Genomic DNA, 71,252 nt, shown 5'->3' on the forward strand with positions numbered 1-71,252 from the left:
TCTTATATGTTGATTGATGAGTGCAGCTTCCCTTAAGCAAGAACATTTAACATGTTTAAGCCTACAGGGTTAGAGGTAGACTTAGTCATACTTGGAATTGGTCATGAGTCCTTTAAGGCCATTGATTTCAGTTGATCTATTCTGACTCACTCTACATCCAGCCCATTGATTTTTAATAGCTTAGATCCTTCTTTGAATTTCAACCCGAGTGGTTTGGGAGGTAGTGTGCAGAGCTGCAAATGTAGGGGGAGGTTGATAGAAATTGCTTCCTCCTTAGGAAGAGCAAGTTAGGGTCCAGGCCAAGAGGTTCAAAAGCACTTAACTCTGTGCTTAATTCCCTCCCAAATATTTAATGGAAAACCTAAATGTGACATGCTCCGTCCAACTCTGTCACATTTACAGAGCTACATGTGAATAGTTGCTGCAGGTTGCAGATATATATTTGGATGGTGAGCTGAACATAATGCAGTATGGGGAGCTGCAGGGTGCAAGATGCATATCAGCAAGTGCAAATCAGCACTTTTTGTTCATCCGCAATTAATTACTTTCCAGTGGGCTACTTGTGGTGACCTCCCCAGGCACAGGGGTTGGAAAAGAAATTGGGGAGGCTTATTTTTTCTTATTGTGGAACAAATGCTTGGAAGGGGCTGACCCTGCCATGGGTATCGTGGCTTCAGCCTGAGAGGATGTTGCTTTGGCATTCCAAGTTCAGCTCTTCAGGTTGCTGCCTTTGCAAACAAAAGGCCTTCCAGCTTCCTTGCTGAAACAGACACAGGACCCAGATTCAGTTTATAGTGAAAACACTGGACACAGTCACACGGCCTCAGGCTGGGATGGGAGCCCAGGCGTTTGCAGAGACAGGTTGAAAACTTCCCTGTTCCACCAAGAGGGACACTCCTTTTGTTCCCTGGAACTAACAATGAGAGGCTTTGACCCCCCAGGGGAGTGGGGTGGGAGTTGGCAGTCTGAGTGGTGTTTGGGCTTAAGGTTGCTTGCTGGCACAGGATGGCAGAGGAAAAGATTAACACTTTTGGCTCTTGGTAAAAGGTCAGCTCCACTGGGAGGAAAGCTTGGATGGAAAACAGTTCTGTAAGGGGATTTCTGCCAGCAAGGAGCCTTGAAAAGTTCTTTGGTGAGTGCGCATTCAAGAGCCTTTCATTTTTATCACAGAAAAGTTACTCTGTAAAGGCTGAAAGAGACAGTTTTATGTATTGGGTTAGAGCCAATTTAGTCATATTAATGTACCCTTTCAGCTTGTTGGAATTCTCACCTCAATGATGCTGCTGCTGAGGTTGCATTAAAGTAATCTGTCTGTGTCCAAATAAATTCATTACATGCATGAAGGTGTTTTTTTTTTAAATATTAGGGAACTTTTTTTAAAAAGTCACATGAAAGGAAGCAAGGACTCAGTTCTGAGTTAGGCAGGTGCTTGAGGAAACTGATGCTGGCAGGGTAGGTTGCTGGAAGGCCAAGAGGTGGATCTGCTGCACACTGCCTACAGGTGCAGTGGAGTCTGCTGTTGTGTTGTTAGTGCTGGCATAAGATTCAGCCACAGGTCCAGTCACCTCTTGTGTGTGAAAAGAGAAAAGCAACCTGTCGCCCTTTGCTTTGGACAGCAAAATGTTTTGGGTCAGCTATGAAGTCCACATGCTTGCAGCCTGCCATCGTGCTGGCCAACAGGCCTACCTGCTTGAGAAAGTGAGCCATGAGCCTCAGGGAGCAATCCTGCACAAGGATGGCTGAGAAATGCTGGCAATGGTAGGACATTTCTGCCTAAGGTGCATAGGATTGCACCCTTTATCGTTTGCTCATGACTTGCCCCACAGGACTGATGAGAAAATCAGGAAGCTGGTTTGCTGGCAGAGTTTACTTTTAAAACCTATTTCCCCCAACTTAAATCCTCCTTTCACCTGAAGCAGTTTTTATGCTTCCTGTGCAGGGGGAAAAGACAGGCTGATCCCATCCCTTTCCCACCCCATTGCTAATAGCAGCTTCATGGTTAGTGAGTGGCATGGGAAGAAAAGGTTAAGCGCCATCCCTCAGAATATCAGATACGGATATTCAAAGCAAAATAAATGAGCAAAACAGCACAGATGATCATAGGTCTATAGCCTCCCATGCGTCATACCTTTATTTGGGTCATCCGTCTGTGTAGCATTTATCTTCTCAGAGCTGCTAAAAAGTGGCAAATGAACGATTTTTCTCTGCATCCTTTCAAGGCACTTTATTGGCAGTGTAGAAAATGTATTCCCAATTAATCAGTGCATGGTATTATTAATTTTAGATTATTTGTTGCATAACCAAACAATGTGTTTTCTCAACTTACTGGTCAGGAACCACATTTAAGCTGGAGCAATGATGTTTTCTCAACTTACTGGTTAGAAACCACATTTAAGCTGGAACAACGATGCCATGAAAAGTGAGTTTCAAGATGCAACTGAACAGCCATCTGAGAAGGATGATGTAACTTGGTATTCTGTACTAGCAGGAGGTTGGATTCAGTGGCCTTCTTGCCCCCTTCCATGATTCCCTGTCCTTTCTTCCCAAAAATGGACATTCCACCTTCTTGAATATGTTGCACAGAGTCAGAAGATCCTTCTGAGTGGGGTGAGCTGTGGTGTGTTGTGGGGTGGGGTAGTCCCAAAAACCAATGAAAAGTCCTTTGATGAACAAAGCTCTTCTCACAATAGGAAGAGTCTGGATCCAACCCAGTCTGAGCCAAGAAGGCTGGAGCAGAACTGAGTTCTCAGGAGAGAAAAATAGCTGGAGATGAATGAGTGTATCTCTGATAAAGCATGTAAGATGTGGGCAAGAAACTTTCATCCTAGATCTTGCTTCCCAGATGAGGCTTTTACTGCACCACTGTTCCCTAACATTATGTTTGGTCCAGACAAATTCCATTTTTTCCAGCTGCTGCTTCTTTCTTACTGTGGAAAAACCATTAAGGAGAACAAAACTCAGACACTGCCCTCTGCCTTCAGGTATGTGACTCTCTGGGCTTCCCTATAAGAAACTTTAACCCTAACCCATTGCTTCAGAGGTTTCTGCTTCCAGATTAAGATCAGCCCCTTTGCGAATCTGCCTTTCCTGTTTTGTGTATGCTCCATGATACAATTCCATGCCTGTATAGGGGAATTGTGAAAATATAGCAACTTCTTATCCCACCATTTCCAGATAATACGGCATTTTCCTCACTCTAGAAAAAGCCATGAAAATGCTTGTCAAGAGCAGAAGAGATTCCAATGATGCTGAGAGAATTATAATGCAGAATCCATTTGATGGCCAAAGATTACTGGACTAATGTTTTTGAACATTCAGTATGTACTAAGTGCAAGTGTGCCTTGCAATGAAATAGCATATCCTTACCTTCCAGTTGTCCTGCTCAGCCTTTTTCCACCCCACCCCATCTCACTCTCTTTCGGTTTTTTCTCCTCAGCCAAGAACACTGAGGATGCTCATTAGCTAAGCAGTCGTAATGGGCTGTGCTTTTTGAGTGTGTGTGTGGTTTGTAAAGGCCATCTTAACTTTTTACAAATATATATTTTTGTACTTTGGTGATAAGAACCCCATCTTGCTTCCCAGTGGCCCCATTTTGCTATGAGCTTGTTGGTTCTCAGCATCTGAGTTGGCACAGGAGTAACCTGCCTGACTTCTAAATTTTCCTGGGGCACCCAGTTTGCCAGTGGGAGGAGATGGGAATCTTTTATCTGGCCCACTGAGCCTGACAACTCCTATGTTTTATTTTTATCACAGTCCTCTGTGTACTTCCCAGTCCATTGGGAACTGCCCCTTGGCCTGTGGAACTGCACGCATGGGCTACCTCCACCATAAGAAAAGAAGCACAAACTCATTCCTCTCTAGAGACTTTATTGTTAAGAGTTGGGATTCACCATCAACTGCTCTGGGGAAAATAAGACAGAGCCCACACATTCTCAAAACAACAGGATCCCATTACATGCGGGAGTTAAAATTCCAGCTGGAACCCATTTCAAACAATGCCCCTTTATACAGGCAGCTGGGTTATTAACTCCCAGCGCCTCTTTAGATTTAAGGAATAAGTAAGGTGACTTTCTAGCTGGACCATCTTTTAGGTTCCACAGAATTCTTTACAGCGCAACAAAGCAATAACGTGTCACTCACATACTAAATACCCTCACCGACAGCTGGTCCAAAGAAAATATTTTACTTTATTTATTTTGGATTCCTTATTCTGTGAGATCAACGTGGCAAACACTACCTAAACATGTATTTTTAATACAGCCAGTCACATTCAGAGAACTGATACAGTTGGAATCCCGTTACAGAAGAAGCCGACACAAAGTTCACCCTCTGCAGCGCTACAAGAGCCTTGCTCAAAGCCAGCAGGCCGAGCCCACCAGAGTCAGCGCTTTTCGCAAAATATCTGCAGCTGGTGACTCCTGGAGTCTCCTCCATTCCTCTCTTTTCATGAAGCCAGCATAATCCTGGCCTGTTGTCACCTGTGCCTGGCACAGCTGCAACAGTGCAATCCGGCTCAAGCTCCCAGCCATCCCCCACCCACAGCATTCCCCCGAAAATTCCCAAGAGGAACAATCCCACCCACCCCTAACATCCCCCACCCCCGATTCAGCCTTTCCAGCCTCCCCAATGCCCCTGGTTGCCAACATAGCTTGCTGTTGTAGCAGGAACTGTTGCATGCACACCACAAACCAGCTACAAAGGGTTAGTTTTTTAAGGAAGGGGAGGAAAAAGAATGACTAAGCGATGCAGACTTGGGCTGAGGAGGAAGATAAGTACAGGCACAGGAGGACACAAAATCAAAGCAGAGAGAGAGAAGTGGAAAGAAACGGAAGACTCTGTGTCTTTTCGAGTAAGTGCCAAGAACAGGATTTGTCTGAGAGGCAACTAGAACCTCTCAGGACAGTCAAGTGGATGGGAATCTTGGGAGACGAGATCCAAGTGGACGAAATGGTGAGAGGACATGAGGATGGGGTGGGGTGGGAAAAGCAACTCTTGTTTCAGGAGCACTGTCTCAGCATGGCAGTAGCAATCCAAGCCCTTACAGGGACGTGCATCTCTCTTGTGAGGTTCTGCTTTTGCTTATGTACACTCCAGAGGGGACCAAGAGAGCTAGCAAGGCAAATCCAATGCCCATCCAGGCTACTCCAAGAATGTATCACTCAGAAATAAGGGGAAGGGACAATGGTTAGTTATGAGTTAGGCAAAAAAGAAACCCCAACGATACTCCAGACCTCCCTTGTTAAGGAAAACTCAGTGTGCAAAGGGATGGGGGCAAAAGAGAAAATTAAAAAAAGGTAGAGAGGACCTAGCAGATTAGAAAATCCATATTATTCTATCCATACCTCTCTAGGGGCTGAGGGTCAGTAAAGAAAGTGGGGAGCTGATACTAGTTTTAGGTTACTTGGGAGAAAAGGGCAGGGTGGGTGAGGGAGGCGTGTATGTGTTGGGTGAAAAGGATGGATTGGGGAAGTTAATGTTTGTTTTAAGAAGAGTAAAACTGCATCCCTCTGGGCCTCCCTGGACGTTTAGTACCATTAGGGGAGATCGTCATGTGGCCCAGCGGCCGGAGTGCATTGTGGGATTGCAGAAGTCCTGTTCAGAGGTGGGAGGCGGTCTCATCCCCTGGCCCGGCGCTCAGCAGGACACCTCCATGGTGGGGGCAGGCGGCTGGGGTGCCCCTGCCTCGCTGCTCTGGGACAGGGTGCGTGAGCGGGAGCGGTTCCCGTCCCCTGAGGCGGCACTGGACAGAGAGGCGGTGCGTGAGCGGGACAGGCGTGTCATGCAGGATGAGGCCACTGTGGGGAGAAGGGGGGGAAGAGAGAGAGAAAGAGAGAGGCAGAGTCAGAGAAGGCCCTTGCACATGGGAGCCCTGTTCCACCCTTGCAAAAGCTGGTGCTAAGGTTGGCCAATTATGGAGCAAGGAGCATCGTGAAAGGCGAGCCATGTCGCATGTGCCCCACAGCAATGCCTAAGAGGGAACAAGCCCGTCCGGGCACAAAATAAGGGTACCAAGCCATTGGGGCATTGTCTAAGATGGCCAGTTTTATTTAGGTTCAGATCTGGGGCTCAGTTTCCTTCACACCCTGGCCATCCTTGCTATCTACAGAGCTAAGGTGAAGGCAAATGCTCTCTCAGTGGCAACCTGTGAGGATCTTCTTTCCTTATAGGGTGTAGACCAGGAAAGCCTATAAAACAAGTTTCTAGTCCCCATGATTTAGACAGCAAATGGAGATGTGTGCAGAACTTGCATAGTTATGCTATGATCAGGCCTGCAGTTGTGCTTTCTTCCCCAACTTGCAAGCCGCACCAAAAACAACAAAGATGCACACCACAACTGCCCCAGCCCTCTGATATTCTGCCAAGCCACATCTCCCAGATTCAAGATGAGATGGATCATTCATACACGAAGGGATCATTCAAAGGAAATGTTAATAATCTGTGCAGTCTTGGAATACGTGCAGGACTGAGAGCTGTGGCATCTCCTGTATGCTATCATACAAAGGAATGACACCAGCATTTCTCACTTGGGGACATGACAACGGAAATCCAAATAAAGCAACTTCTGCTTCCTCATCATCACAGCAAACAACTCAAGTGTCTCCTAGTGTGCACACAGGAGTGAGTGAGCCGCAGGAGGGGTGAGAAGACACCTTGGGGAGCGTGTCAAAGGATTATGGGTGGTGGGGGAGAAATACCACAGAAGGTACCTGACCCCTGACTCAGTTTCTTGTCCAGTATGTGAGGGACTGAGGAGAAATAGGAAAATATGCTCAGTCTACAGGGTGGCTGGGAAGGGGGGAGGGGAGAGGGAATCATCTTGGAATGTGATTTCATTACTGACTGCTGTTCCAAGATCAGGCCAGAATGGCTCCCACCTTTGTGGGTCACTCATACAGCATGACCCAAAAGAGCCTTTTAAAACTTGTGGGCAGGAGATGGAAGCCCAGCTGAGAAAGGATAGACGAGATTCAGCACATGGGCAGGGCCCTTCCTCTGTCATTGCTAGGGACTCGGAGGTGAACACTAACAGAAGTGCAGCACTTAGCTGTCAGACCCCCCACCCCACCCCATCCCATTTAAAAGCAAGAACCAAGATGGCACTGCAGATAAAATGGCCCATGAATCTCTGCTGCTCCCCCCAGGGGGAAGTCCCGAAACTCCCTCAGCCTCTGGTGCTAGCCATAGATGGGAATGGTAGTCATCATAAGCCACGCATGTGGGTACAGAGAGATGAGTATTCAGCACAACCTCTGTTCTGGGCTGCATGGAAGTATGGGGCCCAACATGCCCTTGGAAGCCAGTACAGGGGGCCATGAAGTCTTGGATCAGATACTCACTGTATCCCATGCCTTGAACGAAGTATTTGAAAGCCTCAGTCAGTTTACCAGGCTGAAGGATGGGGGCAGGGGAGAGGGACAGAAAGAACAGAGGGAAACATTACATGTGTGCAAATCTAGTGGGACACACGCACGCACAGAAATTTGTTCCATGATTTTTTTCAATTATGCTATTAATCATGCTTTCTTTCCCCAGCAAAATAAGTGCTTTTAATAAGCTATTTTAAGGGGTAGAACATCTATCATTTATAAAAGTAACTGGCATAAAAGCCTCTCCAAAGTACTCCATTAAAAAGCAACAATTTAATCTAATTTAGGGTGCCATCCTTTGTCTGTTCATACAGAAGCAGGTCCTATAACTTCGAGCATTCCCCAGTGAGGCACAGTGGCTGAAGAATGCTGGATGCTGTAGGATTTTTTTGCACCCTTGTTCACATTTTGGGATGCGGACTCTTCTCCGTTCTAACCCTGTCCCACTGCTCCCCTTTTATTTTGCATAATGAACAAACCCAGCATGTCAGTCCTAAAACATCAAATTGCTGCTACTTTAAAATCACATCTGGAGTGCACATCAGTCCCCAGTCACAAAGATTGTCTCCTGAAGATTTCTAAGCTGGGGTTTGGCATACTTGGAACAGTTCAGTAAAGGAACAGCTTCAAGGAGCCCACGTTCAGTTTTATGGCAACAGAAAATCTTAGTCGAACTGCATACTTTGTTTTATTTTATCCTTGATCACACGAGGAGCCTGTGCATACATAGCAAGGACCCCTCTTTAGACCTTCCATGCCAATCTGTGGGTGGTGGTGGGGGGGCATATTGATGGAGGAAGGCACAAAGGTTGGGCCAGTGCATCCCATGTATGCGAATCACATGACAGGCGGCCACACATGAATAGGACTGAAGAAATGGCTTGATGCAGTTAAGTATCCATAGCCATGTCACTTAGAAAAGAAAATTATTCTGGTTCTTAATGGTGGCTTGCCTTCCATAATATATGCTATTTGTAGCTGTGCCTTCAAATGCAAAAGAGGATTTTCAATAGAGTCGGTGCGCTTTTTGAAATCATTAGTATTATTTTGCAGTAGATTAAATTGTGGGTCTAACCATGCACCACAATTCCTCGCTGCAGAGAAAATGAAAGAAATGAAGAGGTGCTTAGCTCTTTCCCTGCCTACAGCAATCCAAAGCATACCAGCCACTGTTTTCTCTGTAGTAGTTCCAGATACATTTCTGCAAGGCTAAATCACGTATTCAGAATCCCGAAGGCTTGTAGGGAGACATTTGAAGCAGGGAACCATCACGGAGGGATAGGCTGAGCACTTGTTCCTACATTATTGCCTCCCATTATTGCCTTATACTGTTCAACAATATTAAAAATGTTGAGTTTTTGTGCAATTACTTTATACTCCCTTCAGTACCTAAAGCGCACACACACCTTACACTGACAAAAACCTTTGAAACATGCCCTAGTAGGAGAAGAAGTAATGATACACTAGCAGTACAATCTTGTACATCTTTACCCAAAAGTAAGTTTCTCTGAATTCAGTGGGGCTTATATATATGGATATATGATAATGACATTGATTGTAGCCTAAGAAACAAAACTTTAGGGCTTTTGTTTAAAACAGACTATAGCATAATATATATGACCTAATCCCTCCACAGCCTTCTTCCGAACTCCGAGTCGTGCCAATCTATCTTACCTGAGTCAGCTGTGGTTGTCCTCCGGAATCTGCCATCTGAAAGAGGGAACCACAACCATAAATGGGGAGCAACTTTCTACAGAGCGGAAGAAGTTATCAGGCTGAGGAAGGGGAAGGGCTCTAGGTTTAGTTCTGGTGGCTGCCAAGGATAACTCTTCAAAAGAGGGCAGACTTTTTTAGGCAAATATTCTTGGAAAGTATGGAATGAAAGGAAAACAAAGGATGAAGAGAACATGAGAGAGAGAGAGAGAGAGAGAGAGAGAGAGAGAGAGAGAGAGAGAGAACAAGCCTAAGCTAAAATTCAGAGGAAAAAACTGCCTCTACCTTTCCCTGCAAATAGAAAATCTATGGCCACAAGAATCTATCCAAATTTTATGCTATATAAACCAAGAGCTGATGGGTGATGGGAACAAATAATAGGATTTAGGCACTCTTAGGAATTGCAACAACTCTGTGAGTTTACAGGGATGACAGGACAGGGAGGAACGGAGAAATGAGAGCAAAGTGATGGCCTTGCCTAGAGAAACATGAAGCAACCAGTGTCGTGGACATAGGTAGAGCTGAAAGCTGCTGATGCACCCTATGCACTGCATGGAAGGTGGTCTTAAAAGGCATTGCTTACCTTAAGGAAAGAAGTCTGGGTGGGGTCTAGTTTGGAATTACACTCCACCTGGCAAGAGAAAGAAAAGGATGGATAGTGTTTGGATCAAGAGCAAACTCAAGCTGAGGCATAATGTACCTTAGTTTCCACTGTACATTCAGCACAGAAAAAGGATGGATTAACGGAACAGAAAGCCCAACAGAACTTTTACAAAAGGATATGGGCATGTCACTCACCACTGCATCTTCGTGAGGAGCCTGGTCTCCTACCACCAGCATCACAGGACACCTGACAGATGGGGAAAAAAGTGTGTCAAAGGCCAAAACTGTACTAAAATTACAAACCTACTTACCTGAGATTTGTTTTTAGGTAAATAGCTTAAGAATTGGGATATCAGAACATGATGTTATATAAAACACATAGTCAGTCCACAGAAAATTTACAGCAAGATAATGCATTTTACCTTGCTGTAAACCAACCAAGCTGTAAAAGAAAAGTGGGCAAGCTTCTGAGTTCCTAAGAATTCTTCGCCATGCCAGATGCTATGCAAAATGGTTGTGTGGAAGGAGTGAGGAAAGGCTGGATTGATGGTAAGGCCACAACTACACACTGGAACAGTTTTAAATTGGTTTCCAGTACTTATTGTGTACTGTGCACATGAGAGCACCAGCACCATGGGAGAATTCTGGCGACTCTTTCTCCCAAGCAGAGAAAGCCAACAGGGAGAGAAATCCCACACTCCATGAAGGAATAGCCACTTTCCAGTCACCTCTGCCATTTGCCTCTTCGTGTCTCCCTCTTTTAGTGAGGAATTTTCTCTGGGAAGGTAAGGAGCTGAGAACATTAGTCATTGCTATAAGGCAGGACTGGGTAGCTTGTGGCCCTGTAGAAGTGTTAGCCCATTACTCTCCATAAGTCCTCACCATCATGTATGGGGCCGTAGGAAGCAACAGAACACATGCTTTGCACATGGAAGGTCTCAGTTTCAATCTCTGGCATCTCCAGGTAGGGTTGGGAAAGAATCCTACTTGAGAGTTGCTGCCAGTCAATGCCAACAATGCTGGGCTAGATGGGCCCATGGCCCGTTTCCACATAAGGCAAATGGACCACCCCCATAGAAGAGGAGACAAGAGGGAGAAGAACAGAGGGATCAAGGGATGGGTGGAGCCGTGAGTGATTTCTATCTCCCCCCTGCAGACTGCCTCTACCTGTTGTTCACTGAGCTATGTAACATGTAGCTACACTCAGACTCTGGACATCTTTTTGCTCCCATCACGTCCACCTAGAATTCCTGGGGATGAAGCATCCCCAGGATCAGCCAGGCCTGGCTAGGACAGGGGGGCAGCAGGGCAGTTTCCCAGAATCCTCCCTTCACAGGGAGGGCTTGCCAAAGCCACAGCCAGTCTCTGCTGGATGCTTGACTGGAGAAGGCACCTGGCAGCCCCCTTGCCCTTCCTGTGGCTGCATCCACGGAGGCACTGCCAGATCCCGGAACGCAGCCGTATTTCCTGAGCTTGCTTGGCAACTCCAGCCTGCTGTCAACACCCTCCACTCCCAGGGTCTGCTGAACCTAGTTAACAGGCATCTATTTACCTAGGATGTCAGATGTTTATGGGGAACACACGTCCCCTCCTGTCCCTGAGAAACAAATCTCAGGGAGCCTGGGATGGGGCAGAGCCCTAGCCAAGATGTCCGCAGCAACACCCTGTTTTCCTCACTCCGCCAACTTATGTCCTAACACAGGGAGCTGCAAGTGAGAAGGAATTCCTGGAGGAATGACCACAGTCCCTAACATCCAAGATGCCAAAGGTGGGGCCAGAACATTAATTTTTGCCCAGGGTAACAATAGAACAGGCGCTGGCCCAGTTCCCTCCTGAACTTGGCAGAAAAACTAGGCTTACGGCCAAGTCCAACAGAGATGAAAGCCCCATCCCTGTTTCTTCACATTCCAGCAGAGTTGCTGGTGTGAACATGTAAAAGGGCGTGCAGCTGAATCTGTGTACATTCAGGTCTCTGGGAAAACATTCCTCAGCCCAAAGAATAGCTCAGGGTTTCTGAAACAAGGGAATGCACATAGCTGGGGAACTCGTGAGAACTAGGAGATTGAAATCAAGGATATAATGAAGCAGAGTTAATTTCTGGAGGTTTTGGATGTGCATGGGAAGTCCTCAGAGATTTTCTCTAGGTCCTCTTGTTGCCCAAAGAGGAGGGTTCACCTTTCTATTGGAGCCTTCTTGTTCACGCAGGTAACTGGGGTGGGGGTGGGGGAAAACCGGGAGCATAGAATAAATGAATTTTGTGTGTGTGTGTGTGTGTGTGTGTGTGTGTGAGAGAGAGAGAGAGAGAGAGAGAGAGAGAGAGAGATGGGATAGTGGTAGGTACTGGGGCCTTGGGAGTTGACCAGGATACTGGGCCTGTAACAGGGATCCCTCCCCCACCCCAAAAAAACAAACAAACCCATAATAGCACAAACAGTGCACCACTAGCTTTTCTATACTCACATATCTTATGAAAAGTCTATTTTTAGTCTTAGTCTCTCTCTGAGGCAGGGAGTGTGACTTTTAACTCCCTCTTTCCACATCTAGAAGTTATTCACAAGGTCACACCTTTTATTTTGGAGTAATTAATCATGTAAGCGTGTCCCTGAGTTTCAGGGTAAAAAAGTTAGAAAAATGGAGCAGGCTCATAACTAATTAACCCAGAATAAGATAAATTAGGATAAACTGGAATAAATTGGTGAACAAGCAGAAAGAAGAGGAGACTTAAAAAATAATTTTCAGTCCTTTTTCTTAGAGATTCTGATTTCCTGACATATTTTAAAAATGTGGAAAAACTAGAAATGTATGTAAAATGATGCAAACTCACTTTTCAACAACTCTTTCAGTGTTCTCCTATGAATATCTATTGAGTAGTAAGTCCCATAAAGATGAGTGGGACTTACTCCTAGGTCTGTATACAAATGCAGATTTAATCTGCAGGTTCTAGTAAGTGATAATTTTCAACTGCACCTGTGAGAAGCTGCATGCATAGTGCACTAAGCTAGCACAGGAGAAGGACAGCCTTTTTCCTGGTCACCTGGCAACCCATTTCAGGTACATCTTTCTTAGCTCTGGGCTAGGAGATGGTGCAAGTGGAAATAATTTTTACTTCCTGTCTAGTCACTAATACATATTAAAAGTATCTCCACTTGGAAGGCCAAAATAAATTCCTTTGCTGCTTTCCAACAATCCCTTTTGGATGCAACCGTTCAGCCTGAGATGGACACTTGAAAAGTCACCCATTGTGTGGTGCAATCTATGTATGTGTTGGAGAAAGCACCCCTGCTTCACATGCAAGGCACTTACTTGAAGGTAATGTCTCCACCACGTTCCAAGCTCAGGTCTCTGCGACTGTAAGGGGGGAGAAAAAGAGACAATTCTAAGCATCCTTCTTTCAAACTCCTAAGTTCACCTCTCCTTGAATTCCCTTTTTATCGTCCCCCACACCAGTCCCATAATTAATTGTGATGTGAGCCGCCCCGAGGCTTCAGCGAATGGGGCGGCATAAAAATGTTTAAATAAATAAATAAATAGATAGATAGATAGATAGATAGATAGATAGGCTCCCTATATGTTTGTCCCTCTTATTAGCTAAGCTGGATTTTAGAGCTGCTAACAGCCAAGTTTAAAAGGTGTTCTTGTACCTGGAACAGGTAGGTGGGAAGAAAGCATTTGGGAGTTATCCACTTAGCAAGCATCTCCACTCTGCAAACCTATTATGTTAGCACCCTTCAAAGTCTGGCCTTGGCAAACTTACCTATTTCCAGGTCTAGGTATACTTGGCACTTAAAAACAAAAATCAGTTCTCCTGCTGAATCACATGTTGAGCTTAATTCTCTATCATGGTAAAAATTAGGACAATCTTCATATTTCACCAAATTGATTGGCATTTTGTTTACAATTTTGTATGTTAAGCTATGTTTACTAGCTGTAGGAAGGTGTAAAGGGATATGGAAGCCATAAAGTTCTTACAGCCAAGTATATGTTTCACTAAAACAAAAGTACAACCTTATTAGAACGGAAATTCTCCAAACTGTGTGCTGTGAGAAAACTGCAGGTAGAATGAATAAATTCAGGCTTCTGAACACCCAAAGCAACCCATACAGACTAAGCTTCTACCAGTGGCAACCTTGGGGTACCAGGACCCTCTACAAATGCAAAAATAAAACACCTTTACTGGTTCTATGCTTTTTCATAGAACTCCCTAGAAGTTAGCTTTTGAGGCGCTGTATTACTTTTTTGGGCTGCTGCCCCTTTTCCTCTTGGGCAACAACCCTAGTGCTTTTCTTTGTATTAAGTCTATTCCTTTACTGCTAATTTAAACATCCAATGGTACTATTCACTTTGGGAATTACTGATTTAGAGATTTCCATTAACTCTGCAGCAGGGGGACCTCACTGGATGGTACTTTGTCAAATACCCATCCCTCCAAAGCAGGAGACTGACTGCTGGAGCTCTGAATGATTTACCACTTTGACCTTTCCCCCCCTTGCAATCTACTTCAACCGGAGAAAAGTAATTGTGATGTTTTTTCTGCATTGGGCCTGACTGGGCAGGCAGCCTTTCCTGATGCTGCAGAACCACCTGCCCTGGAAGGAGGCTGCCCACTGCATCCCTGCATGAGCCACAGTGTTGTAGGCTTGTTCTCCAACCAGAGGACATACTCAGAATGGTGAGCAGTGCAAAAACACTGTGAGTGTGTTCCTCTAAGGGCAGGAAGTGCTCCCTCTGTCTCAGCTATCAAAGGTTTGGAAAAGGCCTGTGTTAGAGGGAAAGAGCATTCCAGTTATTTATATATCCTTAATATTTGCCCCTCCTATCAGTCATCTGATGCTGCTAAGGCCTAGACCACCAATGTGGCAGGCGCTCCAGCAACTGGGAACCTGCCACTCAGTTTAATGTGGTAACCTAGAGGAGTGGAATTTGCAGCATCATACTGGATAGCAAAAGATTTTCTGGCTCTGGGCTAGCCACCCATCCGGACTGGCCACTGGCAACTTTTAGACAAGCAGAGCTAGAAAAAGCTCCCGGTTTGGGCTGAGTCTTTTGCTGTTTCCATCGTGCTTCCTGGCTCCATTCTGACATGTTCCTGTTTGTTTCCTGGCTCCACCCTGTTTGTTTCAACACACCCCTCGACTCTGGTCTTCAGCTGATGCTGTATTCCCACCCACATCCTGCCCACGCTCACCTGTTGTAGCTGCTCCAGTAGAGCTGAATATTGGGCAAATTGGTTGCATGGCTGAGGATATCCCGCTGCTGTTGCACCAGCTCTGTGTTCTTAGACAGTTCCTCCTGTAGAAGAGCAGGAAAGCGACATTACTGTGGTACCCTGACCCCATTGTGGCCCCACGATCCTGACTTAAACTCCAATATTGCCAATTTTTCTTCTGGACTGTGTTGTTGTGCCTTATACCAGCCTGATCTGCAGACATTAGCAGGGGATTAGCTGATTTCCTCTGATCAAGCTGATATTAAAGGCACAAGAATGAGTCCACAGTGTTTCCTTCTGCTACTTGCTTTATTGTTTATTGTTTTATTGGTTATTGTTATTGGTCATATTGTGTTTCTTTTCCTCCTGTTTCCTATTTATATGATCGTATTTATAATGTATTTTAATTTTTCTATGTTTTATGGTTTGTTTCTTATTGCTATTTATTTTTATCTGTATTTTAAACATATTTATATTGCACTGTGAGTTGCCCAGAATGTCTTTGGCTATGGGAGGGCTTACAAATGCAACAAATAAATACATAATCTGGCAACAATATAAACAACAAACAAAAACCATGCAAAGCAAGCCAAACACTGCTGCCCTGCCCTGCCCTGCCCTGCGCCCTCACCAGCACCATCACTGGCCTGTTGAAACAGATTTTTTTCAGATGCATAATTGAACACCAAATCTAGCAACTCCTTGTTTAGAGAATGGAAAACCATCTTTGTTTTCATCAAATTTGCAAAACAGGCAGTGTGAAATAGGCAGTACAACCAATCAACATGAATAGAAATTAAAGAACATAAAACTGTAAAGTGAGTGGTAGAAACCTAAGTTGGTCCCAATTTCATGGAATCCATGTGAGCTGATAAAGAAGAAAGTGGATTCCATTGTGTGCTGCATTCATTTTTCTCTTGTTTTTTAATACTGTACTATAAAGAGTTATACATGTTGATGATACAGGATCATTGCTTTTATTATTCACCTAAATATAACAAGTCCACTTTTACGGCTACCACTGCATATTTCCAGAGAGTTCCTTCTGTAAGAGCGCTTCCATCTCATTCCACCCTGTCCCCACATCTCTTACCACCTGCTTCACATGCCAAATAGCATCCCTCATTCCTCTCCACTTGCAAACACTTACCTGGCTGAAGAGGTGAGACAGAATCATCTCTGAAATGGAGGATGTGAGGCCAGTCAGCTGAAAAGATAAGCAGGATGAGGTGAGATGGGAGAGAGAGATGGATCCTGCTCTCAGTGAGCCAGATGAGTGTCTGTTTTGGATCAGCGCAGATCCAAAACAGACAGGACTTTAAAAGTATGTTTAGCAGCTATGGCTCCCACCCTCATCACTTTTATTCTAGAGTAATGGCAGAGGGCCTAATCCAGATCTTTAAAGCCTCCCTCCCTTTCACACTAGGGGCCTGTTTCAGATCTGGGCTCTGTGCCCACTCTAGAGTAAAAACAATACAAAGAAAAAGATGCAGCTGCTAAATGCATATTTAAAACCACATCCGTTTCCATCCCTGGTGGAAAGAGAAAGCTCCTTGAGAATGCAATCCTCAACTCCCCATTTGGAACTAAGACCCTCAAGCCCAGGACATTCAATATTAGGACTAGGCTCTGGATTATGCAAATCGTTACAAAGAAAGTGATTTTGAGCATGTGTAGAGTGCCTTTTCTTGGACTACTGAATTACTGGAACTTACTTTGCAAGTACTTGAATTGTTCTTCCATGGCATAGGAATTCACTTTTAGGCAAGCTTTGCCTCCTGCACTGATCTTTTTCAAATTAATATTTGCCCTTCCTCTCAAATTCTCAGTCAAACAATGGGGTCCCAAAACGACCTACTCAAATTCTAAGCAATTTGGTTTTTGGATGGGAAAGAGAGACAGACTTCTTAGTCATTTAAAAGCTTGAGCTTGGTTGGAATTCATGTAAACAAATGCACCAAACTATTAGTATATACTTAAATCTGGAGTGTTAAACTATTTTCAACCCAGCAGCTAAATTCCATTGTGGAAAAATTCTGGCTGGGTCACACGCCAGTGGTAGGTGCTGTCAAAGGCAAAAGGGACAAGGCCAAAATACTAATATAGCTTAAAAATCTTACTGCCTTAGGAGAGATATTTCAACCTTTTACAACAAGAAACAAAAAGGCACAAAAGCTGGAAATCTACCAAATGATTGATGCTCAGGAGAAAAGGGTCAGACTTGGGAGTGGGTTTGGCTGTCAAGGGCAGGGCAACTTGAGGTATCATCCCAAAGGCTGCAATGAGGTTTCAGGAAGGCTGCATTTGCCTCCTGGGTCTGCGGTTCTGCACCCTTAATTTAAATGAAAAGATAATGGTTGGAGTCGATGGGTAAATCTGAGGATCGAAGGGAAGGCTAGCAGTTGGATAGCTCAAGCTGTGGAAAGAAATAGAGAGAGATCTCCTATTGACAGAGATCCCCCATTTGACAGAATGCACACTGTTTTCTCTGCCCTTGTGTTTATATCTAAATGAAAAGCAAAGAACTATCTTTAATTGTATGGAGCAATGACTGGTTTCTCTCTCTGAGCAATATGGCAAAATTGTCACGCTAACGGTCATGGAAGGTATGGGTATGACAGACAGACAGATGCCTCACAGCCTGGTGGACAAGATTACTATAGCCTTTAGAAAAAGAGTGAGAAACAATAAGATCATGCAGCTAACTGCATCAGAGGAACTGGTGTGGCATTTCCAGCAGTGGGTGATGGACATGTATTTGGGAACAGAGGGGCTTTGTCAGCAGTAGGCGCCAACAGCTGATGGGGCAGGAGGCCACAGGGATGCAGCTGGAGGTGCTATACAGTGAACTGCAGAGGAGTGAGAAGGCTGCTGAGTCTGAGGCAGGTGCTTGAAAAAGCAAAATAGGATTGTAAGCCACAACAGAAGGAAAAGGAACGGGAAGGAATGTTCCCTCAGCCCTGTTGGAAGACCAGCTCCATTGGGCTCCTCCTCTCCCTGCCCTCTTTTAAGCTGATCATGACAAGAAATGCTGGAATTTGGATTCATCTGGAATTGCTCCAACTCAGGAATGTGCAGAAAGACACACCAGAAGAGAGCATATAGGATATTATTAAGAGAGAAGGAAATGTGCCATGCCCACTCCTATAAGGTTACAAAATGTGTAGCAAGAATAGAATATTGGGAAAAGGCCAAGGGAAGCAAAGTCACTTGTAGGCTAATAGAAATAGTAAAGCTGAAGACAGATCAGAAGTGGGGAGACAGAGAAGGAAAGAAAAAAGCAGACAGGCAGAGCGTCAGAAAGAGGCACAACAAATATGGAGCAGAGTCTGCTACCCAGTTAGCAATGGATGGTTAGTATTGCTCTCAAATAACCAAGAGTGGTTTGGATGGGTCTGGGGGCTTAAGTATCAATGTGATTGGAAATCAGTTGGTTTTATTACCAGTTTAAATCCACAGTGGTAAGACCTGGTGTGTTCCAGATGTTTGGACTACAACTCCCATAATTTCTGACCATTCATGGTATGAGTATTGTAGTCCAAAGCATTTGGTAGGTTGCCTTCCCCTGTAGAAATATATATTATAGAATCAGGCTAAATATGAGTTGGCAGCCTACCTGTCCCCATCTGTAACTGATTCCCATGTGCATCGCACAGACATGCAACCAGGAGTCTCGCCCACCTCCCAGCCTCACCTTGTGAGCAGCCCAATCCATCCAGCCCTTGGCATTGGGGTCAATGTTGATGAGAACCAAACCCTCCACAGTGTCTGCATGGGAAAGCTGTAGACAAAAATAGAAATGATGCACTTAGTATCATCCTTAGGTTTAACTCCGCAGTTGGCAATTCTTTTATACTGCACCTGGCAATTCCACATGGATGGGTAAGCTTTTCACTTCTCCAAAACTCTCCATCAGGCTAAGTGTTTTGTGCTTTAACCTGATAAAGAGTTCTACAGAACTTGCAAGAACGCACATTTTTATTGAGTGTTGGTTAATCCTGATTGCCTCATTGGATTTTTTTCCTCTCATGGATCAGTATGGTTAGCTTTTTCAAAATGGTATTTTATTGTTGTTTTTATAGTAACAAATAATGTACTTACATCCCATATGTCACTTCATAAAGCAATATTTTAAAGGTTGAGACCAGCCTTGGGGGATATAGATTGTTGTAGTCCATCACTTGTGCAAGGCATGAGGCCAGAGAACACTAGTTTAGGGAAATGTATGGAGGAAGAGAAACCTTTCCAGGCCTACAAGAGCACCAAGGGACTCTTGATGTCCAGAGGTATATGTACCATCCAAATATCAGGTGGTACATGTAACTGAGAATGGTTGCCTTCAGAACCAGCTCGTTTGGCTTTTCGAGGGCAACTGACTTGCTAGTTATGGAAACAGGATGCAGCCTTCAGTGTACTTTTGGTTTGATCCAACAGTGCTTCCCCTAGGCTAATTTTCTTTTCTTTTTTGGCTGAGACCCAATTTGAAGCAGAGAACTGCTTCGTCTTATTGCCATGAAGCCATACTAGGTGTCCTACAGTGCTTTCTTCAAATGCTCAAAGTGTTTCTCGCACATTACTGCACTGGTCCTTACCTCAAATGGACAGGCAGTGTCTATGGAGTGGTTGGAAGGTCAGATAAGACTGAGTTCAAATTGTTACCCTGCCTAGCCTTTCTACCTTTCTACTTGTTGTTAAAAATGGGGCAGCAGAGGAGAAGACGCATGCATACCACCTTGGAGAAAAGCTGAGATATAAACATAATAAATAAGGCTGTACATTTCCTGGCATGCAGCTCAGTCTTGTAGCTAGTATTAGACAAGAGAATAGCTCTCCAGAGGAATCAATGTTGGGTCAAGTCATCCCTTTCTGATAGTTCAGCTCACAAGATAACCACAGCCTCTCACTCTCATAGGGCTATTCCATTTCTGAGGCCTGTTATGATTGGGAGCACTGATTCTCCTGTTACTTCCTGAGGTATGTGGATCACCCCGAGCTGAGGTGATCTGACCACAACCATTTGGCATGCTGAGTATGTATCTCATGTGCCACTGCATGACAACTGCTGGGCCCCAGCCCACTCACACTGTAGCGTGCCAGGATGTATGCGCCAGCTCCAACTCCGATTCCAATGATGCTGGTAAAGCTGTGGGAGGAAGAAAGCAAGAAGCAAGTTACAAATAATCCGAGAAGCAGAAAGTATCCAGTCTCCTTTTTGTTGTGCAGAACAGTTGCTACTGTGGGTCCAGTTGCTACTATGCTTCTTATCTTTACAAACTGTATTGAGGGTACACTTTGCATGTCATGGATTACACTTCTTGATTTCAGGGCCTTTTGGCTTCACTGTTCAATTTCCCCCCCAATCTTTCTCTCTGTGTAGGTAGATATATTTATCTGTCTTTCTACAGAAACATCTATGCATCTGCTAACAGGCGTTAAAACTTCATGCATGCATCTGATGAAAGAGATTACAAAAGTGTAGGCAACCAGAAATCTATTTGTCTGTTAGCCATAATACTCTTTTCTGCTTGTCTTGTAACAACTAAGATGGCTAGTTCTCTGCAACCATAATAATATTAGTAAGTTAGTACCAAAGAGTAAAGTTGAATAGAATACAACTCTTGAATTAGGAGCCAAGAAATTGGGACATATGTTCCATTCACAGCTCAAGTTGGCCAGGACTCAGCAGGAAGCACCTGAGGACCACAACAAGTTTTTTGCACCTCAAGGTCCAAAAATAGCAAAAATTCTGAGTTCTGTCCCTCCATCCCAGGGAATCCTTGGGGCTGGAAACCAGTGAAGGCTGTAGGGACCACCTGGGTTTCATAGATGTTGGAACAAATCTATGTTGGATTTGAACAAATCTATGTTCCAAGGAATGTTGGAACAAATGCTCCTCGTTTCTGTTCCCAGCTTCTGCAGCAGCATGTGTGAAATTCAGGGAATGTGGAATGGCTTTATAGTGCCGTCCTTACTCATGAAAGACACACAGTGCAAGAGGTGCATTCTACCACACCCAAGCATCTCTAGGATGGGAAAAGTTGTGAAGGTGTTGGACTTCTTTCAGGAAACAAAGCAATAACCCATGGAGTAGGTTATAAGGTAGACTCTGTGGGGCCTTAAGCTTCCAAGTGGTTTCCCTTTTTGCTTTGTCATTGTTGTTTTTCATGTAGATGCACATTTTCTAATTTTTGAAACCAGTTCCCTTTGGGGAGATGTTGGGAGCTGAATGCAGTATGTTGTACCCCACTAGAAGACACACATGTACGCATATCATGGCATCCCACTCCAACTCACTTGACGTATTGCAAGATGCAGGGGATCATGTCAGCCAGCTGGTCCAGAGAAGGATACTGGTACCTAGGAAAGGAGCAGAGGTTAGGGGCTGCATTGGACAGCTGGACCTCACCCCCATCACACCCAACAATGCAGGTGGGGTGGGAATGGAGGCTGCAAGGCTCACCCCAGAGGGAAGGCTGGGGCACCCTCCTCCATGCCAGGAGCATCCACATGTATCACCACGAAGTTCTTTATGATCTCTTGCATGTCCTCATAGTGGAAGAGGGTATCGAAGCACGAGTGATCTGGGGAGGTGGGAGTGGGGAGACAAAAGAAGGGGTGGTCAGGCTGCAGAAGGGTAGCTCCATCGGGTTGGAAAGGTGCAAAATCAAATCAGGGCTGACACTATCATGAAGCAGGTGGTGGATGCCAAATGCTGGGCAAAAAAGTTTCCCTGAAATTTTATTTTTACATCAGAGGAATCTATTTGGCTTTTCTGTCTCATAGCACAAGCATGTTTACTCAGAAGACAGGTCTACTATGTGCAAGGAAACTTACTCCTAAGTAGTATGCATAGGATGACAATCTAAGGCACCAAATTGTCTTCAGCTACCCTGACAAAATGGCAACAGATGAGTGAATTCAGACAAGTAGGCAAACTCAACCTGGGGAGCTCCCCAGTTCATCCTTCAAAGAATGCTAGCTGTGTGGAGAAGAGGAACCCGTAATATTCTTAAACACCAATGAGATGATTGGCCCAAGATGGATGGTGGGGGAAATCTGGAACAGAGCACAAATTGCTCTAGAAACAGAAAAGATAATGACAGTCCAATGTATGTTAAGAAAGAAAAATTCCTATAGCTCACTGTGTTTCTCAACCACTTTTCTTTCTAAACATTTAAGTCAATTTTGAAATGTCAAATCAGACTTTGAAACTGCAATCTGAGAGCCTTAATTTCAGGATCTAAATTATCATTTTTAATTGGGGAGAAAAAAGTAGGTATTTTCCAGTACAGGTTTCTCTTTCTAAACAGCAAAAAATACACTTGAACTTCAAAGCAATGCAGGCTACTAAAAGTTGAGTTTCAGGATCAGATGAAAAAGTTCTAAAAGGGAAAAGAAGAAATTACTAGTTTATTTGGCCTTGGCTGTAGAAAGAATGTTAGAATCAATGCTTAATTCACACTCACAGGAGGCAATTAACACTTCTCTTTTCCAGAAGGGGAAAGTAAGCACTTGACTACATATTACATTTGTCTGGTAACAACAGCTCCACCATTTTGCTGTGAATTCAGAAGGGTTACTTGTGGACAGGCAGAAAAGGCTGGAGGGAATACAAATATTATACACACAGTGGAGAAAGAACTGCTGGCAGTATTTCTTCATCCCTTATTTATCTCCCCTTCTTAGCAGCTAATTTTCTCCAGGAGAAGGCAGAGTAGTTGGAGAAATTAGCTGCCAAGATAACAAGAGATAAGCAACTGAAGGAGAAATTCAGCCAGCTTTCTACTTCCCAGGATGAATGTTTTCTGCCATCTCCAGCTCTCCCTGACTGTTGGTGCTTTCAAAGTTCACAGCGGGTAGAGCTTTCATGATGAATGTGTAGCCAAGCTCTGAGGCAGTTAGACTGACTTGCTCAAGACCACCCAGGGAGTTCATGGTGCAGATCCAAGTATCCTGGTCCTGAGATCACCAAGCAATCCAAGCTTCAATTCTGCAGTATTATAAATGTTGCTTTTTAATCCTTGAGTGTGAGTGACGGGATTGGTTGTGACTGGTGAGGTAAGAGGACAGCTAGGAGTGCAGAAAGATGTTCTAATGGATTGCAGGATTATTTGCAGGTCAGCAAAGGCTTTTGAAAACAATTTTTGAAGAACCTGATCTACAAGCCCCACCACACGTGTAACTGGCTCAGTAGTAACATAAATGCAGATTTGCTCTTTTGCACACAGGTAATCTGAAAGTATGGTTCATGGGGTGCTGTAGATAATCATCTCTGTGTTTTGAGTTGCCTGCCTCCATTTGCCTTCCCCTCCCACTGTACCCTGCCTCCACACTTGGCTGGTGAACTTTGAAGTTCTAGTCAAACACAAAATCATTCTTGGATATGCACAGACACACGTGGGATAGTCTTGGCCCCCGTGAAACAAGGAGTTCCTTGGATTCTTCCAAAATGACAAGCTCCTTTAAACTCTTGAACTCTTTTGTACTGAAAACATCTAAGTTCTTATTTGGAGTTGCAGTCCTTGGAGAAATCCCAGCCTCTCCCACACCCTCCCCAACCAAGTGGGCATTCAAGTCTTACGATTTTGTCCCACATCATGGTAGGTGAGGATCGCTGGACGTTTGGGCTTGGGTGTTCCATGGATAGTGATTGTCACGATCCCATAAGGTGTCTCTACCGTGTGTTTCTGTGGAAATTTAAACAAAGACACACACAAAGAGAAGAGTGAACAGATGTGGCACTACAAAGCTGGACCTGTGCAGACAGTTGCCTTCAGCATTAAGTGGACTGGAGGAAGGCTCCTCCCTGACCTCCATGCATAGATGACTCCTTGTGAGCAAGATGTACTCTTGGTGTAAATTTGGACCTAGAAATTGCAGAGTCCCCAATCACATGAACATCAGACTTGCAGATGGATAGATTCCATGCACAAGATGCCATCTGTATGTGATCCTGCTCTACTTTCTAGGTGTGCCTTTATCACTGTCAATGTCTTCACAGTGAGGACATAGTTTGCATGATACTTGTGCATGCCCCATGGGTGAGGAAAACTTCAGAACAGGACCACAGTTGGTAACTGAACTGCTGGTAACTAAACAGGTTACATACTGGGGTTAAATGTTCCTTAATGTAGGCCTCAAGCAGAATTTCTAAACCATTGGCCATGCTGACAGGGGCCTCTAGGAGCTGAAGACCAAACTATCTGGAGACACACCTTCTCCCCACCCTGACCTAGACTATATTTGAGGGGCAGTGCATGGCTAATTCACTTTGCCCAAATACAACAAATGACAAGCTGTTTGATTTCACAAAGTCAGGCAGCAAAAAAGCCAGGACTTCTATAATCAATTTCACTTAATTCAGCTCAGCAGGTTATCAGTTTTGCAGTCCTCTGGCAGGAGGACCAAGTGCAGCTGCAGTCAGGGCCCCTAGGCCTGTAACAGTAAGATAGTGGAAGGGGCATTGATGGTAGAGAGATCAGGAAATTGTATTTGCTGATATCCCCATCTCTTGTAAAGCCAGGATGGATAACTTGTAGTCCTCCAGATGGTTTGCCCTATAATTCACACCCACCCTAACCAACACAGCTAATGGTGGGAAATGATGGGAGTTGTGTGCTAGAAGATCTGGGAGGCCACCTGCTATCCACCCCAATAATAAAGTCTGGGCAAGCTAAGCACCCACCTCCAGGCCAGCTGGAAGTGAGCACAGCAGGGACATAAGAGGCTTGTGGTAGCTGCTGGGCATCCAGTGCTCCTCCAGCCCCTCTCCTGGAATTTTAATGCTGAGCAAAGCGAGCAGCAGCATCTGCTGTAACAGTGCCTACACAAATGGTGAGCATTGAAGGTAACTTCTTAAGAAGTTGGTGCGGCAACTAAATGTTGATTGAGTGCACTGAATAAGGAGAAAGGAGCTGAGAGATTATGGATTCAGGGCTCCAGGGTGAGCCAAGTTTGGAAAGGGAGAAAAGATTAAAGTCACTGCTCATTGGAAGAGCTGAGAAAGAGAAGTAGCAGAGGGAGAGAGGCTGTGTCAAGCTTTCAAAGCTGGAAGGTCCCATTCTTGACCCTGTTGGAAGGGTGAGAAGAGAGAGGTGAGCATGGAGGGCTTTTCCTTAAGAGGAAAGTTTCTCTGACCCTGTCTATACCTTTGGAAGAAAGCCTAACATTAAACTACAGGTCTCTCTCTCTTATTTGAGGCCCACCGTGCTGTGAAAGTCTGGACCTCCTCAGAAGAATTGTTTAGCCTCAGCTGGCCTTCAGACAGCAGGTAAAAACAGTGTACTTTTGGCACAAATCATAAACACTTCTCCCTTTTTCCTTTTGTTTTATACAGGCTACTGTTATGTTAAAGTTTAATCTAATCTTACTTTGCCTTATTGGCTCTCCTGCATTCTGTTTTGTTTTACTGCTAGAGGTTTTATTGCTTTTATGTTGAAGTTATGTTAACCACTTTGGAGGGGCCCCCTACATAGATGAAAAGGCTGGGTGGAAAGATCGCAATTAAGTAAACAAGAGGACTCAGAATTAAATGTATGGTATATCCTCACACCACCACTGCCAACAGGAATATTCCAGTTAAGGATTCCAGATAGCTGCTTGCTGCAAAAGAAGACATTTCATACCCCCTGATACTTTTCCATTTTTCTTTTCCAAGTTGTGCTCAATATTCTGTGGCAATTAAGCATGCTAACTCCTCATTAAGAACTTTTTACTCTTTTGTATTTTTTTAAAAGGAAAAATACACGCCTACAAACCTCAGAGGTTTGAGCACAGTAGCTGTCATTTGTTTTGTTTTTGTTTGTGGGTTTGTTTGTTTTTTGGCACTCACCACCTCAGTTCACTATTAGAGGCAGTAATAAATAAAACTAAACTTGTGTAACTCATCAAGCAGAAGTTAGAAAGCTAACACCTGAGAAAGTTTCTGAACTCAAGTCTCCTAGATTCTGTTTATAGTTCTGGAATGGAATGTGAATATAATAGGGTCAAGCACTAGAACTGGCAAGCATTTGGTTACAGATCTCTCTCATACTGGGTAGCACTGAATGAACCTCATTCTCACAGCCTCAATTCCTTATCTGGAAAATGGGCACAGGAATGACTTAATTTGTATGGGAGCAGACTGGTGTAATAAGACTTTTGCAAGCAGGAAGCATAGTATTTGCCATTTTAAGTATGCAAAAGCTTGTTTCCTATTTTACAGCTCTTGTGTCATCTAGCTTCATAGTAACCCTATAATTAATATTCCTATTTTACCAGTTGGGAAACAGAGGCCCAGAGAGGGTGTCTGGTCTAAGATCACCCAATGGGGTCATGACTAAGCAGCTGGAGTGGCCACCCTTTTAGCTATGTGATGTGCAGTGATCCCAACAGGTGTGGCTTTGCTAAACAGGGTGGTGCCACAGAGTTGTCAACTGACCAGATAAACAGCCTTGGCTGCTCCTAGGCCTTTAAAGCTACTTGATTTGCAGGAATGGATGGCAAAGCTTTCCACAGCATTCAGAAAAGCTTGATCACTTTTATACGTGTCTGTTTTATAAGCACAGGTGTTTGTAACATTTGGCAACCCCAAAGTACAATGATGGTGGAAGCTATAGCGACAGATACCCTGTATGCTATGCAGCTATTTAAGGTCATAGGAATGAAACCAGAAATTTAATTTAAACCTAGTTCTTGTTTCTCTCACCGCATTGGTCCATCAGCAATTGAACCGATAAGCAGATACCAAACAAAAGTAATAGTTAGACCGCCACTGGGGAGAAAGGTACATGCTACAAATCAAAGTCAACAGACAAAGCACAGGCTGGGCGCAGAGCCAGGATTCCTGCGGAGAGTTGCCACTTCTCCCCCCACCCCTGCAGGGCTCTTGACTGTTCTGCAGTTGCATAATGGAGAGATTTGGGTGAAGGCAAGTGCCTCAGGAGCACAGCACATGACCTGCATGCCATGCAAAAGTCCCCCCCACTCCCCAGGTAAGGCTGGGAAAGATCTCTGAAGCCTTGAACTGCTCAGCCAGATTTATCAGTAGCTTGACTTGGTACAGAGCAGCTTTCCCTGTTTAATTAAAACAGATGCCAAAGCCTTTGCACCCTGTTCTCTTACACTGCTTCTCTAGAGTTCATTTTCCCCCATGGGAAGGGAGAAAAACCTTGGTGCCTTTTATTTTTTTTTCCCCCCTGAGGGCAACTTTCTGTGCCTTAATGACTGTCTGAGTGACAGTTCTTTGACAGGGACAGTTTTCTCTTTGGGGCACCTTCAAGCTGGGGGAAAGGTGTCCTTGCACAAGTTCTACTCAAGCCGCTCAAGAAAAGAGGCAACAGCCATGGGAGCCACTTGAGAGGAGTGGGAGAATGAGGATCTTGGAAAAATTTTGTGGCCAGGCTTCTGCAAGCTTGGGAGCACCAGTTTGGGTCCCATGAATAAGATGCAAAGGATGCAGTGGGGATGACATTACCTGGCCTTGTTCCTGCAGAAGTTTGGCTGCTATCAGTTCCGCATCCTAAAACACAGAGAAAGAAAGGGGGTGGGGGTGGGAGGGGGAGACACAGAGTGCAACAAGGTAGGAAGTAAGCAAGGAAGAAAAATCAGAGTTAGGGGAAGGGGAGGAGGAGGGGGAAGGGGTGGGGGGGAGCTGAGAGTGCAGAGTGAGTTGCTGCTACCAGAGACTCTTACAAGTGGAAGGGGACACAAGCAGACCTGAACGAGGTGGATTTACCGGAACCCTGACTATAGAGCTACAGCTTAGTTATGCACTTTTCCATGGTTCTAGTTGTGTGTTGTCTCGTGACACTCAACTGGAGGGTGGGGGTCAGGAGCTGCCATTGAGAAAGGGAAAAGTTTACCCCATTCTTGTTTTCAGGAGGAAGATGACCATTTAAAATTAAGGGTAGGTAATGGGATGCTCTCCACAGGTTTTGGACTACAGCTCCTATAAGCCTTAGTCACTCTGGCCAAGCCAGTGATGATGGGATTTATAGAGGGGATCATGCTGGCTGCCCTGATTTAGACTATACGACCCACCCACAGTTTCCACAACCTGTGTAAATTGGCAAGGACCCATAACATCCTACGAACATCTGTTAATGTCCACCCCTTGGTTTAGATAACACCATAGATTATCAATCTGTGTGTGAGAAGTGAGTAATGCCTGGCTATAAGATTAATTCCTCCATCATTTTCCACACAATGGCTGAGCTACCTTTGCATAAAGTGCACTCTGAAGGTGGCCAGTGTTTTTCCACCCGCTGCTCCTCAGATAGGGCTCCCATGCCGTTACTAGCTGCAGAAGTTCAGTGGTGGTGCTGGGAATTGCTTTCCCTATCACTGCATGTGCACACTATGGAAAATGGCCCAGAAGTACTGATAGGAATTAAAAAGGAAGGGACTGGAAATCCTAAATAGTTGACCTTTGTGGACTATCATGAAAGCAATGTTTAAATTTATATCTAAATAGATGGCCTGCAGATTAAATACTTTCGCTACAGTCAGATCAAACACTGTACACTATGTTTATGGATTCGCAGTACAGCTTCACAAGATTACAATAGACTGGTCATGTTTTGACTTAACTCTTCAATGGCATTACCTGGGTTAACTGCTTTATCACCAACATTTTCTCTGTTGACATGGCCCAAAGCAGGACACGTCTGTCTGTTATTTAGTTCAGTTATATTCCATCCTTTTATCTGGAAAGCTCAAGGCTACAAACAGGCTAAACATGCCAAGTTCTTTCAATATTTCCTCACGGGGCTTTGTTTCCAGTCCCCTTGATCACCTTCATTGCCATGCTCTGAACTTTCTTCATCCACTTTGTCATCGTCTTTCTTGAAGTGTGGTGCCCAGAGCTGGACACAATACTCAAGATGGGGCCTAAATGGTGCTGGATAGAGGGAAACCATTTGGAAGCTATACTTCTATTAATTGCAGCCTGATAGAGCATTTGTTTTTTTCCAGCCATATCACATTGTTGGATCATATTCAGCTTGTGATCTACAACAATTCCAAGATCATTTTTGCTTGTTGAAAGAAGTATCTCCTGTCTTGTAACTATGAATTTGGTTCCCTTTTCCTAGGCATAAACCTTGGCATTTGTCCCTATTGAAGTTCATTCTGTTGCTTTCAGCGCAGTAGTCCAGCTGATCGAGATCATTCTGTATATTGTTCTGTCTTCCAGGGCATTAGCTATCCCACCAAGTTTAGAATTTAGGTCCTGTCTCCTTTTCATTTATTCCCTACATACCACTAAACTGTGCTCCCACCCCACCCTGCCCAAGAACTTGTATTAACTTACATTAATTTAGCCATCAGCTGGAAGAAGTTCTGTTATCCTACTGCCAAGTAAGTCCAGATGGCCCAATCTGAATGGAACCTGCTGTGGTCCCAGCCTGGGATGGGTGGGTGCCCCATGCCTGCAGTTCATATTACGAAACAGTGATTCATCTCGTCCTTGGGTCAGCCATTGGCCTTTGGCCCACAGTTCAGCCAGATACAAGAAAGGACAGATCTCCTGCATAACTCTTTCATAGTTATGTAGCAAAGGGAGTTTCAGCAGGTTTGGCTTGTCATGCAAGCCTCACCTGCTGCCATTTCCTCTTCCAAACACCTCTGAAAGATGCAGGAGACCTGTCCCCTTTTGCATCCAGCCATTTTAAGGGCCAGATGACCACCCTGCCATTGCCACTGCTGCCTACGTCCTTGTCCTCTCTTGCTTTGAGGCAGCTCTGTGCGGCCACCCACAGGAAGCGCACCAGGCCTCCATCTTGCCATCACCCACATCCTGGGAGAGGACCGGGGAACCGGCAGCTACAGCAAAAGGGAGCTGTGGCAGCAGGGCTGGAAGGCCCCAGGGAGAGTCAGCAGTGGGGTGCCTGCTCTGGCAGGTGTCTAACAATGCCAGCCCCAGATGCAGACCCAAGCAATGGCTCTAAGAATGGTGGCTGGTTTTCCTGACGTACTATGTAGTTGTGTCTTGGACAAGAGCATGCTCTGTAGGTATTAGCAGGTGATCAAGTCTACTTGATCACATACTATGACAAGCCTTTCCCACTGATTTCTGCATGTCCCAATGGCTGTTAAAGGCACAAGAGCAGGCCAAGCTACAGAGTGATTGCAAGTGGTCTACTATGCCATGAGCCCCGAATTGCTGAGAGGCCATTTACCTCCCCCCCTCACCCAGCTGCCCATGAACACCTGCTAAAATAAAAGCACAGGGGCCCTGGGGATCGCTGTTGCATCTGATCCCCCTGGCTTAGCCTGCGTTTTGCCCATGGGTGCTTTACCTCCTGCTGCCCCCTACCCCCATTTCTCTGTGCAAAGTTTATTTTCCTGAAATGCCCTCCTCACCCCTGTTCACGCATCCTTTTTTGCTAACTGGGATGCCTGCAGAAAACAGAGTCCTTTACAGGTTTTAGAGCTTCTATACATTAGCATAAGAACATAAAAAAGCCATGCTGGTTCAGACCAAGGATTCAGCTAGTCCACAGGGTCCCTCAAGCAGGATGGCTGCAAAACCTCCTCCTGCCCAAGATCTTCAGAAAATGTGTGCTTTTTTGTTTGTCCTGTGAGTCTGAGCCCCAGATCTTCTTGGTATCTGGCACTGGCCCTGCAAAGCAGGACTTTTCCGTAGCCAGCCAGCAATGATCCATTACTGATGCTTCAGCAAGGGGATGTGTGACTGGGATTGTGATATGGCATTTGATGTGAATCCTGTGATACTGTGGCACCTCTGTTATTAGTGATGAATGGGATATGGATATAAATCTAACTATTTTGTTATGTTTACTGTCTTGTAGGGTTCTGTAAGTGTCCTGTAAGTGTCAATGGACTTTTGTGCCTTCCCCAGTGGAGCAACAGGTGCAGCTGTTGCACCCCAGTCTGGCAATATTTTTAAAGGGACTGCCTTTGCCCATGGGTGGAGTTCTGACAACCCCATGGATCTGGGTCTTGGCAAAGGTGGCCATTTTTAAGCCATGGGGAAGAAGGCCACAGATTATGGGTAAAGCTCGGCACAGAAGAAATCCTAATTCCTTACACCTTCACTCTGAAACTGTGCAGGATCAGGTGACAGGAAAGGTGCTGATCCACTAGCAAGGTGGTCCCTGTTAGGACAGGCTTGGCATAAGGCAGCTTTGCATGTATCTGCTCTGCGGACCTGCCTCAGCTGGAGGAGAGCAAAAGGGAAAGAGGTGAGCCTGGACAGCTTAGGGAACACTGGTGAGAGGGGAGAAGAGTGGTGGGCAGGGTAAAGAGGACAAGACAGTAAAGAATCGCCCCTCTGCTAACCTTGCCCGGATCAGGTGCTCCTGGGGCTCGCAGCAGTGGCTTCTCCTCAGTGATCTGTACTTCTTGGAGTTCCGTCATGGCACCTGGAGCAAGAGAAAAGACATAAATAAACATCAAGCAACACATTGAAATCCATATGCACTGATAGACAAATGGCTGAGGGTACAGAGTTTGTCATAAATATGCTTCCCGGCTGTCTGCTATAACTTTGATCTACTTTGCATATGCACTTTCCTCAATTGACAATTGCACCTTCAAGTGCTGATCACGGGAATGAAAGAGCCATCCTTGAGCTAGCGGCAACAGATGGAACTCGCACGTCACCCAGTTTCAGCATGAATGCCACACAACGTGGCATATGGCGATAGGTTTAGCTGCCAGCCATTAAGTAATGAGAACATCGAGGAATGCATGTGTGAACCTGGCCTAAACCAAGAGGTAGCCTGTGTTGTCCATCAGGAATGTACTTTGACATATAAAACCTGAAATTGCCAACAGGCCTCTTGTAGTCCAGTGCAAATGCAGGACAGAAAGTAGAACAGATTCCCTGTTAAATCAACTGCTCACTTGAATGTTTTTCCATTTATAGATGCAGGAAATATACAAATACAACACATACTGATACACCGTGCAAGTAGCCAAAGTGTGTGTTCTACTATGATAGTTGAATGTCCATAACCCTTTTTTTCTTCTTTTTTGCTGTGCTTTACCAAGTTTGTGACTGACATCCCTCAGAAAAATCCTAAGGCAAAGGATGATATTACTTTCACTTTACTACTGCAAAGGAACCCACAAAGTTACAATGTGTGCTTGTCATGAAAGGGAGGCCACAACATATGTTGCCACAATATATCTCAAATGGTCTCATCTTGTGGGTCTGGTAGTTCAGACTTTAATGTCTTCAAGTCTTATGTATTAGCTGGTTTGTTTGATATGCTGTGTCACTGAATAGGATCGAGATTTAGTCATTCTTTGTGCAGACCACTGAAATCAATGAGACAAGCATGACTGAATCTGTGTCATTACTTTTTAGGTGATGCATCTGGTGCTGATTTATGTGGTTGCTTTTGGTCTGTAGCTGATGCAAGAAAAAACTATTTCCCATTTTACAGGTAGAGGAACTGAGGCTTAGAGAGTGATGGTTTCGGGAATGGCTGCACAGTGAATAAAGGGCAGAGGTGACCAAGTAAGTGCAGGTCTCCTAGGTCCAACTCCTCCTCTTACGTATTCAGGTGTGACTTCCTATAATTGGCCACTCCTTAGGAAGGTCAGCAAACCACCCAGTAGTTCTTTCATCTTAAGGGCTCCAGTGAAACAGTGCGCAATCTGAGAAGTGCAGTGTGGAATTCCCTGCCGTATTCCTGTGGGTGTGCTGTGCAACTTTCATCCACAACATTTCAAAGAACGGGGGCTACACCCCTCCAGTTGTACAATGCAGGTGGCTTGCATCAGCACCAGAATGGCTTCAATCAGCCCTGAGGGTGGTATGTAGCATCAGCCTTGTTCCTTCCTGCTGAGAGTAGGAGATGATCAGGCACCACAGCTGCTAACTGCTGTGACATGCTGAAGAGAGCGTAACATACAGATTACCTATAATATGGATGTTTTACACTCTGTGGTTTTGTTCTTTCCCAAGATCTAAACCAAGGGAACCCACATTTTTATAACAAACACTACTAAAACCAGTGACCTATAAAATTATGGAGGAAATCCATATTTATGTTGCACAATTTATCCCCCCCCCCCAGACTTTGACGGGAAAAAAGGCAATGAACCTAAGGCATGACTGGAAACAGTCCACAACTCCCACCTGAGTTCTGAGATTTTCTCAGATTTGTGCTAACCATAATTTCCCTCATACCTTCTCTCCTAGGACATATGTTTAGTGACTAGAAAATTCTAGTTGAGGAGATGTAGAACGTTTTTCCCACGCATGGTGGATAAACACCAGTGATTTAAATAAATAAAATTAAAAATAGGGTTTAAAATCCTTTATACTGCAGTTTAAAAGATAGCCAAATAACCCACTTTAAAATGAAACATGAACTGAATATGAACAAGCATGCTTGCAGTTACACTTACAATCTCTTAAAACTGGCCACAGCTATTTATCAGACTGGGTTGCAAGGGTGGATAATTTGTGACTCTCTGAATGTTTTGCCTTACATCTTCCATCATGCCTCTCCATTGATTATGCTGGCTAGGGCAGACGGGAGTTGTAAGCAGAAATATCTGGAGAGTCATACATTCCTCACCCCTAAATTGAAGGTTGCTCTTCAATGGAGAAGGAGAAGGAGAAGAAAAACGTCAGAGACCTGTGGTTAAATATTATATACATTATAGTGTTGTGGGCTCCTACTGAGCCCAGAGGCTAGCAAGTTACTGTAGATGTAGGATGCCACCTTGTCAGAATCTGGGTGATCTTGTCCTCCTGTTTTATGCCCTCTATCAATCTAAGCTATTCAGTGTATTCAGTTCTTAAATTATGAATATGTATAAATCTACTAACCAAAAGCACAAAATTTACTTTCCAGTTTGTTGGAAAAAATTGTTTTGCCTAGCAACTACCAGCCTATGAATATGGAAATCTCTGAACAGTTATAGTTCTATGATACTTGTTTACCTGGAAGTTAATCTACTTTGTTCCATAAGAGTCACTGTCACATAAAAGTGCATAGGGCTACTTCTGCAACTCTGATGTAACTTATCTTGTTCAGTATCCTCACACATGTATAGAGACTAAGATAAATTATATCCTTTTCCTGACAGATATAATTCTTAAGTGTATGTGAGCAATGACCACACATTCTGGATTATGCTCCTAGCTTATACAAAGACTTGACTGAGTTGCAAAGCAGTTAGCTGAACTTATTTATTTATTTATTAAAACATTTCTATGCCGACCCATTCACCAAAGCCTCGGGGCGGCTCACAACATAAATTAAAATACAAAAGATAATAATATAAAATAAGTCGCCCTGGCCAGATAAAATAAGCGAATAATATTAACAGTTAAAATGACGCTTAAATAAAAAGGTCTTTGCCTGGCGCCGAAAAACAAATAATGACGGCACCAGGCGGACCTCTCTGGAAAGCGCATTCCATAGATTGGGCGCCACCACAGAGAAAGCCCTCCTCCGAGTACCTACCCTCCTAATTTCTTTCACGGAGGGTTCCCGGAGAAGGGCCTCTCCCGCAGATCTCAAGGGGCGGGCGGGCATAGATGGACATAAGCACTCCTTCAGGTAACCAGGACCCAAGCCGTTTAGGGCTTTATAGGTCATCACCAACACCTTAGGCAGCACTGAGCCCAATGGGACAAGTTAGTCATGACTTAAGTTCCATAGTTTCAATGTGTGCCAAGTGCAACTAACAGAGAACATCTCTCTACAAATGTTTGCTCAGAAGGAAGCCTTGGTGAGCTCAGTGGATGTAGCTCCCTGATAAGCGAGCATGTTCTTAGTCTGGACCCAACCTATTATGTAGGGGTGACCAGACTTGCTCAATGGAAGAGCCACATATGGTAAATGTCAGATGTTTGAGAGCTGCAAGATGGTGCCCATGGGTGGCAGCAATGGGTGGCAAGTGGGTGGCAGGCGGTGAGCTGCAAAATAAACTTAAAGAGTGGCATGCAGCTCTTGAGTCTCCGTTTGGCCACCCCTTTGCTACAGTATCCAAATAATTTACACATGCTTGTTCAGGAAACAGATGAATTTCAAAATGGGAAATTCGGTTTAGATCAATTATCTATGCCAGTCTTTTATTTTTAATTTAGCTATCCAGTCCCGATCCAGGAAAAATATCACAGGTGAAATGGCCCTAAGCTGGAAAATTCATTAACCTGGAGAAATTCCTCTTCTGGGCAAGACACGCTATATGCATGCAAGAATATTATATGTTTACTTGGAAGTAAGTCCCTCTATATTGAGTGGAGTTTATTCCCTAGTACATGTGTTTAGGACTACAGCCCTCATTACTGCAAATGCAAAAACAGCATCTGAATATGTGAATATACTCCAACTGTAAACACAGCCTGAAATAGCTATGGAAGTTTTCTCTTGACTGCTGGACCTGTGACCACTCGTTCACACATGTGCATCATCAGTTGAAGCTGCAGTCCACCAGTGAGGACTAAACTTTGCTCTAACTCATGGGGCTGTTGTGAGCATATAAAGGCAGAGATAGTGAAGTCCTTTGCACAGTTCTGGAACACCAAATAATGAGCTGCACTGAGTTAAGAGGTGTGTTCCTGTATATCCAGCCAACATTCACACATCCTGATTTGTCTGAATATGAAAAATGGAACGGATTTCTCTCCTGCCCCAGGGAATCCTAAGAAACGAGAGATGTGTACACACACACACACACACTGAACCATAGTCACAAGGATCTTGATGCCAAGAATTCTTGCACTGTATAACTGCCCTTTCCAATACAAAGCAGAAAACATGTTTTGACAAAAAACACATAAGAACAGAAATGTGGGGGTCTCCATGTAACAGGGGCAGTATCTCCATCTGTTCCCCCAGTTTCTCACTCCCTGGAGATAATTTCAAGAACACTTACATACCCTGTCATGCCACAAAGGGAGTTCTGGACTGGGACAGCTTGCAAGAGAGTGGAGCGATAGGGGAAGTGGACAAAAAAGCACCCCTCCCCTTTTGCTCCTATCAGCTAGGTTACTTCCTCTTGCCTGGGTGTGGGTCTTGCTTGCTCCCCCATCATCTGGGGCTGCTCTGTCACTGGCATCAAGTCCGACTCCCTAGAGCCCCATAAGAGTAGGCAGCTCCCTGTTTTCCCAGGCTCCACTTCTCCCCTACCCCTCCTCTCCCTCCCAGGTGCTGTGGCTGGTTTCCATTCTGAGCCCCATCCAAGGATCCCCCTCCTGGGCCATAAATAGCTGTTTTGATCACCATGACATGGGCAGTGATCCAGTTCCCTGGGAGCTCCTTGCCCCTCTGGGGCCCTTCACAGGGCTTGCAAGGAACCAGCATCCAGAAGAGATTTCCTCCAGCCACTGCAGAACGAAGGCCCACATATATGAGAAAGAGAGCTTCTATCTCCACTGCCCTCAGAAGGCAGGACTTAAACCACTCTCCCTGGTTCCAAGGATGCCAGAGAAGGAAAAGGGGTTTATAGAGCTAACTGGAGGGACTTGGGATCCACACAGCAAAAAGAATAGGCAACCTCAGTTCTGAGAAAGGAGGCGATTGCTGGCAGAGCACAATGAAGTCTTTTCTTTGGGCTCCTAACATTGGAAATTCTGGGCTCCTTGCCTCATTTTCTTCTCACTGCCCCTTGTTGCTACTGTTTTCCTTTTTCTTCTTCTTCTTCTTCTCTACTTTGGCAGGAGTCCAGTGGTTTTGCCAGCTGAATGGCAAGTCCAAATCCAACAGGTGCAGCTTGCCTAGCTCAGACCTGTTTTGCTAGAAGAAAATGTCACCTGTTGAATCTTGGTCTGCTAAGACACTCTTAAAGGCACAAGAGACCCAATAGGAACAATGTTTTCATCTGCTGTGCAAGACAGTGTGCAAGAGAACTTCAGACATTTGAGTACTAAACAGTAAAGAATGAGAAATCCCCTCACTCCCCACATACACTGATCAGAGTTTGATCCAGGGCTGAAGAGGCATTTGAGCAGATTTCTCCAATCTGGTGCCCTCCAGATGTGTTGGACTACAACTCTCAGCATCCCCCAGCAAGCCATGTAGTCCAACAGATTGGAGGTGGTCACCCTCGGGAAAGAAAAAATTACCTTAATCCTACCCAGAGTTAAATTTTTATTTAATTCTTCCATGACACCCCATCAAATTGCAATTACGGAATATTTTTAAACATTAGGCACTATAAGTGGTGAGATCCCAAGTTGTATGTGGTCAACCATGTGCTTGTCACCCCCACCCCTGCATAGTTTTATGGTCCTGAGCTGGTGGTCAAAAATGGTTTGTAGCATCTAAGATGGGATAGCTGTTAGTGGGTTATGTTTGGCTTAGTGACTCAGAAGGCCTGCACAATATATATAAATGGTAAGTTGAATTATGCAACACATGGGAGGAGCATATTGTAACTAAAACCAGTTCCTGCCAAAACCTTCCCTCTGTGCTTGCCCCCACAACCCAAATATCACTAGACCTTTGGGCTTGAAGGTGTGCAAATGACAACAAGGATCCCTGGATTTTGCATTTTTTGCCTAGTACAGTCAAGCAGCGAGACAGCTCACAGGCCAGTGCACTCTGCTGCTATGCAGCTGCGGATCAGCGCTCGCTCTCTCTCTCTCTCCCCCCCTCTCCCCCCCTCTCCCTCTCCCTCTCTCTGTGGGAAGGGAATCCAGTTTTTCACTTGTGTCCCTGCTGCATGGCAAGGAAGTGGGAGGCTGTGGGGCTGTTCTGCAGGGACCAGAAATCAATCCGTGTAATGCGGCCACCAAGGAACAAGCCCCAGAGAGCTTCCAGATTCCAACCCAAGTACGTGCCAAGTTCCCCTGGCACTGACACAAAGAAAGGGAGCTGCTGAGAAACAGAGACTCACACCTGCAGCCGAAACCACATGAATGCTCACTCACCAGACTGGCTCCTGAAATACATAGCAAAACTTTCATCCACCTGGCTTCAGGATCTAGACAGCTGACCCAGCGACCCTGGCCCTAGGAATGGCCTAATATTCCCCTTCCAGGACCATGAACCCAACATCTCAGGGGTCAGCATCAGACTTCATTTCCTGCAGCTTTTTCTCTGCTCTAGCCCAGCCAGGAGTCCCAGTGCTTCCAATCTAGCATAGCTCCGTGAGTCTGTCCAAATGCCACAGCTAGAACTGCATCCAGATCTCTCCTGCATCAATCCCCTTTTCTATCCCAAAGGGACCCCCACCAACTTTATGCCTTTCATCACCTTGTTCCCCTTCCAAAGAACAGAAGGACCACAGATGAACCTAGGAAACCTCCCTCACATGTCTCAGAAAATTCAGGAGTCCTGGTTTGGTTTTTCACTGCTCTCTAACTGACTGTCCTTGAAGAGGGAACCACCAAGTTCTGACTGCTGTCACCACCCCCTCCAGTATAGTCCTTTGTACTGTCTGTCTCCTTGTTGGTGAACCCAGGAATCCAGGAGTCCTGTCTCCCAGAACCATCCTCGTAGAGCACCCTCCCTTCAAGGTAACTCTGGCATTCTGCTCCCCCTCCAGCTCGGGAATCTGGGGGGCCATGAAGACCAGTTGGGACTTCTAGTCCAACCCCTGTGCTTCTAACCACTAGGACTTTCTGGTCTCCCAGATGTGGGCCTAACATACAGCATCATTGGATGGACACACGACCTGAACCACTTCTCCTCCCTCCACTCTGCTAAGAGAACCCAGGAATCCCAGCTTTACAATTCCCCACCTCTCTTGCTGCAACCCACTTAATCCCTTTTTACACCCTCTCTCTCGAGCAGCAGGCACACCCCCCAGCCTGACAGACTGCACTCTCACAGGGAGAAGGACCCCCCACTCTTTTCCCCACAAGCCCAAACAATCTGGCCCTTCGAGGGCTCTGGTGTATGTATGTGCAGGGGGGAAGGGGTGCCTCCCATCCGGAGTGTTTTTCCATTTGACATTTGAGTCTGTTGATTATGTCAAATGCAAAGCGAATCGAGGAAGCAGGCAGGAAATCAAATCAAACCAGCTCATGCCGCGGCGGCAGCGGCGGGGGGCGGCGGGGGGGATGAGACCCCTTCTGTACTGACATTTTTTTTTGTTTTTAATAGTAATACTAATACCACCAGCAGCAGTAGCAGCAGCAGCGACAAAAGATCGTTTTGACTGGGGGGGACACGATGCAGATGAAAGGCACCCGACCTGAGTCAAGGGGAGGAGGGGGGTATTCTGCAATTAGCAGCATTTAATCTCCTCTAAACTTGGTAACATCTGGCCGCAGATATCTCCTCCCTCCCTTTCGGGGTGCTCAGGAGAGATCGGGGGACCCGAGCGGACGGGGAGGTGGGAGAGAGCAACGGAGCAGCCGCGCTTTGCAAACTGGCAGTCCCTCCACCCCACAATATCTCCCTCCCCCCTTGTTTTGGTACCCACTGTCCGTGCGTCTGTCTGGTCTGTGGTGGCCTCGCTGCCCGCGCTCTGTCGCTCCGTCTGTCTTTCCACCTTCACTTGCCTTTGACTCTCTGACTGCAAACACCACCTCCCCCCACCCCCAGGGAGAGACCCCTCCCCCCGATCCCCTCCCCCCAGCTCCGCCTCTGCCAATCCCGATTGCCAACAAGGAAGGGGGAGGGGGAGGGGAAGGGCGCGAGGAGAGACCGGCAACCATCTTTCCCCAGATCCTGGCAACAAAGGGGTTCCCTACAAAGGCGGGGCGAGAGACCCCCGAAATGACCTCAGCTCCCACCCCCAGCCCGTTTCGCTCCGATTCCGTCGTCAGATACTCTTCCCCTTTCCGTACGTGCCACTACGGAGCACTACTACGCGGCGCAGGAAGCGCCCCCGGCGCCCCCTGCAGGGCAGCGGGGCCCCGAATGGCGGGGGGCGTTCCCCGAGCAAGTCCGCCGCAGAAACAAAGCTGGCCGTGCTTAATCCGGAATACAGACCTGCCGAGCGTCCCGTGGTTCTTGCGGGACGCTCGCGGGGCTTCGTTTAAGACCCGTGGCTTCGCCACGGAAGAATTGAGGAATTGTTTCGGAACTGAGACCTGAACAACGTGAAGAAGGTGGCGTCACCGAGCATGCACAAAGTGCGGATCCGTTTAGCAAGGTAGCAACCAGAGCCCCGCTCCACAAATGCGAGATTAGGGAGCAGTGAATGCTTAGTCGTTGTTTTTAAGGAACTTCGAGATCTGCTTGAAAGTGACACCCTCTGACTCTGCCCCTCTGAATATACACGACTGTGAGATTCCTCTAGTTAGGCACAAATGCTCTGCACTTAGATTTTAACAGTAACAAGCACAGAATTTCCAGAAGAGAAGGTTCAGTTCTCTGACGTCTGTTGACATCTTGCCCTTTCTTCCCCTGCCATAAATTGACCGCTTGGTGCCACTTTTGGAGATGAACCTGAGTCAAAATGAAAGATCCATCAGCCCGGCTGAGTGATTCCAAGCAGGTCACTCTACTTTTCATCATGTTCTTCCAAATTGTAATAAGATCAACCAAGACTTTGCAATCCATATTTATCAGAAATAACTCACATCGCATTCTGTAAGACCTGCTCCAAAAATAAGCCTGGATTTTAAACTGTCACTTTGAAATCTATGTGCCTACTTCAGGCAAGAAGGTATGGCTTCTTAGTGGTTGATTCCCAGCTCCGAATCCCCATTCCTTTTGGGGTTCATCAAAAGCTGAGCCTAAGCATTTTTCAGGGTTTCCAGATATTGGTGGCTGAGGCAGATCCGAAGCAAAGTCCTGCACAAGTGCAACACTGGATTAAATATTTTGGTATGATTCTCCCCACTTTTGAAAATGAGTTGAGTATCAATTGCAAACACTCAAATGTTTGATTAGTATTAAGTAACTTGCCAAGGTTAGTGTCCAGGCAGCAGGCCTAACAATCGTGTTTGCCAGTGAGAAGACAGAAGACCATTCCAAGAAGGAAAACACACATTTGAAGTTATGAAACAAACCTGATGGGCAACTGTGGTGTAGTGAAATGCAATGCTTCAGAAAGTGGGCTGGGTTGGAGAAGTCACAAGTTTAGTCATAAATCATACTGGGGGACTTGGGGCCTGTCACTATTTCTCAATCTACCCTCCCTCACAGGACTGTTGTGAAGATAAAATAGGTGGGAGTGGAGAGCCCGGTATACCACTCCAAATTTCTTGGAAGAAGGGCAATATATAATTAAGCAGAATATCACTTCTCTGAAATTTATTTCAACTGTTGGTTGAGAATAATAAATGGGGGATTAGTCTAGCTGTGTACTTCTGATTCACTTGACTCAATACTTCCTCTATGTGATTGTGAGCTTAAACAGGCTAATAGCCAGGGATTTTGTGCTAGGGATTAACTTAAAAGTCAGAGTGAAGCAGCAGAGACATTTTAAGTTGTGTGTGTGTGTGTGTGTGTGTGTAGGGGGGAGTAATAAACTCAGTACCCTTGCATTTACTTGCTAGATGACTGGTGCAGGTTTATTTCTATTTATGGCACTTAATTGGGCAGAATAGTGCCTAAAGCTTTAATTTTTTTCTCTCTCTAGCAAAAACAAAAACAAACAAACAAAAAACAGTTTCCAGAACTTGGTCACAGTTAAGCATGATCAAGAAACAGAGCTTAGTGTGGGGCTAATCAGAAAGGGGCAGCAGGGTTAGTTCCCATTCTAAAGAAGTCCCTAAGGGTTCCCTGTCATTTTCTCCCATGCAAACAAATGGAATATGATCCTGAAGGTGGATGGCCCAGATCTTATAATGTTGGACATTTCTTAAGTAAACAAGGGACTTAAAAAACCAAGCAAAACCTGGGATTGAAAATTCAGGGAAGGGGCCAGGAGTTGGATAGCTTGAGGAGGGAGCCAAATTCCTGCAATCCCATCTTGTGATTAGAGCTCTGAGGAGACCCCTCAGTTGTAACTCTTGAATTATGAAACAACCTCCTGAAGGCTACATTATTCACCCACTTTGGTACCTTCTCTGATGAATTTGAGTAATTTCTTAAGGCTGTTTTATTTTGGCAGGCATTTCTTAATTACAACCCCTATTTGATCTTTAATTCCTGGTGGGTTTTATACCTATTTATTGCTTTTGTGGATATTCTGGCTGCTGCTTTTAGAAATGCACTTTGCTTTGTTATAATACATGTACATATGCATATACATGGGCTCTGTGTATTGCGCTGAGTATGTCTTTGGCACAGAAATATAGGATATAAATAAAACAACATCAAAGCAAAACCCAGCTCAGTGACGAAGTTTATGGGTTGACGTTGGGCTTGTCATTTTCTAGGTTAACCTACTTCACAGGACTGTTGTGAGGATAAAGGCTGTGGGGTGGAAATAATCATGCCTGAATGCTTTTTGGAGAATTGGTGGTGAAATAAATAATGTGATATGGTCTTGCAAATAAATACCCAGTTGCATTCCACAGGAATGTCTTATACACAGGAGTATAATAATGTCTTCAAACTTCTTGCCTGAATAGTTGCTGCCCTTGCTGCCCCTAATATAAGTCTGAATAGCTTGTGGTCCACTGAGCTGAATTCAGAGCCACCCATCCATTTATTCCTGCCTGCCAAGTGCTTCTTGACAACATGCCATCCACACCCTTCCAGTTTTTGCCTTCCCAAGATGGGAATGAAAACAGGAGACTCACTGAGTCCCCTTAGCTAATAGGCCAAGCTGTTGGTAGGCTTGGTAGGTCACAAGGCCTGTGTGGATAAGAACAACCCACCTCCATGCTCTCCCTGGTGGGAAACTACACAGGAGCCTGCCAAATGCCAACTACATCTGAGGGATGACTCCTAGGCATACGTGAGCTCAGAAAATTACTTCTTCCAGAGCTTCCGGCTTTTCTCAGTTCACATTTACAGCAATCTTTTGTGCATCTTGTTCTTAACGCACCCAATTAAATGTTGCTGTTTCTGTCAGAGCTGGGTGGGACTGTTTTTCCTGGCACATTCCTTGGCTGTGTTGATCTGGTCAAACCAGTTAGGCCCTGTGCTGTTTGCCTCCTGGACTAATCCTAGTGCAGGATCACCATCCGGCCCACATATGTGTGTGTGTGTGTGTGTGTGTGTGTGTGTGTGTGCGCGCGCGCGCGCGCGCGCGTGCGTGCGTGTGCGCGCGTACACACACACACACACACACACACGACCAGGTATCCTATTTTACAGAAGATAATTCTCAGTTCTGGTAAGCTGGCAGGGACTGTTTGGTGTCTTCTGTTTGATGGGCTGCCCCATCTCAGTCTGGTTTGAAGTCAAGGAACTGTAAGAAGGGAGAGTGGGGACTTGAAGTTGCCCATTGGCAGCTGGCACCTGGGCAGAAGATGGAGCAGGCAGATAGATCCCCTTGCTCAGTCTCTCCACTATAGTACAGTGTTTTGCATTTTTGTCTCAGTAATGCTAGTAATTTCTAAATTTGCATCAATACACATATTTGCATATACCAATATTACACCAATGGGCACCCTCTTCTTTTGGCTGTGTGTGCAATAGCCACCTAACTTCTTGGGTCAACTGCTTGGCAACATAAAGATATCCAGTCTGAACCAAAAGTGCAGATTCCTAAGCACCCCCATCCTAAAATTGTCACCCAAGTGGACCTTGCACTTGAGTTGAGAAAGTAGACTCAACGTTGTACTTAACATGTAAAGTTTTTAAAAACCCTAATTTCATCAGCTCCGAGAAAGGACTGGATGTGGCAGGCAAGGGCAAGGAGGGGGGATTTTATCCTTTCTACACCTGCTTTGGCTGTTCTAGCTGAAGTTGGTGTTTGGTTTCAAGGAAAAGCTTTCTCCCACCCCCATTGATGCCAATGTGAGATTTCCTTCCAATATAAATTTTAGCCACAGTGGAGGGATTTTCCTCAGAGCTGCAGCAGAAGAGGTAAGAGCTACATTTCTTCTCCATGCCTGTTCTCATCCAGTTAATTACTGGCTCACCAAACAAATGCTTTGTGCATGAAAAAAAGAACATGTTAGATCAAAAAGAAGCTGTATAAAAAAGAAAAGTCCATGAATCAATCCAAACTTCAATGTTCTTTGAGATCACACCTGATAGACATAAATTCATGACTGTCTCTGAGCATGTGCAGAATGGTTTATGTTCACCAGCAACTACCATCCCTCAAACACATTTAGGATTGGGGGCAGCAGGCTTTTTTCATGGCCAGCACTGCTTATATTAGAAATTCACCATATACGTCATAGACATGGTAACCAAATGAAAGAGATGTCCTTTTATAGTGAGAGAAGAAATGCTCAACTCATTAGTTATTTTAATTGTTTACAAGATTTATTAGCACAAGAGCAAGATGACTTAACAAGAGTTCAATTAAGCAATGATATTCAAAGCAACTGTTGCAGAATAAGGAGTTCAAGTGTTCTGAGGATCAAAAGCCATGAGATGCTGCTGCAAATGATAGATTTAATGGTTTAAATGATCGACCCCAAATGATGCACCTTCCATTCCTTTCAGGAAACATTCCAGGTTTATGGAACAATTCAGATAACAGTCTCACAGGACACTGGACCTGACCCAGGATGAGGCTTCCTGCCTCTACAAGCAAATTTCTGGGTACCATAAAAGGGCAACAAATCATTAACAAGTTCGTTTATAGTTCTACAGCCATGGGGAAGGGAGCCTCCAATAGAATTTGATGCTATTCAGGCATCAAAATATCTACAGGCCTTGTTTGCATAAAGACATGTTATAAAGAGATACATGACAGTGGACAAGTTCATTTGTTTGACAAGTACAGTATCAAACAATAACAATCAGGGATGCAAACCCTTTATTATTCTCTCGGTTTGTCATCATCCACTCAAGATCCCATCAAACTGAAACTGATATAGCACACAGCTGGACCTTCACAGTAGTAGCTTCAAATATTCTCTTTTTGTTATTCTGAAAACAGCATAGGACTATGACCAGGTTCACAAAACTACCACAGCTCAGTGATCAATGGCTTGTTGAGTTGTGTGAACCCAAATATTGTGGGTTATGTAAGTGTAAACAACCCTCAGATAACCCTAGAACAATCCATAGGTCGTGGGTTATCTTAACTTCTGCCAATGGGGTTCACATGACATAGCAGGCAACAACAAACTGGGTGCCTGTGGGTACCATACAAATCTGGTGTTGTGGATGGTTGGCACAATTTGACAGTCTTTGCAAGTAAATTAAGCTATGGAGGGTTGTTGTGTCAAGCAAATAAGGTTTCTGTCCCTTTTAGCAGGACTTCCAGCAAGCCAGCATTTTCCATACACAGAGCAGAGAACGGAATTAAAACTGGAATCACATTCCTCTCTTAACCTGGAAAAGTTTGCTGCTAGAGCAGAAGTGAGAAATCTCTGGGCTTTGCAGAGATTTCTTGGACTCCAGTTCCTATAACCCACAGCAGGAAGGAGGCAATGGCTAGAGATTATGGGAACTGTTGTTCAACAACACCTGGAGGGCCACAAGTTTTCCACCCTTTTTAAAACACGAGAGGGGGCGAATTGGCAACTGTCCCCTTATTTCTGTGTGAATCACTTTTCTGATTGGAAGGATTCAAGCCAATATCAGTGACTAATACAGATATGCAAGAGGCAGCCCCCTCTGTGGGCAGAAATTCTGTTGCTTCAGTCTTTCCAGACTGATAGAGTTGATTTATCATCCACTGCAGAGGTTCAGCAGAGTTTACTTCTCTGGTGTTGCCATCTTTCCATCTGAAAGAAAGATGGTAAAGCCAGAGTAGCAAATGGTACAGAGATAAACTGGGTAAGCCGCCTCTGTGAAGCTTTTCATTTCAAAGGCCGCAACCTTTGCACCGTTACTTGGGAGTAGCTCCATTGTACTTGGTGACATGCATAAGACAGCGTTGTTAAATCTATTTCTCACAGTACATAGGACCCATGCACATGGTTTGAGAATGATTACAGAAGGATTTTGTGAAAAGTTCATGGCCTTTGGCTGGTAGTGTCACGATTTTTTATGTTATGTCTTTTTAAAAATCAGGCTTTTTTCCCCTAACTTAGTCTCCATGAGCTTTCTGTGGAGCAAGTATTGTTAAAAACTGTTTCAAAGAATTATTTGCATAGACAAAATTGTATCACTGATCAACTGTTAACAGTCAACATTTGCTTATTACTTGCCACCTCCTCAATCCCAGCACTGTTCAGTGCAAACAGTTCACCCAGCCGCGTAGAAGTCCTTAAGTTCTGGCTAGCCTAATGAAGTACATGTGCATTGTATCCATCTCACCATTGTTGTAGAATCTTGGGATGTATCGTGTGTACACAATATTTGTATTTGTTTTTCCTGGGGGAAATGGATGAAAATTCCTGGTGATTGAAGCAGAGTTCAAATGATAAGGAGAAAGTGAGTGGGTGGTAGTTGAAGCCACAATCTCCATTCTTATCTTTCCACTCGTTTTTTAGTGAAACTATGCCACATCATGGTCTTATGAATGAATTATTAAGGGGACCATCAGCAAAAGTGAGGCCTCTTCTGACCCCCTGTAATTCAGACAGTGGATTGGAGGTCACCTGATTAGAGCTGGTCCAAGACATCTTTGGATATCTTTGGTACCTGAAAAAGAAACTGTAAATGAGAGCAGGAGGAGGAAAATGACATAAGCTGCTTTGAGGTTTTTTGTTTTTGTTTTTTTTAAAGAAAAAAGGTGAGATATAAATCTAATAAATAAATAATAGGTGTTGACCATGCACTTCAGCTTAACCAGCTTAATAGCAGGAAAGCCTTGAATTTTACTGTTAATACCTCCCTGTTGTGTTCAATCTGAAGAAGCTGAGCTGGGTCTTCATGTCTCTTTTGCAGAACACCCATCTGGCATATAAAGAATTCCTTGCTCTTCTTATTTTGCTCCTCTTCATACCCCTCAGTACTTTTTAAACATTTTTGGACCTACTTCTGGGACATTTTGTTCCTGGCTTGCCAGAATTGTGCTAAGATGCCAGTGCCTCAACTTGATTCTTTTCTCCTCTGCTCTTGAGCTGCAAAGAACAGCTGAAGAAAAGAGAAAACCTCTGAGCATACAACAATATGTAGTTTGTTGCTGAACCTTCTCCCTGGCTGTTTTGAGAACACAGAGGGCAGGGGGATACTAGCAGTTTCTAGTAAAGAGCAAGGAATTTGGGCTAGTTTAGGAAAGAGAAAGCAGTCAATAGTCACCAAGACCGCCCCCGTCTCGCTCTGTCTGTCTGTCTGTCTGTCTGTCTGTCTGTCTGTGTGTGTGTGTGTGTGTGTGAGAGAGAGAGAGAGAGAGAGAGAGAGAGAGAGAGAGAGAGAGAGAGGGAGAGAGAGATGGGCAGACTGAGCACTCCTGGTGGTCTTTATGCAAGAGGTCAGTGTTGCAGGGAGATGCATGATGGGGGGAAGTTGGAAGATGGGATGTAGGGCCATGGGATCAGAGAGGAACAAACTCAGGATGGGCAAAGTGGTTGGCATTGGGCTCCCCTCCCTGCTTGGCCCAGACTCAAGAGAGGCTGGCAGGAGAAACTGCAAAACAAGTCAAGGGGGGTCGGGTTGGAGACAAGGAACTGTCTCTAAAAATAGGACACTTGGCAGAGCATGCGAGGCGAACAAGGATTGATTTAAAGAGACACTGGAGCAGGCGTGGGGCGTGGGAGACACCAGCCCTTTATTGGGCCTAAAATGCCACTTAACCTCACACTGGGCAGTTGGGAGAACTAATCAATCCTTGCTCTAGATGGAACCAGCTGTTCCCAGACCAAAAGAGGCCAATGTTTTCAAGGCGTGGTAGGGCTAGAAACTTGAACTCCTGGGCTTTTCTTCCACCTCTTGGGGGAACTAGGAGGTTGTGGGTAAGAACAGGGTAGGCATTGGACAGGGTTATGAAATGGACATTATTTGTTTTTACTTGAAATCTCAGATGATTCAACAACTGGAATCAGGTTTAAAGGACAGAATTAAAGAATTTTGCAACCAGCAATCTGTTCCAAGTACCAGAGAAGGACAGAATTCACTGCTGTTTCATACAAAAGCTACTCCTGGTTACCTCACCACTCCTGGTAGCTTTCTTGTTTTCAGCAGTATAATTGAGGGGGTAAGATGTATGTGGGGAAGAATCATTTTCTTGCTGCTATTGTTGTAGAACTGAGGGTCAGAAATCCTTGCCAGTGTACAGCACAACATCTTCTGACAGGTCCTATTCTACCTTTTGCCTTCCCCTGGCTTAGTGCAGGCAAGAAGGATGGGAAATGTGATCTCTTGATCTCTTAGGAAAAAGAGCATTATCTAGTGGCTAGAGTATGTAGGAGGGATGTTGTTTAGCTAGGATTCCTTCTAGGTTTTTTTCTGATCCTTGGAAGTAATGGGCTTGGCTATGCTTCATGGTGGGTGGTTTGGAAGATGAGGAGTACAAAACATGACACTCAGATATTTTTAACGTGAATTAGATTTCATCCACTCATTTTAATGACCGTGCTGTATTTGGATGACTAATATGTGTATGTTCTCAACCCCTTCCTCTGTTCTGAGGAAGCCAGGGACTGTAAATTTATAGTGTGCTATGCTCTCTCCAGCTTTTTGAAGGTCCTTGGTCAAGATGCCCTCAATACCCCCGGTCTCTCAGTGGATCCACCTTTTCACCACCACTGTCACCAGCTGCTTTTGCTCCTCAACCTCTTTCTTGGGACAGATAGCATTACAGTCAGAGAGTCAGTGAGCAAGAAGGATTTGTGGTGCCTTCGGCTCCTCCTCCTTGGCACCACCATTGTCTAGGCCAGAGCTAGATGCAGGTGAACCAGCGGGTCGATGGTGAAGAGGAATGTTACTCCAGAGGACTGTTGTCAGTAGGCTCCTGCTGGGCTGTGGCCCTTGGCAAGTGCCCAGCCTTGCCTGCCCTTGCCTGAGGGGGAGAGAGAGAGAGTGTGCGCGTATGTGTTTAGCCAGGTCAAAGTACCTGTTTCAGATCAAAAAAGCAGGCATGTTATTTTTGCTGGAAAGTAAGAAGAGCCTATAAGTTAAGTGGGGAAGGTGGAGGACCAAGATTTTGGAAGTGGAACTACTTCTGTTTTGGTGAGACAGGCAAAAGTGATCAGGGATCCTATACATTTAATAGCTGAGAGGAGAGGAGAGAATTGGCAGGGATGAGAAAAGCTTTCCCATTTGATATTTCCTACTCTTCACCCAGATTACAGGAAGCCACTTCTTTCTTTGATAAATCAGAGAAGCTAGACACTAGTGTAAGCCCTGTAAAACAATTATATCCTATTAGCTATGCCTGAAACACCCTTCAACTGCTTTGTTGTACCCTTTAGCTGCTCTCAGGAGTGAAACAGCTCACTGGGGATTGTTACTCAGGATTAACAATCATAGAGTACAAGAGTATCATATCACACCTGTTCCATTTGTGCTATACTCACAAAAGGTACACTTCCTAGGGTGAAAATATGTTGAATGGCCATGTTGAACAGTGCTCCAAGGAAACCGTCGATTCAAATTTTTAAGGGTTTTACTGTAGACAGGAGAAAATCATCTGTGCTTTGTGGGGCTGGTGGTAAAGGAGGCATTCAGTTTGCTTCTGAAACTTTGAGCCATTTTTGGTAGGCACATGAGGGATCTCGCAGAGGAACAGGATTTACCATCTATTTTTCTGGCAGGTCACCCTTACAGCTGTGCTGCGGTAGACACTGAATAGTGAGTAGTGAGGAAAGTCTTGCCTGCTGAATTTCTGCCTGACTCAGTTGTTAAAGGCAAAGCAGTTCATACCGAGGCGGCAGCCCATGTTGGCTTTTGTAAAGACCCGATATTCCCTGCTTCCTCCCACCCGTGTGAGGCTTTGGCTGGCCGCTGAGCCAGGACTCTGGGTGAGACGACTTTTCCCAGTGAGGGAAACAAAGGATCTGATGCCGGGTGTTGTGAAGAGTGTGTGTGTGTGAGAGTGAATGAGAGACTTCTCAATGCCCCTTTGTGCGCCAGGATTGACCTGCCAAAGTGTGGGGCTTGCAGGCTTGACAAACAGCAACCGCCTTATATGATTCTTTTCAGCTTAGACCTGATCCTGAGGCTCCAAGAGACTGGGAGCTGTGTCAAAGGGTGTTCCACACAGGGAAGGCCTGGGGAGGGGGGAATCTTTAAATAAGCAAGGTGGTTGAGGAGGGGAATCTGGGTAGGCCTCACTGTGTGGATGGTTTCCATGGCAATTTGGGGAGAGTTGCCAGCCCCAAAGGAACTGGCTTTGAGCCTGGAAATGTGTTGGTACTGAGTGGCAAGCAGCCAGGAGGAGCAAGCCAGGGCCGGATCTATTCCACCCCTTTAGCACCCCCACCCCCTGGGGGTATCCCATGATCAAAGCTGAAGGGGAAAAGCCTGGGAATTGTTCCTCCTGAGCCAACCAGTTGCTCTGATTTGAGAACAGAGGATTGGGGTAGAAAAGGATGCATGTGTTGGTTCCTTAACCAACTTCCGCCTGAGCCTGCCAGACACTAAGCCTGCAGGGATGTATTTGCCAGAGGTGGATGAAATCCGCAGTCGCTGGAAACATCCGGTTTTGCACGAGTGAGGAATTAACTCCTGCTGTCTGCTGCAGCCGTCCAGTTCTAGGTCATGGAGTCACTCACTCACTCACCACTAAGCCAGCTTGGCTTGCCAACTGTACCAATTTCATAAGCACCCAGAAGTGCCAGTCTTCTGTAGTTTCAGACCCCAGAGCCACACATGTTAGTTGCTTTAAATCAGGATTACATCATTTTCATTTGAGGCATCTAACCATATGGATGCACTTGCATATGTGCAATGCATGATATCACCGGGGCTGCTAGTTGTGCCAGCTCCTTGGAAGCCTTGTATTCAGAAGCCACTGAATACCAGTTGCTCTGGGGCAAATGGTGCAGGAAGGCAATTCTTGGTGGTCTTCCTGTACTCACCAGGCTGGGCACTGTGAGGAGGCAAGTGTACTCCTGCAATACAGTTTGGCCGGAATGGAAATGCAAACAGAACAAAGATCCCCTAAGGGGAACTCTGTTCATATCTGATTGGTTCTCTACTCTTGGAAATAAACCAGAGATTGAAGCAAACTAAGGATCTTAGAAAACTGCAGAAGTCAAGCTTGTATTAATTAACTATGGCTGTTATGTACAGATACAAACAAGCCTGCCGGCTGGGGAATGCTGATACTGGTAGGACTTTTTTCTGTCTAAACATGCATTGGATTATGCCTTAAAATGCAAACACATGTCTGAATAAAAATGTCTTTGCCTGCTGGTAAGAAGGACAACCAAGATGGAGCTAGCTTAGCCTTGCTTGAGAGGGAATTCCACAGCCTGGAAGTGGGTACTGAGCTTTCTCACCTTTTGTCAAATGCATCTCTGGTGGTGTCAGGACAAAGAAGTGGACAGTGCAAGAGAATTAGAGATTGAAGGGTTCAAGAGAATGAGGATGGCAGTGGGAGGAGAAGCAAGTACAGACTCTTCTAGTCCTGCCACTGCAACTATTCATCAAGATGGGCACTTAACGGGAAAATCCTTAGCCTGTCCCAGAGAATTCATTTGCTTTTGGCATGGTAGGTATGACTTTTGCAGCTCTAGGTAAACATCTGTTGAATGTCTTGACTGTTATCCCCATCAAGCTGGTACAAGCAGAGAAATCTGTAAGGAAAGTAAACATACCCGAGTGGGGATGCCCCTGATAGTACCAACAAACCAGGCCATGCCAGCCTTATTTCCATTTCTGTCAGGATTTGGCTGACATGGTTACTGTAATATATCTTGACATAAACAAGCTGTTTACATTTGTCTATTTGATGCTCTCAAGAGTAAAGTACAGTTTAGAGGGTGTCACAGTACAATTGGTTGGAAAGGCACATCCCAAAAGTAGCAGTTAATGAAAAAGTACTGGACTGTATTCCTGAGGAAAAGGAGGGAGTGATTTGTGTGTGTCTTGAAAACCTTAAAATACATGAAGAAACTGCTTTCCCACAAAAACTTAAGGGGACAATCCCCTGTAAAAATAGCCCATTGGACACCAACACTGACAGAGAGCTGGGAATTGATTGGAAGAGGAAACCGGGAGATGGCGGACAGAATGACACATTCTGGAGGAAGCCATGGCTGGTTAGTACCTTGAGCAGGCAAATTTATTGCAGGTGAAGCTAAACAGCAATGTTTTGTGTCTTGGCACCACTTGTATATGCATAAGAAAAAGCTTCACTGAAATGGATCCACATGCTGGTCACTGCAGTAAATGGTGTTTAATTCTTTGTCTTCAACAAGTGTTGCACTCAAGATGCAGGATGGGGTAAAAGAACTTGACAATTTTCATGTTTAAAAAAGTGTCCTTTCATTTATTCCCTCCCACCTCCTTTCTAGAAAATCTTCTTTCTCCCCTCTTCTGTCACAACAGTCAATTGGACCCCTTTCTGGTTTTTAAGAGTTGTTGTTAAGAAATGGGTCTACCATACCTGCTGCTGGATGGACAGCCTTGCTTTCTGTGGAGAACCACAATGACAATGACTGTGGGATTTCTCTTACTCCAAAGTTCAGCTGTCAGCATGGCCTTGTGTGGCATTGGAGCATCACATCTGATTTAGTTGGTGGTGACTGACCATGCTACTAACAATAGCCTGTGGCTTCTAGGTCTGGATGACAATATGGGAGAGGCTGAGTAATATGTGGGTAAAACTGTGGGCCATCAGCAGAGTGGCCACACCGGAAAGAACACACATGCAGCTATTAGCTTGCTTCCCTTAGAACCAACTATGTGCCTCTAATCTTCTCTTTTATATGACTGGATATAACTTGTGCTGGCAAGAAGCCTGGACAAGTAATAACATCAATGAATTGAACCCAAGACTATGTACAGTGTAAATTCACCTTGCATGGTAACAAGTTCCCAAAGTCCCTATTCTTCTAAAGCTTTCCTACCTGCCACTCATTATGGGTTAGGTGGCTAAGCGAGCCAGGGTGATGTGGTGATTTGAATATTGGGCTAGGCCTGGGGAGAACACAGCTCAAATCCCTGCTTAGTCCTCAAGCCCATTGGGTGATCTTAGGATATCACCATTTCGCAGCCTAACCTCCTTCACAGGGTTGTGAGGGGGGGGGGGGAATGGGCTGGTGGAAGAAGTATGCATGCCACTTTAAACTCATTGGAGGAAAAGTTAGCTACAGGGGTATCCATCCATGCTACTTGGCATCAGATTGATGGTCTGAGGGGTATAATACAAAAAATGTCCCAGACAAGCACCTCTCCCTCCCAGTTTATACAAATGCCTGGTTGCCTGGCCATAAACCCTGCTCACCCAAGGAGCCAAGACAAGCAGCTATTTACCGCCCTGAGTCAGCTATATTGTATGCATAACTTGTTTAACAGATCTCAGGTGCTTCTAGCTGGAAAGTTCCTGGTACAATCAACAAGAATTACAGTACTTTCTATCATTTTACTCTTAGTGGATTTTTTGTGGTGAGGACAAGGTGGAAGAAGAGGTGGAAAAATCCTGGAACACTACAAGCCAAAGATGTCATAGTCTGGACCCTGTGTAAAATTACATCAATTTTATTGTGCCACGTATTAATATTTGGAACCATAAAAGCCTAATCTGAAAGTCACTTTGTATCTTTAAAAGAGGTTGGTTTGTCATTGGCTGACCTGGTGGCAACTTTAAGAATGGACTGCTTGATATCAGCAAAGCTTCAACCAGAACATTATGGCAAGTTTTGATTGCCAGACTTGAAGGAAACAAACAGTGTGGGAGATATTTAGTAAGAATGATACACGGCTTGGCACACATGGTACACAGACAGAAAAAAAGTTTTAGGATATATTTAACTTAAACTATGCTGAGACAAGAAGGTAGTTTTCAAGTATCTAAAAGTAGGTTGTACAGCTTTGCATGCCAAGAAAGGCTAAATTATGTGCCACTGCCAAGAAAAATTAAGCTGGAAAGCACAGGCTGCACATTAAAGCTCAATAATGCAAAATGTAGGCCATTTCTTCCAAGTCTGCATGTTCTGAATGCAGCTTCTTAAAAGCAGTCAAAGAAAAAGTGACTGTCACATTGAGAAGCGTGTGTGGATTTTACAGACTATTGCATTCGTGGAGTCTACCAGCCACATGCTGCAGCCTGCTAGGCGCTTGACAGCCCTCATGTTTTTGCAAACTGTTCCCTAACCAGGCTACCACACATGACAGGTAGCCCATATTTAGTTTAACAGGCCCACTTGTCCTGCATGATACATAACATAGATGTTACACAGATAAACAAATATGTCTATTTATATTGGGTAAGAAAATCACAAAGAAAAGGGAAAGCAGATTTCATCTGTGCGGTGGGCAGAAGAAAAAGGCCCAACTGATTCACTGTTGCAAAAAAGGATCCATTTAGGCCACCTGTCTGTGCACAGTTTTGTGAAGAAGAACTGACCTAGGTAGGACTTACTTTTGAGTAAACATGTAGAGGAAAGTCACTATGGTGCAGTGATTAGAGTGTTGGACTGGGGACCCCTAGGAGATCTGGGTTCCCCCTTTGCCATGAAGCTCACCTGATGTCTTCACTCATTCACTCACCCTTTGGGTGGTACATTATTTCATAGGCCTGAGAGTGAGTGAGTGAGTGAGTGAGAGTGAGTGAGGTTGTGGTTGTGATAGTACACATGGAAGAGAACTATGTAAACCACTATAGGTTTCTTGCAAGGAAAAAGGCAAGCTATAAATGCAATGTAATAATATCCAAAAGCAATTACAAATGGGATCAATTGCCCTAGAAAACTGGAATGGTTGAAGGCTGGATGAAATCTGCTATGAAAAGTTTTTGGAACAGGGGAATTGTGATGCTGCAGGGTGCTGGCATTGAACAGCAGAAAAGGGCCAGCCGCTGCAAATTCATGTCTCCAAAACTTCAGTCTAAGCAACCCACCCTGCCTCATACAAGACTGACCTTTCCAGGAACTAGGAGCTTTTCTATACAGGATTGTTGATTGGCTCTCAATCTGGTGTATCTACTTTTGGTTTCTTGCAGAATTTTAATCTGAGCACTAAGTCAGGAGTTTCCTTTTCTGATTTTTCACAACATTACCTCCAGGAGGCACTGTGGCACAATGGAATAGAGCATATACACCTCTCACTTTAACAAAATGTTACATTCAGCTTGTTTTAAAAATTACTACAAGTGCAGATTAGGTACAGAAGTGTCAGCATGTCATTTAAAGAACCTGCAAACAGTGAATAGAGACAAGTGCACGACTAATGCCTCATTTAGAAAAGCTGCCACTCTGCACAAGAAGTTTCAAGATGTCCATTGATCTTCAGCTGGTGGGTCAAGACCCAGTACTGGATCACAGCAGTGGAGGAAAGAAGTGAACTAGCAGCATTACCACTATGCAAATGAATGGCAAAATGCATGCTTAGGTGAGTCCAAGGCTGGAAAAATCTATGAAAGGAGGTCCATAGGCATGCAGCAGAGCGGAACTGAGAAAAACTGCCCAGTCTAGGACTTCCATGCAGCTCTCAATGATCAGTGCTTAGTGCATTTATGACACTGGTAGATTTTATGGGACTATTTGTTTCCTAATGAATATTGCAAAACACAACCTAACGTACAAATTAAACCTCCTTTTTATCAAACATTTTAGAACTGTATGAACAATTATATAATGATAAACATACTACAACCCATGTACCCAAATCCCTGGCAACAGTAAATCCGGCTGTAAAGTTCAAAAGACCTTTTGAATTCAACTCAACAAATTAATCCAAATTGTCCTCTTCAACTGTCTGAACATAGGAGAATCAGCTGCATGGGCAGAATCCTCAGAACCCTGGAATAAAATGCCAATTCAATTGTATATACATGAATCCATTATGTGGATTCACCCACCAACACAAACAGGCAGGGGTTTTACCTAAACCCAGTCAGCAAGGGCCTTAGTGGCAACAGCAGCTCCTGCCTCTTGAGCTTTCCCACTCTTTTTGATCTGAATTTCTTACAGCCCTGCTTTTTTCTTAGTTCCACCCCTTTGGGTGGTACATTATTTCATAGGGGCTACAGATGCACCTGGAGTAGGCCCAAAAAGTCTTCATTTCACACTGTAACTCCTGTCCAGTGGCCCTAAATGAGGCTATGGGTAGAAAAAACACTGTGCCACAGACTAGTTGAGGGGGGAATATGCATGCAACCACCATTATTGGGCTGAGAAGTTAATTGAAAGTGGTCTTGTCATGGGTCAGGAACTTTTATTACTGTTCCTAAACTCAAATGCCAGCTGAACAAGAGAGTTACTCATCGAATGGGGAATCCAAGGACAGCAGGGAGGGATTCAGTCCTGTAGGCTTCACTGACTTTGGCAGCACACCCAGGAACTAAAGTGGAGATCAGGAAAAAATTCAAAGGAATTAAAGATGAGAAGTACAGCAAGAGATGATGGGACTGAAGTGCAGAAACTTCTTATTTGACATGATCAGTGGACAACACTGGCTGCATGTGGCAGCGGTTATAACTTGTCTTCTGTTTGGTTTTGGTGGCTCAGCGGGTTGTTATGCAAAACATTTTTGCTTGTGCCCCACAAAACAGAAAGATGTAACTGACAATTGCAGGGATTTACACATCTATCAAGTGAAGAGCACCATCTAGTGGCAACTGTCAAAAGGTTCATTCAGGCAACATTTTACTTCTCTGTATAGCAATTTTCCTGCCCTGCAGAATCAAATTGGTAGTTGCAAAGCTTAAAATGTTTGCTTACCAAGTGCACAGTGGACAAAGAAAATACGTATAATATGGTCCAGTTACATGGAACAAACAAACAAAAATTACAGGTCAATTGGCTATAGCATTGCCTGAATCAATCTCTGCTAGCTTAAACATGGGACCACCTTAGCCAAACAGGCAGCTACCTCGGGTTGCACAATTCAAAGGCTGAAGCAATGGACAAATTTTATCTTTGCACTCTTTCACATGAACAGACTGGTTCTAGGGAGCAGTTCAAATTCATAAGTTAATGCCATTGTTCCATCCGCAGTCTCCTACCAGCCTAAAGAAGCAAACCTCTTGAAGCCATTTGATCCTATGATTGCAAAAAAGCTCCTGGATATCTAACTCTGCCTATTAGAGCTATTTGCTCATTCACAAAATAATAAAAAAAGCTTTTCCCATTAGCAGTTTAACCAGGAAGATGGCTGGTCCAACATGACTAGAGCCTAACTTCCTTATGGACGCTGTCAGATCAGTTCAAGAAAATATGGGAAGCAACTAACCCCCACAGACTCACTGTCAGGGAATAACAGAGAAGCAGATTGACAGATGCACATTTTAGTGCAGTTTAATTTAACCGAGGAACTGGAGCATGCTACAGGAATGCACTTTAGTACTGTAAAGGTTAATTTCCACTATATGCCAAGACTGAAGTGTCCCACAGCACACCACACATCACACCACCCATCTCTCAGGCTTTTTCCTCTATACAGAATCAGAATTGGAGGAGCCCTCTGTGGTGCAGTAGAGACGAGCCTCACAGGGATGAATGCCAGCAATTTTTTATTCCTCAGAATTCTCTGTTCCCACTGAGCCTGGCTACAACTCTCATAGAATTTATCTATTTGTTAACACGGCCATTCCACTTCTCTTCAAAGGTGCTCAAGCCACCATTCGTTACTGCTCTTTTCTCCATCCTATTCTCCCAACAACCCTGTGAGGTAGGTTATTCATAGAGTCAGTGATTGGTCCAAAGTTACTCAGTGAGCTTCATGGCCAAATGGGAACTAGAATCATGTTTTCCAATGTCCTAGATTGACACTCCAACCATTGCATTAGCAGTATTTTATTCCTTGGTATAAAGCATTTTGGGGAGGCTTGGAATGGAATGGGCAATTAAAACTCCTTAGATTCAAAAATGATCTTATCCTAGCAGATGTAAACCCCTAGAACTAGTTTGAAGATACTGATCAAAACTGCAGTTTCGGATTCTCCTTGGATGTGTGGCTATGAGGTTAGTCATGATCAGCATCTTAAAAATTTACCACTATACTGCTGAGGGCTCCATTGGCCTTCTAGTTAACCCGCAACCCAAAGCAAGAGATCCTGAGCTGGAGCATCCATCATCCCACCTCAATTCTCAAATGTCTCTTACTGCGATAGGAGCAGGATTTGGGATTGGATTTTGGGATTGTGGTGCTGTGTGTGTGTGTGTGTGTGTGTGTGATATTTACTCTAATCAAGGCTGCATGATAATACCTATGCTAGTCATAAGGCATCTTGTAAGAATAAATAACTAGGTGAGAAATCACTCACTCACTCTATCAGCAAAATAACCAAAATGGGAGAAAAATGTGCTTTATTTTATTCTGGGCCAGCCTCTAGACAGCAGCAAACAAATCTCTTCTGGTTTTGTCTGACAGCCTGTTGCTATGACTCCTCAACACCCAGAAAAGTAGTGAAGACATAATTTTTCTTTCTGCTTTTCACAAAACAGGATTCTGCACAAAGTACTGGAAAAAGAAGTGGAGACCTCCTGAGATGCAGCAGACAAGGGCTGTTGGAAGCAGCAACCATTTTAATAAAGAAATATGGTTATGTCATCAGTGAGGAAGGCAACTGGAGCAGGGATTTGGCTCTTGCATACACTGTTTTAGCTCTGCTAGATTCCCCAAAGTTACAGATACATACAAGAGATGTTAAAACCAAGCATGCAAAATCTTCCCCTTATAGTCGTTAAATCATAATTATTCCGTGAGGAAGGAGTCTGAAGTCACTTTCTTGCTTATGAATTTAAGCAGTTTGCTAGGCTCACCCGCAGCATATAGAGTCAAGCAGTCTTTGCAAAAATAACAACCCATACCGTACGTCAGTTGGCTCATCACAAAAAGTCAAAGCTGACCAGTGGGCCACAATCTACCTTCAACCCACCCTTCCACTAAGGCACGGTGAGAGACAACCACCATTCAAGCAGGAGAAGGCACTGACATAATTCCAGAAGGGCAAGTAGGTCCAGCAGGCAAATCAAGGGCACATGAGAAAGAAGCAGAACTTCTAGTTCAGGTTACAAAATGTTGCTCAGAGCCCAAAGGTCTCGGGGCTCACACTGGTTCCCAGCAGGAGATTGCCAGCTTTGACGCACTCAGCCACCTGAGTCCCTGCAATACAGAGAGACGATATTGGAGCTTTCAAAATGACCAGAACATGTGCTAACCTCTATTTAGCCTCTGATCAAGGGATCTGTAAAGTACAGCAGTGTAATATCCTGTGTGAATGTAACAGTCTCTAGAGGAAAGGGATAGCTTTGCTTCTGTACTCCCCACTTTCTTCTCGTCCAGTCCAGTCCTGTCCTGTCCTTCCTCTCCCCTTCCAATTTGACTGGCAAGGTGGGTGCTTCAATGCGGGGTATCAGGGCACCATTTGGGGAACTACTGAACAGTAAAAGTTTAAAAAAAACCCAAATAAAAGTGTGTAAAATAGGCATTTTGTATGAGGCTGTCCCATCCAGAGTGAGACCTGGCCTATGGATGGCCTGCAACAGATGGCAAGCACTGCTACATTTTAAATGCCATGAACAGATGGTGCAGAACAACCCTTAGAAGCTCAGCAAGAGAACCTTTGAAAAGTCATACTTGCCTAGGCTGGCTTTATGCCCACCCAAAGCATGTTAGTGATTTTCAAGGCAGCAGATTAGAAGTGGGGAACATAACTAATCCTGAAAAATATATGCTGCGGGCCTGAAAATTACCATATCCAATACACAAACACTCCATACAGTTTTACAACCCCGTAATGTATCCATTGGCAGGAGACTGGTTGGACTGGGGCTACTGGGTGTCCTCCTCCCAGTTCCTCTGTTTCTTCTCATTCTTTCTCCTCACACCCCCACATTCCCTTGGCCATCGCTCACATCTCCTTACCTGCATTTGCACGGAGCCAGCCAAGAGCTTTTGCTTCCAGTAGCTCCCACTCGTACCTTTGTTCTTTAGCATGGGAGTGGAGCCACAGGATGGCCAGCACTGTCGCCCATGTGTTTGGGGTCACCTGGCAGCAGAGATAAGGACACAAAAGACACACTGAGCTCTGCTCTAATTGACTCAAGCATATTGCAACACCTTGAGAATGGTTCAGCACTGTGTAGATTAAATCTGAACACCCAGAGAACAGTTACAGAATATCCACAGTTCATGACATGAAACCATGGCCTGAAGAAGGGACTGTATTACCCAGGGTTAAATAGTGATCGGGATCAGACAACATAATAAACTGAAACATGGGTTATCATGTTCTTTGAACCCAGCTGGCTAACAAGCCATGACTTGCTAAACAACAATCCATGAAGGAGCCCATGGTTTGTTGTAGGATTGTGAAATGTGGTTTGTCCACTATGGCTTGCCACCTTAGCTGGGTTCAGACAACACAAGATGCAGTGATGGTTAGCAAATCTGTAAAAGGGGATTGAAAAATTTATGAAGGAGAAGGCTATCGATGGCTACTACTTTTGATGGCTATATACGTACTACCTCTACTATTAGAGGCAGTATGCCTTGGTGGGGAATATGGACAGGAGAGTGCCACTGCACCCATATCCTGCTTCTGGGATACTGTGGGCAGCTGGCATGCCACTGTGAAAACAGAGCACTACACTAGATGGACCACTGGACTGATCCAACACAGCATGTCTTACATTCTTAACCTGATGTAGTGATTAAGAGTGTAGGACTGCAACTCAGGGGATCTGGGTTCTAGTCCCCACTCAGCCATGAAGCCAACTGGATGGCTTTGGGTCAGCCACAGATTAAGTTTCTTGAAAAGAAAAAAGGTGGTATATGAATAAAATTAATAAAATCATTTCACTGCAACCCATGGTTCATTGATAACCCACAGTCAACCCTTGAATGTGGATTATTGTTTAGACCTAGCTATTATGACATAGTTTACATGACAGAACAGCCTGCTGTGGGTTAATTTACCATGGAGGAGCTGTGGTATGTGTTGGCAGCCATTGTGAATTCCAAAATCCCTAGTGGGGGATTGCATGGCAGGCTGGGGTTATTTGACAGTAATTGCATAATCTATGGTCTGTTTTAGGGTTATGTGAAGATTCTTTAACCATCAAATAACCCTCACCACCTAAGTTCACAAGACACAACAATCCTGTGCTGGGGCATGCATGTTCATAATGGCGGTAAGCATGTACTGTGGCTTCTTGAAGGTAAAATAATTCACAGTGGGCTGTCATATTATGTAAACTGGTCCATTATTAGCAGTTAGCAAACAATGTTGAAGACAACTTGAAGATCTTGTAGTGCTTCCTTTGCTCCGTAAGATAAATCATTACTGCACTGTATGTCTTCAGTGTTAGGGGGCGGGGGGGGATCATTAGTGATAACCATGTTATGTCTGCATCGGAAAATTCTGTTAGAAATAGCAAGTAATAGTTCCTTGCCGCAAGCATCTTCCATTCCTTGGACTCAGTAAATGCATCCCCAAGACAATCGTTTCCAAGCAGAGATGTGCAATCAGATGAAGGATTAGATCAGCTGCCCAAGTAACTGCTGCCAGTCTCCAGAAACTCACCTGAGGCGGCGTTCGGCTCAAGATGTCAGCCTCGCTCAGGCTGAGAGCTTTGGCTAGGACAGCATCAAGGGCCCAGGAGCCATCGGCGTTCTGCAGGGAGATCAGGCTCAGGGAAGGAGATTCCTTTTCCACATAGATAGCCTCCTCATCATCCAAGGTGTTCGCGCTTGAGGAAAGAGATCCGCTTGCCTGGAACGCATCCACATAATGTATCATGGATGAATCTGGCGGTAAAAAAAATTCAGATTAAGCCCCCTACTCCAGACTGGAACTGTAGAGCCAGGAATTAACACTGTTCTCCTACCAAAATTCCTCCTCTTGCTGCTATTTGCCCCCCCCACCCAAAGTTCTGTTTGAAAGAAATAGTGCATTCTGGGGCAAGTAGCTCCAATGGCAGGGACAGTTACATGGTAAAAGAGCATGAAGAAGTAAGGGCTGCCTCCCTGCTTATCATAAAAAGAGAGTAGACAGTTGTTCCTGCTAAATGTATAATGCATTTTTATCTCGCAGAAGTTCTCACATTGATAGTACTTTCACAATACAATCAATCAATCAATCAATCAATCAATCTGCTAGATACATTTATATGCTGGCTAGAAATGCCATAGGTAGGGTAGGTAGCAGCATATAAATATTTTAATTAAAGAAACTAAATAAATATGCTATTCTTCCCACACAAAATATTAAAATAAACCCAAACCTTTTCCAGTCATATACAATGAAGACTGGAAAGGGGTTTTAAAATTTTTAAAATGGCCTTATAAGACACAGCACTTTCGCATACTTTGCCTGAAGTCAAATTTTGTTATTTTACTAGCTAGGAATATGTTTTAGTGAGTACTAAACTGACAGAAGGACAAACTTGCCCTGGAAGCAAGCATGTCCGACAGAAGGACAAATTTGCCCTGGAAACAACAACAAAACTGAGATCGTCATCTTTTGGGCACAACACGAGAAGGCAAGACTCACTGGAGAAGGCAATCATGCCTTCTTCATGAAGGCAGAAGATAAGGAAGACCAAATATGAGATGAATGGACTCCATCAAGGAAGCCACAGCCTTGACTTTACAAGAGCTGAGCAGCAATGTCAAGGACAAGAGCTTTTGGAGGGCACCAATTCAAGGAGTCACTATGAGTCAGAAATGGTGGCCCGCAGCAACAACTTAAAACGGTGTAGAGCTTTATGTTTAGCAGCATATAAGCATTATTAATATGAAAATTAATTAATTAAAAGTCAAATTAAGAATTGAATAGACTGAATAAAATGGTGTCCACGGCAAAGGCGGCCTTGAATGTGTGCTGAAATGTGATAGGAGTCACCTGCCCAAGGTGCCATTGTCTGCACAAAAACCCTACTTCTTATAAAAGTTGGGAGAGTAATGTAGTGGACTGTACGCATGGAGAAAGCACAGTATTTCCAACAGTTTGGAAAATCTGCTGCTAATATGCTAGGAGCTCACAGAGTTATCCAATTAGAAGTGCCCTAAATGATGCCTCCATATTTAAGAGCAGTAGAGCAGGGCTGCTGAATCTCAAGCTTGGAAACCCAATATGGCCCTCTGCAGTTCTTTAGACAGCCATATTTCCTCTATCCTCTAAAGAAGCAGCTTCCTCCTTTTGGTGTGCCCTCTCCATTCTGCCTTTGGCTTCACTTACTGCAGGAATGCAGCTACCAAGAGCTTCTCTAACATGGAATTCAGCTCTTGAGCTGAAAGAGCTGCAAACCCCTGAGCCAGACTTTTGGCGATGAGATGCTAGGGACAAACAAGAAGGGCTATGGCTTGCAGGGGAAACCCTTCCAGAAGCATCTGGCTGATTCCTGCTGGAAACAGAATCTTGGACTTTGGATATATCCAACAGGGCAGTTCATATATTTGAAGGGTTTCATAGGCCAACACCAATACTATGAACTGGGTTGGATGCTTACAGGGAGCCAATGTAACTGCAGCAGCACAGATCATGCTTATATTCCTAGTGTCCAATTTCCTTCTGCTGCATTTTGCAAAGACAGACTGAAAAGAGCATAGTACAACATTTGTTTTTTGGGATTAATCATGGATGCCACTTCCTCCAGTCACTGGCTAGACTACTCTATCCTCCATTATGCTTTCCACTAATTTACCTGAGGCAGATGGTCAGCCACCAGATGCAGAGATTTGTTTCAGTGATAACACACAATCTGCCATTAATTGTTGCTTGGGTGATGGAGTACAATCACCACTATTTCTCCTGTCTGCCACTTCTACACCCTGTTCCCCCAATCCCGTTATCCCTTAATACAGAACAGTCCTTCTAATGTAGGTTACCATAAATGGAAGAGTTCATTGCCCCTGGAGGTAAGAGCCAGACACAATTAGATAATATTTCATGAACTGCTGCTGTGAAGGAAGATAAGATAGGATTTAGCTTCACAGAGATTTTTCCATTTTCTTCGGAGGCTTTTATTATCCAACAGCCCTACTTGTACTCTCTATCTGGATTTCTGCTCCAGAATGCATTTAAGAAAGTTCCTTAGTGAAGAAGCATCCTATTCTAGGGCGTCTGACTGTCCCCTTACATTTCTGGTCTTGGTGATCAGTCTAAAGCTGATTTGTGACAGGTCAGATCAGCCACAAGATTCTAATGGGAAACCTTTGCGAGATTGAAAAAGTTCCATTTTTAAAAAAGAATACTTCCTAGACATCACCTAAATCCCATTCCAAGTTGAGTTGGTGGGATCTGCCACCTCTCTGAAAAACAGAAGGTGGTGAACAAAGCCCTCATTTCTGGAGGGTGAGAATTGTGGGAGGTGCATATAAATCCCAGGCTTCTATCCATGGGTTCCATTACACATCTCATACTTCACTCTATGCTTCTGTCTCCTACCCCTCCTATTAAAATTTCCCCATAAATCAATGCCACATGTTGTCCAACTCATCAATGAAAAAAACCCCACAGACTGGGTTGAAATAACAGAATAAGCCACTACCCTGGTTCAACCACCACCCAATTTGCTTAGTTACCTACACTGAACATTGATTCTGGAGAGGTTTGAAGCCACCCTCTGCTGCACACCTCACTCGGTTTGCGTGGCACAGGAAGCTGCATGCTGGGGGAACCATTCAGCAAATTGTACAGTACCAGCCTGGTCCATGGGAAGGAGGAAAAAGATGCCTCTGTTGATTGTGTGGACCTGGCCATTGACTTGGTTCACAAGACATGGCAACTCACCTTGCATGTTGTGCCAACCTGCCATGGTTTGTCAGGATGGCTTATGTTACAAGCATAAGCCACCCTGAGAACCTACGGTTCATTCTATCAGCTGCTTCACCCACAATGGGTTGTCATCCAGACCTGACCAACATGATCAACCACAGGCGAAGATGAGCCACTACAGAGCAGCGAAAGGGGTAGGATGGATTACTGTGCCGTGCAAATCCACTCACAATCGCAACAAATGAGATCACGACTGAGCACAGTTGCTCCAATAAACATTCTGGAAAAGGTAGAGCATCTCCAGCAGCTGCATCATTTGTATTACCTCCATAGTAGTTTTCCTCTTCACAGTAGTCTTCCTCTTCACAGGACAGAGCCCCCTGTGATGGTGCACCCAAGCACAATAAAGGCGAGGGAGCAGACAGACAACTTGCAGAGTAAGTGCTCCAGAAGCCAGCTATGAGAACAGTAAGTCTTTCTGTTAGCTTAAGGCAAGGGTTCTCAAACTACGGCCCATGGGCTGGATCCATACCCATTTATCCAGCCCGCCTTTTGATTATGTGAGCCCGGGGATGGCCAGCCCAGGGGTGGCTGGTCCTGTGCCCGCCACTGCCTCACCCACGCCCACACCCACCGTGCCTGCCACCTTGCCGTGCCTGCGCCCGCCACCTCACCATGCCAGCTGCCACCACCGCCTCATATGCCTGCGCCGACTACCATCACTGCCTCACCAGCCTGCGCCCTCCACTGCCGCCTCACCAGCCCGTGCCTGCTGCTGCCACTGCCTTTCAACGGGACCCCTGCTGAAAAATTGGAGGCTTAAGGTAACACCTGTATCCTGCAATTTGCCCACTAAGCTCAGAGTGGACTAGACCCCACCAGCTGCCCTAGAGAGCCCCATTGCTCTCACAGTAAGCTGAAGCCTGGAAAATCTAAGCAGTTTCTGTGGACTGAGGGTCCCCAGCAAAGAGAATGCTAATTATGACTAAGCATCACTTACTCAAGCTTATGATGCACACACTGGGTCAGTTTAAACTTAGCTTAACCCCTGGCAATTTTAAACTAACTGAATGGTGCAGCAGTTAAGAGAGCCAGTGTGGCATAGTGGTTAGGAGCATGAGACTGGGACTCAAGAGATCTGGGTTCTAGGGCCCGCTCAGCCATGGAGATCTCTGAGTGACTCTGGGCCAGGCACAGACTCTCAACCCACCCAATCTCACAGCATGGCTGTTGTGAGGATAAGACTGAGAAGAGGAAAGTTAGGCAAGCCACCTTAAGTTTCTTAGCAGGAAAAATGACGGATATAAATATAGTAAACAAAAAAGCTGTGGTCAAATGTGGTAATATAGCCCTGCCTACAAATTTGGCATTTTCCTCTATGTCTAGCTCTAATATGCTAATACAACCCTCTCTGCTTGGTTCACATGTCCCTCAGGGATCTAAGCTATCATCTCAAGGGTCTTCTTCTACTCACACATAAGAGGGACATCTCGGTGGATAAGTGGGGTGTGAAATGTCTTGCCCAGTTCTGTGTTCACCCCCACATAGGCTGTCTGTGAACACACCACCCCAGAGCTCAGGCTGGTTTCCAGTGCCAGGTGCTGCTTCTCCTCTTCCTTCTCCCCAGCCTGCTCCAATTCCTGTAAGAAGAACTTAGCTGCCAGCCGGTGAACAGGCATCCTGGAGAAATGTGGGGAACATTTGGCAAAGTGGATCTACATGAAATTCGTAGCCCTTGAAATACAGAAATCAGGAAGGCTGTACTGTCATTAGCAATTAGCCTTTGTTAATATGTAACGTGAAAATGCATTGAGATTACATTGGAAGAGGAAGGAAAACCTGTAATTGCACTCAAAATCTTCTAAGCATGCCTGGATTATATGGACACTCCCGCCCCTTGCCTTCAAGACAAAATTCAGAGTGACCATTTTAGATATCTCCATGAGCTACTTCCTAGAAAAATTCCATGGGCTGCAGCACATTTTGGCACACCATTTCCAAAGGACAGCAATTGCTCACAACAGGCTTACAGTAGTCACCATCATCCAAATAATTTTCTGCAGCAATTGCATTTCAAACCTATGAAAGGTGAGGGGAAGGGCACATTCTGAGCAATATGACTGGCATACTTGTTAAGGCTGAGCTGTGGACATGACCCGGATGGTTGATATAATGGCTTCCAAGTGCCCTCTCTGATGCAGAGACCACATGGCTCTGCGGTCCCAGAGCTGAGAGTGACGAAACCACATTGGAGCTGGCTTGACTGCAGATGTGCTGGTTGCACAACTAGGTGGTCATGAGCATTTGTGGACTTCCTCTCAGCTCAGTTTGCTTTGGAAGACCAAGTAGAGCAAAGGTGGAAGCCCGCCAATCCTTGGACAGATGGATTCTGACAGGGTTCATCCCAACCCTAGCTGTAAGTGAGCAATAAACCTGGGACCCTGACCATTGTCATCACTGATCCCAAGGCACATAAGTCCAGGTTTTAGTCTTTGCTTTGCATTTCTAGGTTTTTTGGAGTCCAAGCCATTATGAGAAAGGCTTGACTCTGATCTTAAACTGATGGATACTTTGATCATTGTTGCTGATTTATTTTCATAACATACGTAACCAAATGTCATGTCTGAATTGAAAAGCTGAACATGTAACTGGTTATATGCGATAAACACATGTTTTCTACTCTCCTGTCCCTCCTCAATCATAGCCAGAATTTCTATATGTTGCCCAGAGTTTCCAGCCCAGATGCCTTGGAGGATAGCCAGGCTCTTGGATTTGCTCACCTGTCAGTTTCCTGAGCCTGCAGAGGGAATGTCATTGTCTCTGTGAAGGTCTGGTCTTGGAAGGTGTACTGCAGAAGAACATGTCCCTCGGCAGGGCCTGAAGGCTGCAGGAAGGCAGAGGCACAAAAGCAGAGAAAGCCCTTTCAGCAGCAGTAAGAGCTTTGGTTATTTAGTGCTACAGAAACAGAATTAACTAGCCAACTGAACCAATACATTATAGGATTATAAACATCTGTGAACCAAGAACTTAAATGTGTGACTTCTTCCCCTATGGCTGGCCAATTCTGAAATGAGGGACTAACTAAGGTTAACTAAGTTTTTTCCATAGGTAAGGCTTGCCTACCTGATGTTGACCATGGATCTGGGCATAGAGAAGGCAGTGATGCCCTGGGAAGATGACTTGGTGGCCTGATCCCACAAGCTTGGCCTCGAGACCAGGAGGCAAGTTCCATTTCAGGGAAATTCCTGTCACTGCTGGCTGCAGGGCTTTCTTCAAGGACTGCAGTGCCTGAAGAAGACAGAATCCTTACAACAAGGGTACTAAGGGACCTGCTCAAAGCATCTTTGCTGAATCAAATCTCAAACTGCAGCTTAAAAAGAAAAGTACTTCCTAGATTTTACCTGGAACTGTGGGAGCAGTGTGTGGCTGAAAGCAGCCAGAAATGTGGTCAAACAAGGCATCGTCCCCGCCCCCCCCCCGCCACATTCACTGTAACAATAAAACTTAGTACTTCTCATGGGAAGCCCCAAGATGCTCATACCTCCAATTGGAAAGGTTGCTGGAGCTCCCTTTATTTGAGCCCTCCTAGCCTGCCTTCTTCCAGAAACAAGAAGTTTTGCCCATTTCTGGTTGCCTGCAGAAGTGCTAAACCTTGATTCTGCAGCAGTGGGCATTGGAATGTAAGAAAACTGGCAGGGACACAAGTACTCCCTGTTGGATTCTGCCCTGAATGAAAAAAAAATGTTTATGATACTTCGGGCATTACAAATGGAGCAAGGCTTTAAATAGGCAGACCATGGAAGCAATGAGAAAAGGGTGTCCTTTAAAACTTGGCCTCTGTGCTCTGAGGGAAGACCAAGGGGTGAGGAGGAGAGGAACAATGCCTTTTTACATTTTCATTTATTTTCTTTCTAATTAAACTGGCGTTCTTTTCAAACCAAGAGAAAATGTGGAATCCTCAGTTGCACTTGCAGGGATATAAAAAAATTCAGTGCATTACCCACAGCTCAGGTGAAACTAGTGCCATCCAGGAAGGCAGGAAACAGGCAGATCTCCCAGGACCTTACCTTGGCCTGGATGCGCTCCTTGCCCGTGATGAACTCAGCGCTGCCGCTGGCTGCTTGAGCGATCCCTTTGATGAGTGCCGTGGAAGCTCCCTCACCAATACCGAAGGAGAAGCACCTGTTGAGAGTTGTGAAGGTGGGGGGGGGGGTCAAAGGAGGCACCCAGGCCCGTGTGTAGAAAGCATCTTATCTGCCAGTCCAAGTTCTTACCTGTGGGAACCCCTGTGACGGCTAACTTCAGCAATGACCTCATCTGTGTTATGCACCTCTCCATCAGTAAACACAAACAGCTGTGGAAAGAGATGCAGCATCAGAGCCTGTCCTAGCCTTGTGGCAACCCCGCTAGCACAGGACCGAGTGTTTGAATCTGGGGTGTCCCCTTAGAGGTAGCTGAGCAGCTGCCACCTGATACAAGAAACAAGTAATGGCCACAGGGCATGTACTCTCCAACCCCAGGCAAAAGCAGGTTCCCTTCCCGCTACAGCCCCCACAACAGAGGTATTTCTTAGCTGAGAGACCAAATGCACAGATCAGCTGATTATTTTTAGCTGGGGGAGGTGGTCTTCCATGTCTTCCTCTACATTTTGGTGCAACACAATATGAAACACACCGCAAGAGAACGCTTCAAACCTGCCGAGGATGTCCTTCCAGGTAAGGCTGCCTGTAAATGGCCTTCAGCGGCTGCAAGATCTCTGTCCCCCCCAAATCAGCCTTCAGATTCTTCACCCACTTAAGCGACACAGACATGGTGTCCTGCGTGTATTCAACACTCTTCCTGTAGGAGATACCAGAGGGTTAAGAGTGCAGAGGTCTTAGTTACCTTTCCTGAAGCACGGCCAGGTCTTCCACCTTGCCTCACAAACACTCCCACCATTTACTGCCAGGACACACACAAGTCTTCCATTTAATTCCCGGCCCTGTTCTACCCACTCAACTGAAATCCCTTCCATTGTGCTAATATTGCACAGGATACAAAGGAGGGGGAAGCATGGGGCTTGGAAAGCAAAGATGGGGAGAGAAAACATCGGGCAGGTAAGAACATCTCTAGTGGTCCAGAACATGCAGAAGGAAGAGATTTTGTGGAACATGTTAAAGAAGTAGGTGGTACAAGGCCCCCCGACTCACGGGTAGAATGAATCATAACTAGATCCAAAGCCAAAGATGTTGAAATGACATCCCAGAGGGAGACTCTTCAGCAGGAGGATCAAGGTCTCCTGAGATTGAGGAAACAAAAGCTGTAGTCACTCTCAATATCCCACTCCATTCTTCCAAGGCTCTTTTCAACATTTGCACTCCAGTCCTACCCAGGATCCGTCCATCTGCAGCCTGCCCTGGATTCTCTCCAGGCCTGGCCCAAAACAGTTTGATGCAAGGACTGAAAGAGGCAAAGGACCAAAGCTGCTGCTGCTGGTGCTATCTTACTTTAGCTTTGGTGACCCCTTTAACCCTCCACCACACTTGAGGGCCACAGGTTGGGCTGAGGGCAGGCTGTGTGGTGCACTCGTTGCCCTGCTCCTGGCCGCACACCTGCTGTTTCCATCCCACCCTCCTCTCCGTGCCAAATCCATGCTTTCTGTTCCCAGTCATTATCCCTCTTCCAGAGACACTTCTACCAATCTATGGGGCACCTTGGCACTCTGAATGCGTGATGATGAGTCAGAAGTATGGTCCGTTCTGCAATCCATGCTACCAGAACGATCCAGCAAGAAAATGAATTCCCCAGTAGCATTCTGATCAGGTTTCGGAGGAGGGACACTGGGGTACAAGCTGAGCAGAAGGGCTGGGTCCCCCATCAGTGAGCCTGTGTTTTGCAGGAGGAAAGGAGACCCAAGAGACGTTTATGCTTAGGGCAACACCCTTCCATCCCCCACTAATTTCAGTCCTCTACCCTTCTATCACTTTTGGATTTGCTCACCTGCAGGTGCTCCAGGCTTCCCAGACTCTAGGAGAGCACTGGCCTTGTGAACATCTTTATAATAAATCAGCAGCTCCACATCTTGGTCAAACTGGTACCCTCCAGCTAAGGCAACCTTTGGGAGTAGAAGAATTTTCCACATCGTCTTTTGAAATATGCTTAAAGGTTGATGTAACTCATTTCCACATGCAAGAGAATTATATGATATAGGAAAATACAACAACTTAAAATGAGGAGAGTCTTCCCACTTTGATTAAACATAGAAGCAGTTGTTTTCTGCCTGGTTTTGCATGACTTACTGCCCAGACCTCTTCTTTTTCCGATTTTATCCTAGTTTCTTCCAATAATAACTCACTGTCTGGGGTTCATCACTTTTCCTGTACTTCTCTTGCATCAGCGGCCTTCAAGCAGCTCTCTGAGTTTTTCTTCAACTAAAATTTGCATTTTTGCAAAGGTTTTTATATGTGAAAGATATCCCATTTTCTTGCAACTCTAATAAATCAGGAGGACTCACCTTTGCCATACTTTTGCTCTCTGCTAAGTTCCTTCGCTTCTTATTCTAAGTTCTTGTATCCTTCCTTTGCTCATACCTCAAGTGGGACAGGGTTTTTTTTTTCTTTTTGGCATACTTTGTTGCAGAACTCAAATTTCTTGTGAACATCATTCCTTCTCAGCATCCCAACCAATGCAACCCAATTCTGCATCCTTCTTATTTCTTTCACTGTCTGCTAAACCTTGTGTTCACTGATTTATCTCCTCTACTTTTGTATACTCTG

General features: G+C 45.0%; 2 protein-coding genes across 12 annotated transcripts in view; both read right to left on the reverse strand.

Moving 5' to 3' along the window:
* Positions 1 to 3,850: 3,850 nt before the first annotated feature.
* NDRG2 (NDRG family member 2) lies at positions 3,851 to 39,336 on the reverse strand. 8 transcript variants are annotated; one of them, XM_044449945.1, is made up of 17 exons: positions 39,232 to 39,336; positions 31,171 to 31,253; positions 27,344 to 27,388; positions 23,471 to 23,576; positions 21,350 to 21,470; positions 21,184 to 21,246; positions 19,972 to 20,032; positions 18,584 to 18,670; positions 16,040 to 16,096; positions 14,869 to 14,972; positions 12,987 to 13,031; positions 9,879 to 9,930; positions 9,664 to 9,711; positions 9,042 to 9,077; positions 7,338 to 7,389; positions 6,713 to 6,746; positions 3,851 to 5,795 (listed from the first exon to the last, which is right to left on the reverse strand). In XM_044449945.1, the coding sequence occupies exons 2-17, from the start codon at positions 31,246 to 31,248 to the stop codon at positions 5,597 to 5,599; spliced, it is 1,188 nt and encodes a 395-aa protein (XP_044305880.1). In that variant the 5' UTR covers positions 31,249 to 31,253; positions 39,232 to 39,336; the 3' UTR covers positions 3,851 to 5,596. The 8 variants fall into 8 exon arrangements, with proteins under 8 accessions (XP_044305880.1, XP_044305881.1, XP_044305879.1 ...); XM_044449946.1 differs by having other exon boundaries at positions 6,708 to 6,746; positions 39,228 to 39,324; XM_044449944.1 differs by having other exon boundaries at positions 39,228 to 39,323.
* Positions 39,337 to 57,044: 17,708 nt separating this feature from the next.
* LOC123033494 (von Willebrand factor A domain-containing protein 5A-like) overlaps positions 57,045 to 71,252 on the reverse strand; it is an 18,102-nt gene continuing 3,894 nt past the window's right edge. The window contains exons 6-19 of one of the 4 annotated variants that reach the window (XM_044450106.1): positions 70,477 to 70,591; positions 70,190 to 70,362; positions 69,687 to 69,775; positions 69,192 to 69,336; positions 68,772 to 68,851; positions 68,565 to 68,679; positions 67,621 to 67,785; positions 67,278 to 67,381; positions 65,972 to 66,177; positions 64,823 to 64,954; positions 61,303 to 61,526; positions 59,643 to 59,766; positions 57,404 to 58,880; positions 57,045 to 57,327 (exon numbers count right to left, since the gene is read on the reverse strand). In XM_044450106.1, coding sequence (XP_044306041.1) covers positions 58,801 to 58,880; positions 59,643 to 59,766; positions 61,303 to 61,526; positions 64,823 to 64,954; positions 65,972 to 66,177; positions 67,278 to 67,381; positions 67,621 to 67,785; positions 68,565 to 68,679; positions 68,772 to 68,851; positions 69,192 to 69,336; positions 69,687 to 69,775; positions 70,190 to 70,362; positions 70,477 to 70,591 — 1,752 coding nt within the window. In that variant the 3' untranslated portion in view covers positions 57,045 to 57,327; positions 57,404 to 58,800. The other 3 variants (XM_044450108.1, XM_044450109.1, XM_044450110.1) reach the window with 3 other exon arrangements.

Source organism: Varanus komodoensis, unplaced genomic scaffold, assembly GCF_004798865.1.
Source record: "Varanus komodoensis strain SLA01 unplaced genomic scaffold, ASM479886v1 scaffold62, whole genome shotgun sequence".
NCBI classification, from domain to species: domain Eukaryota; kingdom Metazoa; phylum Chordata; class Lepidosauria; order Squamata; family Varanidae; genus Varanus; species Varanus komodoensis.

Coding starts and splice junctions, on each gene's coding strand:
- NDRG2 (XM_044449945.1), bottom strand. CDS start 31,248: ATGACGGAACTCCAAGAAGTACAGATCACTGAGGAGAAGCCACTGCTG. Junction 9,931..12,986: donor GGTGGAGACATTACCTTCAA/GTAAGTGCCTTG, acceptor CCCATCTGTCAG/GTGTCCTGTGATGCTGGTGG. Junction 7,390..9,041: donor GACAACCACAGCTGACTCAG/GTAAGATAGATT, acceptor CCCATCCTTCAG/CCTGGTAAACTGACTGAGGC.